Below are 60948 nucleotides of genomic sequence, written 5' to 3'. Positions count from 1 at the left end.
TTGTAAAAGTAATTATTTAAAGAAGAACCTAGATTATAGCTAAATACTTGAAGTTTTTGTATAATGTTATGGAATTGAGTAAAAGATAAGGTTAATACCACGAAAAGCCCAAAATTGATACACCTGTGACAAATTTATCCATAATTAATTTTTTAACCACAAAAGACTCAAACTAGTACACCTATGACAAATTTACCCTCTTTTAATTTTCGTTAAATTTTACCGTCAAATTGCTTAATTGCATGACACGTGACAGTTGACGGGTGTACCGGTTTGGAATTTTATCCTTCGTTTGTCATAGGTGTATTAATTTGTGATTTTTTGTAGTATTAGTCCGAGTTAATGAAAACTAATGGGGATAAATTTATAACAAATATACCAATTTGGGGTTTTAAGTGGTCAAAAAATTAATTTTAGGTAAATTTGTCATAAGTAAACCAGTTTGGGGTTTTTCGTTGTATTAACCCTAAAAGATAAAGTAAGTCATAAAAAAGAATAGAAAACCATACAAAAATACCCACCACCACCTACCCAATCCAAGTTCTATGGCTGAAATCAAGGTTGAACCGACCTCGATTTGGGCTGGCATGGAGGACGAACCTTTGCTGACCTCAATTTGAGGTTGGCGGCGTTCGTGATGACGTTGGATCAAGAGGGTTGAGTGTGAGAAACGGAGATGACGTTTTGCACTTAGTACACAATAGTCGTAGGGTGTTGCGCTGGGACATGTCATCGGAGATGAGGTTCGAACTAAGAAACTACCGGCAATGGCGGTCATGTCCGACGATAGCAGTTGAGAGGGTGGGGGAAGAGAGAGGAGGAGGAGGAAAGAGGGAGGGCTCTTAGGCTCCGTTTGTTGAGTAAAAAATGAATTATTTGGAAAATATTTTCTTAAAAATGATCATCTGTATCGCTTGAAATAATTAGTCAATGAAATATATTTTCATTATTAACAATAATTTATGTCTAAACATTTTCGTAGACGATAAAAATATTTATTGTCCATTCATTTTGTAAACGATACAAGTTATTATTTTTTATGATATATTTATAAAATTATTCATTTTCCGCAAAATAAAAGCACTCTTAAAGCTAGGGTTTTCTTTTGGGAGAAGGGATAAAATAGCGATGAGGGCAATTTGAGAAGGGAAAACGACAGTTTGGTAAATATGTGACTCGGATTGCGCGAGATACAAGTTGAAATCTAGTTAATAAACACCAAGATGCAAAATATAGGTTTTCCAAGGTGAGGATGCGAATCTATGTACGGTTTTAAAAGGTGAGGATGGCAATTGATACTTTTCCAAATTTAATAAGTGACAAAAAGGGGAAAGCTTGGCAAGTCATTTAACCACGACCTCTATTCGATTTTATGTGCTCACATTTTCTTTCCATACATAAGGAACTAATCCCCTTTCATTAATAGCACGGATATGATAATGAAGGAAAGGAATATGTATCGCGCATCCACCCCGAGCATATGCATATTCCTCACTATGTGCTTATACTCCAAAATTTTGTATCCCAAGTAGAGACATTATTATCATTTCAATCAATTCATAAACAAGCACGCTACAATTTCATATATTTTTTCCGGAAAAATCGACATGAGTGTCTTGGTATATGCGAATCGCATCGATCTCATATATCAATCAGGCGCATGTAACAATAACGCAGGAGGCTGATTGGCGACTCGATATGATCTAGGACGACAATGAAAAAGAGCTCACGACAAAAATAATGTGGACCGATGCACCCGACAATTTTTTTCCCAGATTAGCCCCTCCTAGTCACGATTATATTGTCAAGGGAAATCACGATTAGGTTTTAGGTTAGAGAGAGAGAGAGAGAGAGAGAGAGTGTGTTTGATCTTATCTGAAGTTTTATGAGTCACCGCCAGCCCATAGAGACGCGACGAAAAGCGAATCCCACCCACGAATATTCACCACCTCCTTCTCTCTCTCTCTCTCTCTCTCTCTTTCCTTCTCCTTTCTCTTTCTCTCTCTTTCCTTCTGTTCATATTCATACACACAGACGGCACACAGTCTATCTCTCTCTCTCTCTCACATCCGAGATTCATCTCCTACGCGACGCCTCGACCTCGACCTCAACTCGAATCCTTCAGCTGTTTTGTTCCTCCTTTGTTTCGCCCTTCACCTCCCCAGATAATCAGAGCTCGTAAGAGACAAATATAAACGAAACAAGAGGCGCCAAAACAACCCAAGAAATTATTCCCGGACATATTCCGTGGCTCGCGTCACGAGCCCCCCCTCAACAAAGTCCCTGGTTCCGGATCATCCTATGCTCTGCCTCCCCCTTCACGCGTTATTAAATCCCTCCTCGCACGCTTTAAAGATCAGCCATTGCTGTTCCACGGTCACCTCACCTGCTTCTCCAGTTGAGGAAGGAGGAGGAAGGAAAAATGATGGAATGCCGGAGTTATATGGAAGCGTTAGAGGAAGAGAGGCGCAAGATCCAGGTGTTTGAGCGCGAGCTCCCCCTCTGCTTGGAGCTAGTGATCCAAGGTGCGTTATTTTTCTTCTTTCTTTTCTTTTTTCTGAAAATTTGAAAGAACGTGAGTCAGATTCGATCTGGGTTCAGGTTTTTATTGATCAGATTAACGAAAGAAATAAAAGGGTAGCGAGTTTTCTGATTTTTTTCTGCCTTCCTGGGGTTTGGCAGCGATCGAGAGGTGCAAGCAGCAGCTGTCGGTGCAGGGGCAGTCGTCGGAGTGCAATTCCGAGCAGACGTCCATGGACGGTCCTGTGCTGGAGGAATTCATCCCTCTGAAGGGCTCGTATTCTGGGGACGACGATGGAGATGATGCTTGCGAGGAGGATGATGGCGACGGTGACGGCGACGGCAACGTCGACGTGCACCATTCCTCCCGCGGCGATAAGAGCGGAGATGACGATGATAACACGATGAAGAAATCGGACTGGCTCAGATCCGTGCAGCTGTGGAACCCGAACCCAGATCCCATCCCGCATAGACAGGTATCCTTTGATAATTTCGTCTTCTTTTTCAATCATTTCTTTCTTTTTTGTTTTCATTTTAAGTGAAGAATGGAGAGGAGGAATAGGGATTAGGTTTTGCCCTTTCGTTTTCTATTTTTCTCTTTTTAGCATGAATTAGGGTAAAAAGTCGTCCGGCTTTATCATATAAAATAGGGTTTACCTTTTTCTGTTCATTTCAATCAAAAGATTATGTTAAGACTCACATTTCATACACAGCGTGGTTTAACCTGTTTTTCAAAAAAAAAAATTCACATTTTTCTCAGCACATCGGAGAGATTTTAGGTTCATAGAATGAAATAAGTTTTTAATTGTCATTTCCCTAGGTTCAGGATCTGCCTTCTCCACCATCGTCGAAAGAAGTCGCGGTTGTTGTGCACAACAAGAAATGCCATGAAAATGGTGCTTTTCGGCCACTTCAAAATGGCGAAAAAGATGGCCGTGATGGTAGTACCAAGAAGAAGCAGCCATCCGGCCGAGCTGCACTGCCCGCACCCGATGCCGCCGCCGCCGCTGCCTGCTCGACAGCGGAGATGGCCGCCCAGAGGAAGCAGCGACGGTGCTGGTCAACGGAGTTGCACCGGCGATTCTTGCAAGCTCTTCAACAGCTCGGGGGACCACATGGTCCGTGTCCTATCTCTGGAAATAAGTCTTGCTATTATCTTCTTTAATATTTTACATTGGAGTTGGTGCTTACTTGATATGTTCCTTTAAGCAGTTGCGACTCCTAAGCAAATCAGGGAAGTGATGAAGGTCGATGGCCTCACAAATGATGAAGTTAAAAGCCATTTACAGGTTGGTTTATTACTAGCCATTCTTCTTTTCCGCGACGAAATTCGTCGAATTTTTTCGATTCCAATATAAAGTCAGGACGGGATAAATATGATACCAGAGACAGGTTCTAAATTCTCCATATGTTAATCTAAATCTAAGGGAAAATAATCGGCATTTGGGCTCCGTTTGTTTCGCGAAAAATGTTACGTTTCTGGAAAATATTTTCTAGAAAGTCATTTCAATTTTCCGGTGTTCGGTCAAAATCTGAAAAAGTCTCGGAAAATATTTTCCGTTGTTAGGTATAGAAAAGATTTTCCCCCTTGCAATATTTTTAATAATTTTTAATTTTATTTTTTAAAAAAATTAAGTTTCTTTTTTTCTTTTTCATTTCCTTCTTTTTCCTTCTTCCTCTTCTTCTCCTGTAGGTCGCCGGCCACAGCGGCGGCCGGCGACCGGCTAAGGGAGAAGAAGAAGGAGGAGGAAAATGTTTTCCTCTTTTGAGAAAGAGGAAGTCATTTTCCTCCAAAGTGAAGGTATTTTGTCCATAGGAAGGAAAATATTTTCCGTGGGAAGTTATTTTCCATGAAACGAATACCGAAAAATTCGAAAAATATTTTTTCGGAAGTTATTTTTTGTGAAACGAACGGAGCCTTAATGTTTAGAATTTGGTCTAGATTCAAGGAATAGCAGGCTGACCATGGCCCCTACGTTAGCCTATCTTTTGGACTTACTTAAGTGGAGTTCTATATTTAGTCTTGTCACGTAACGAATGACCTAAAGCAATAGCTTTATGTTCTCAATATATGATTAGCCAAGAACAATTTGAATATGCTTTGTGTTCTGCTCATTCCTTTTAGAAATATCGATTGCACACGAGAAGACCAAGTCCCAACAACGGCCACAACAACGCCAATGCTCAGGCGCCTCAGTTCGTCGTCGTGGGAGGGATATGGATGCAGCCGCCGGATTTCGCGGCAGTCACCGCCGCGAAACCTCCCCACGAGGCGGCCTCTAATCAGATTTATGCGCCAGTCACAATGCTTCCGCAGCCGATCAGGCCGTCGCACGGGAAATGTGGATTCATTGCTTCAGAAGAGCGAGGCCATCGTAGTGAAGTGGGTGTCGATCATTTCAATAATTCCTCATCTCCAACATCGTCGTCCACACATACAACCACCGATTTTTGAGTTAATATAGGACGTGAGTCATGTTGAAATTTTGTAACGGGATCATAAACAAAATAAGAATAAAAAAAAACACATTTTTGATATTGTACACAACAAGATGAAAGAGTTCTCTTTCTGTTTCATTTTACTTTCAAGTGGGATATTCCATGCACGTGGTGTGTTTCGAGACTGTTGAAATTGAGATTGAAGTCATTAATCTAAATTTCAAAATCGTGGAGAACTTATTCCAATACTTTCTTTTTACAAAGCTCAAAGCAACCAAGGGAAGCAGGGTTGTTCTAGAAAACAATAACCTGAAGTACTCGTCTAAATTCAGTCTAACGGACCGTGAATCAAGAAAAATGTCTTGCTAAATACTGCATCCTCATTCCTGAGACATATATACGCGTGTATATCATATGTCAAATTAAGCAGATGTAACGATTTTCTCTTTTCCACTCGACTATTCCCATTGGGCATAGCCGTTCTCTCGTTTGTGTCTCCAGAGAACGGCCCCAAGAAAGATTGCATAAATTTGATTAATGGATTGCAGGTGTCGAGTGAGAAAGATGAGCACGGTAATTATTGCGGAAACAAGCGATGGAACAATATAATAAAAAGAACAAGAAAATAAATCGGACACCGAATTTGTATGGTTCGGTCGAGTGACATACGTCCACAGGGAGAGCAGCAAATAATTCTACTATAGAGCATTTTATGGGCAGTCTCTAGTAATGTTATGCTCATCAACTCTATAACATATTGTGGTTAATTGACACCAGTGCGGTATCTCACCATGCCTTCTTTCATGCATAATTTGTTTAATAGCTCCAAGTGAAACTCTATGTTACTGTCAATCTACACATGCTTGATCGTTTTACTAATCTCATTTTCGAGCAAAGCTCTCAACTGCCTAATATTGATAGCAGCATCAAAGTCGTGCCTTAGCACAAACACCCAAGTCTTTCTCGAGTAGTCATCTACCACTGTTTGCATAAATCTGGCACTCTTCTTTGAAGGAAACCGCGATAACCTACAAACATTCAAGTGAATTAACTTTGCAATCTCCATGGTTTTTCTAATAGTTGAACTGAACTGCACTTTCCCTCGTTAATCTAAGTCATAGCACTTGGATACATTCAATTCGTCAGCAACATAACCACATAGCAAATTCCTTTCACTTAGAACCTTCAGGCTTCTCTCGCTAATGTGCCTTAAATGCATGTACCATAATTTAGACTCTCAAACATATGCACCTGATGTCTCCACAACGTCATCTGCAGACTCAACTCTAATTCTCTTAACCTTCTCATTTTTCAGCTTACGCAATCCTTTCTAAGATGCCCCCCTCTTGCCACAACTCCAACAAACAACTCCACCAATCATAGACTGAGTACGCCTGTTCAAGTTTATACTACTCCTGCTAACACGTGTAATAGTTCTTCCTCTACTCTCACCTGCTAAAGTAGCAGTTACAGATTCACCAGATTCTCTTTTACATATGTCCTTAATCATAATCAAATCACGAACCCTATCAAACGTCAAGCTTGTTAACCCAGAGGAATTACCAACATTGGTAACAATAATATTTCAACTATCAGGTAATGAGTATAATAAAATCAAAGCACGTACATCATCTTCAAAGTCATTCTCAACAGAACTCAACTGACTAATAATCACATTGAATTTATTGATATGATTAGCAACTGACGCACATTTGCTCATCTTTAAGTTAAACAGACGTCGGATCAAGTAAACTAAAATCCTTCCCATCAAATCTTTTGATTATCACTTTTCCTTCTTCTGTTGCCATCGATTCGTTTTAACTCAGCCAACCCTTGCTTTGATACCAATTGTTACGGAAGCAAGCGATCGAACATTATAATAGACAGAACAAGACAATTGATCAAGCATCAAATTTACGTGGTTCAGTCGGGTGACCTACGTCAATGGAAATAACAGCAAAGAAATCTACTATAGATTAATCAATACAAGAGATATTGCAACCACACTCAAACACTCTTAAAGTTTCCCAGCTCCCAATTATACCCAATAATTCACATAATATTTAGCTCCATAATTTCTCACGAAATAATCTTTTAATCTCACAAAATAATTTGCAAATCTTACTTACAAGATTTAATTGACTTCAATACACTTAGATATCTTCGGGATGTAAATCAAAGTAAAAGCTCATCTTTGATACCCTACACAAAGGACATCTACATTTTAGTAGATCTAATAAAGGAAACCTTTTTTTAGTAAGTCTGCTCAAACTAAAAAACAAATCAACTACCAAAACTATGAAACCTACTTGAATTAGAAAAGTTTTCTTTTCAAGCTCAAACTCGAGATATTTCTTCAACAGTAACCCTTATTTACTCAACGTTAACATGGAAAGAAGCTCATTGACGGAGGAGACAGAGACTGAAGAATTGAGAGTGATACGCCACTACAGACAAATCTGGTCTCCATCGCGTGGTTTACCAAAAGTAAGGTGAGCACTCAACTTTTTAATAGTTGAGGAAGCACATAGGATATACCTTTTGGCGCCAATTTGGGAGAGCAAACTCGATTAGATAGTTTTTGTATCGATGTTGACACAAGGCACAACGCAAGAGGACTAAACATATTAGATTTCTCGCTTTGGAAGCGAAGGTTCCAACCATAGAAGCAGCGACACTTGCCCTCTACTTGGTGATTCTAGTTCTAAATTGGCTGAATATTCTAGATACCGAGGCATATTTTTTGCCCTAAACATTTTGAATGTGCTACGAATCCATCTAGTGCGTACGTCCGAAGAGATATACCTCATATGCTTTGGAATATCTCCATGCCGTGCTCTAAAATATTTCCTCAGTTGGAAACTTCGACGGCTAGAATTGGAGTGGTAGAACACGTTGTGTACCTCGTTGTGGGAGAGTCGCGAATTGCCGGATTTATGTGCTATGGAATTGTCCGGTAATGCTCGATTGGTGGTTTGTCCTTGTGTCTAGCAAGTGGGAGGATTCTCTTGACATATGACATAGGATACAATGTTTACTTATAACTGTATTCCAGCGACTTTATTTAAGTGGTACAAGCATTATGAACGAATATACCAGAGCAGCTCATTATCATCAGTTCTACTCCAGTGTCTGAGAGTGGAGCGTAAGTAATGGGATTATCTAAACATCCGACATGTTCTTGGCAATTCGCTTAGTAAATGAAATTTAGTAAAAAAGATTTTAGTACATTTACCATTTCTCCTTTCACCTTATTCACCTTCTTTGTTATCAGTCTCCATTGCAGAAATTTTTCTTATCCGGAAATGAAAAGTTGGAGCCTTGAAGATCATCTCATCCTGTTTTTCCTAATATATCGAAAAGGAATTTCTTATTTAAAACCTTTCGATACGATCTTTCTAATACTGGCTTGATCGAAAGCTCCTCTCGAGTGTCCGCTAGAAATATTGCGAATATGATTCGGATGTGATTAAACACCAATGATCGTAATTAGGTGTCTCGCTTCCCAAAGTCAAGCAATTTCGTCGATATCTTTTCCCTAGAAAATCTTCTTAATTGATGAAGAAAATTTGCCCATTTTCCTTGTACGGTGAGAATTGAGACTAGAAGTCCAACTAAAGGAAAATTTGCAACTGTAGCAAAATCATGACAATGAATGTTTGCATTTGTATCAGAAACATAACCGGACGTGATTTTTCCTATAGCTTTGATCTCGAGAGCTCTTGTGTCGAGGCTATTCATACATTGTATAAGGATATTAGGGATCAACTTAAGTACTAAAAGCAGCTCCTTAGCATGTTTACAAACCAAACTCCATCCTCCAACTCTTTTTGTCAACAATTGAAGACTAAAAACTCTTCCAAGTACCAACTAATTTCTATAGAGTAAAGACACGGATTGTTTGGAATGGCTTCTACTTCTGACTTTTCGCTTTTTGTAAATCTTACGGCACGCGCACTTTGGAGATGAACGTTTTGTAAGACGATACTAGAAAGGAATCTACTCGGGACCAAGTGGGTATTTTAGAAGTCAAAGATAATAGAGAGGAATTTCCGTGAGATGTGGTTTGGCCATGTTGAAGAAAGATCCGTAGACGCCTTTGTGATCAAGACGTGAGAAAAAGGATACAAAACGCTGGTTAGAAGGGGTAAGGGAAGACACAGAAGAACGTGGAAAGAAACGAGAAGAAAAATTATGGAGTAATTGGAGTTTACTAAGCATCTAATAGAAGATCAAGTACAGTGGGGTCATAGATTGTAATATTGTATACTGCCTAGTCGGGATAAGACTTGGTTTGTTATTATTATCATGTTGTTATCATGTTGTTATTGATTAATAAAAACATGAAATCAAGGGATCTTTATTCTATTACTATATATATTGTACTCCCTTAACATATGCAGTACTTCGAAAAAAAAAAACTTATGCAGTACAAGAGAGTACCATATTTCAAAATCTTAACATGGTAATAATTAGGCTGGACAAAGCCCCTAAAATTAGCACACTTGGTTGGGAGTTTAGGGGTTTTTCAGCAAAGGAACCAAATGTCATTCTTTCAAAATCCCACTGAAATCTAGGTCACTTGACTGGCCAAATAGTCAGAATTTAACCGGTTCACGAAACTTACAACTATTTCATGAGTTTCCATATAGCTAAACCTCTTTCTTGGATTATCAAAGAAAATATTTAATGTTAAACATATGAAATGAGAAATGTATTGAAATCAATATCTCATGCAAAAGTGGTTACATCTCTAAATCAAATTCAAATTATGGAAACTACATAAACCAAAACCATAACCGTGGTAAACATAAATAAACAAAATCCATAAAAGATTCATAAGTCACGTCTAGATAAACATAATACTCAATCGTACCACAATCAATTGTGTCATACTTTATTACCCTAATCATATGCGTACAAAGTCCACGGGCGACTCACCGGACACTTAAACAAATCCATCATTTCACAGATGGAACACCTTTGACTCAATTTTAGATACTAAAAAACTCTATCACCACGCACCAAATACATCGATCTTGAGAAAGAATGTTCAAATACCTAACATCGCCCCAATAGATTATTACATTTTCCTGCGAATCCCTAGCTAAAGGATGATCTTTCGACGCGAGAAGATAGAGATTGTTGCCGCGTGGATCGAGAAGATAGACATGAGAAGAGAGAGAGAGAGAGAGAGGGGAAACGATACAAAAGGAGACTAAGGAGCATAGGATAAAGTGACCCTTCAGTATATCCAAAGGCCAAACACGAAACCCTATCGAAATGGATGTCTCGTCGTGTCCGAGTTGCATAGAATTGGAAGAGACGAGCGGCGGAACTTTCGTGAAAGACTAGACACGATCTTCTCTCAAATCTTCTCCCTCGCATCAGAGAATGAGAAGATCCGGTCAACGCGCCAATGTTTATAATTTTCGTTACGTGAAGAATGCATGCATCATTTGTCACAATCTGCTAGGTGATAATGCATGGTCGATGTGGACTTGAATATATATATATATATATATATATATATATATATATATATATATATATATATATATATATATAATTGTCTTTAAAATTACTTGTGGAATTTAATTTACATACCTTTGGAGAAATCGCGCACAGCAGAAAAAGCCACTGCCAAACCAATTTTTGGAACCCACCAATTTTCCAAGTATCTGTTTTTTAAAAAATAAATTAAATTAAATTAATGACATGGAACTCCATCTTCATGTCGGGATCGAGAGCTTCTTATATATATTTTTCAATTTCTATCAATATATATATATATACTCAACCAATTGGATGACAGCAGGAAGAAGTGAGAAAATAGAAGTGCAACAAGCACGAATATCCAGAGAATAGTCGGATGTCCCACGACGCTTCGTGGTCTTTGATTGCATGAGGGACGAGGTGGACATGTTCAACCCCCAACTGGATAATTTTAAATAGGACGTGACGTGGAACGATCTGTCTCTCCCGACACTATAAATATGCACACATCACATATATTATTCTACTTACGTTGGTCATCTGAAAAAAGTGAAAAAAATAAAAGAGAAGGGAAATTTAGATCGAGGACAGAAAATATTTGAAAGGGCTGAACTGAGGTAGGGGCAAAGCTTCGGTTGGTGTCCTGTCCCCATGCGAAGCTCCTACTTCGTGGCAGTGACATACTCAGTGAGGTCACAATCATCCCTAAGTGTCGTGAAATCAGTTGATTAGCGAAACACATAAACATTAAGTTGCAACCTCCAGCAATTGATCCCTCAGCTCATATAATAGCATCTTTACAAAATTCTCGTACTTATAACATAATCCCATCTCATTGGATGCTTTCTCATGATCATTTTTCAGATTAATGATCTTGTCAAATTCATGTAGGGTGATATTCGCCTAGCCAAACCAATTTGCTTTGGGTGAGAGATGATGAAATCCCGCTTTTATATTGTTGGCATTTCACCGTTAAGCTCCAAAATGAAAGCGAGAACTACCGTTTCATAAAAGAAGTGAAAAAATTTTATAGATCACTCTGTCAATTGTTCTGACAATTACTTCAAGAAAGATATTTTGATATTTATATATTTGAACAGCCGTCCTGAAAATTAACTTGATAGAATAATGCATGACTTAACATTTATATATTCGAACGGGGTGCTTCTTAATCCATCCCATATTACGAAGAAAGTGGGGAAGTATTCTTAATCTGACTGCATACTTAGGCCAGGTTCGTGTGACATTCATGGCCAAGTGCAGCACTAATTGGTTCAACACCCAACACCAAATGAACTTGGACTAGAAATGGGGGTCGATGCATGTGGTTACGTAGGAATCGAGCGACCACACTTTGATAATGTCCCAATCTCCATGTTTTCAAATCAAACAAGCACTTGGACAGGATGCTGACTAAACGCATGATAACAAGAATGACGATAATTAACATTCACGGAAACAAGGATCGGTCGGGGAAGAGTCTGCGAATCACGAATGCATCAATTAACAAAAGTCCAGCTAAGCGAAGCGACGGGAAGCAGCATTGAATAGGATGCTTTAAAAACGTGATATGTCTAACAGGGCAATATTCAACACTCAATAAGCATACGTCACATCACTTGACATTTTTTTTTGCTAGAATGGTCACATCACTTGACATATCAATCTGGCAAACCGATCTCAATAAACCTAACATTATTTAAGTACTAGTTTTTTTTTTTTTTTTTTTTGGTCAGCAATTATTTAAGTACTAGTTAATCAGTGAAAATTGTGGAGGAGGGAAAGGCAGAATGGTACTAGGCATCTCGGCCCATGGGCCATAGTATGTTAAGAGTTTGACATTGACCTCAATGATGTTAACCCAGCACTACATAGCAGACAAAAAGAGTTTAAGTAAACTACACTATGAGAGAAATTGGACTTCATGGTGAACATAATGTATGATTTTTGTTTTTTGTTTAGAATGGTTCAGACGGGAAAACAGCTTATGCGATAGGCAATTCACTCGACCGATATATTTGTCTAATTATAAATGTCCAGATGTAAAATTTTTAGTTCCTTCAGAGATTAACAAAATGCAGGATATTTGAAGGTTATCATGGCATAAAGTGCAGTGGTAAACAAACGCGATTGAAATGCATGCTAGGCTAGAAATCAGAAGAAGATAGTAATGATCCAGAGACTTCAACAGGAATTAGACTGTTAACCGTAGATGAGAAATGCAGATAGTAAATGGAAATGTAATTACATCTCCTATCTATGTATACCATACCCGACTTTTAGATCAAGCACTTCGTTTGTATAGAAGCCCCTGGAACCACCCTAACTGGATAGGACAAGTACGAAGATCGAGAGTACTTTCGAAACCGATCAAGACACAAGATGCTGGAAATATTGTGCCTGATATATACATAGGACATATTCAGGTATTCCACTGAAAACCATTACAGGATTACATGTACGAGCCTGAGAATGAGTTTCTCCAACAAGATAGCTGCATTGGGGCCCTCTGCTCACAGTGCAGCTGCACGATGGTTGAAACTCGAAATAAACGTTGGCTGTGTGAACATACACTTCCAAACGACAGCAAGTCAAGGTTATATCTCAAGGGGTACTCCAGGAGTAGGTTGCAGCACTTGAGCATCTGGCATTTCCTTAGACAAGAGCTCCTGCAGAGCGATTATCATTTAGCTGACAATGTCGAATCTCATTGCAAAGAAACAAGCACTGACAATCTGTTATGATATAGTCGGCTTAAACAGGAGGATAATATGAAAACAACTGCATAGTTTTTGTTCAAATAGCAGCAATTAGAGGCATAGTGGCAGTTTATAGAGTGTGCTTCTCATTCTAAACAATTCCAACACATACAACAATATTGATCAAAAGATTGGTAATGCTGCAACTCAGCGTGAGGTTTACTTCACCCCTCGTCAGTTGATGATAAGATCTGACCACCCTGATATAGAAGCTCAGAAACAGTTTCAAGTTCTCGTACAGCTTCCTGCCGAGATAAGGTTATAACGTAGTAAAAACAAGTTAGAAGAACATGAGAATGCATATCAACTGTCCGATGATGACGCCTCACAGGGGACGGGGAAGAGTGCCAATAGTTAATGCGAGAAAAATAAGTGGTATTTTTTTAGTATTCAATGATTATATGCAATTAATTTGGAAGTGGAAGTTTGCATGGCACTGATTCCTATTGTTTTCTATGGCAAAACATAGTAGAAGGCATTGAGAAAATTCTAAATTTCTTTAGAGAGTATGTACTAAGTATCTGCTCAGCGATGTGTCTAAGATTCTGTTCATAGTTTAACTAAGAACCACTTCGTCCTAAGTCCCACGTTCTTAGGAACTAACTAAATATTTCGGTGTATACAGCTATGTTGTCTCATGAGAAATTTAATAAATGTTTAGTAACTCTAAAGTTTCTGTAACATTTGAAGGTCCTCTGTGTTCATACATCTAGAACTTAATCCACAAACAGGGAAAAGACACTGAAACTCATGGCTGATCGCATCACCTCAGTACTTGACAACCACCATAGACATGGACGATCATTATACAAAGAAAGTGGCCAGACAATAAATTCCTGGAGAAAAATCGGGAAGGTCCGGTTCCCTCACTAATTAGAAATTCGGCAGACAATACCAGTAGTAAAATGAAAGGTTTCATCTTTGCATAATAGCAAAGTCAATTTCCCTAATACTTTTACTAGTAATTTCAATTTGCACCATCTCTGCAGTAAGTGATGATCATAAACCTTAAACGATTCTATTGTTCCTTCAGCCTGGATTATACTAGCGAGAAATCCTTTGCCGTCGAGGTCTCCATTCTTCATCGGAACGACAAACCTGCATGTAAAGAAAAGAAAGCTATTTTCATACATCCTTACTGAAAGTATGCTTTTCAAAGATTCTGAACGAGTCGAGTAAAATATGCTATACTTGGCCTGCAGCAGCTTAGCAAGTTGAACAGCATCCTCTTGCCCTGAGACCAAGGTAAAATTTGGAAGAAGCTGCTTAATAACCGGTGTAATAACAATATCAGCCCGTTCTTTCTCCAGCAAACTCTTGTTATAAACACAGTGGGGTTCATAGTAAAGACTCAATTGTCCTGGTAGAGATACGAGAAACCTGAAGTATGAAGCCAATGAGAGAGACGGGGATAGCTCAATCACAAACACGACAGACAAATGCATTTTCGTTGACTAACAGTTGAGTAGATGAGATTACTTATAGGAGGGAAACTGCCTAGAGTCATAATTTACAGCAGAACTAGAGATTGAAATTTATACCCGTTCTCAGGCCTTTGCCAAGGAGGACCTAAAACTGGTCCTGGAGTGGCCTGAATTCTGACCTTTGGACCCGTTCTTGCTTCCACTTCACAGCTTTGGCCAGGTTCTAAATAAGTGACCTGAAATATTCTGAAACTAAGTTGGGGACTAAATGAGGCAAAAATCACATAGCAGAGGCATTGTGGATTGTCTAAGGTGTCAGCTTAGCAGGTTCCGGGATTCAGTTCTGAAAATCAAAGAAAAGTACATCATTCTAGAGATAGCTGATTCAAAAGCTCTCTACACACACAACTAACTGAGGAGCTAAATCAAGTGAAGCTAAAAGCACAACATGTGACACTCGCAGAAATCAAGTTCGTTTACACCTGATATCTTGAGCTTTTCAATGAGCTACCAGACTAATTTTACGTACTGAGATGCGATGTGGATTATCAAGCATACACTTTTAGCTTCCATAGATAAGAAAATGGCATGCCATATACCAAGAGATTTGCTGTAATGCATTCTCACTTTAGTTATTTTTGGTTCCCAGACAGTCTTAAGTGAAGCTACTCGAGACTCTCATTCACCAACATATTAATAGTCTATGCAAAGAGTGCTCCTCAATTACATAGTAGATGGCATCGAAGAAAAGAAACATTACATAGGAATTGCAGAGAAGATCTGCTTGAGGTTGCCAAAGTACTCGGAGAAACAAGCCCATGAAATACAAACTATACTCACATTTCTGAAAAGGGGATCCAGTAAAGGCTTGGCATTGGGAGTAGCAACCACTCTCAGATCTGGTTTCATTTCCGAAAGTGGCCGCAACGTCTTCAAGTGGCAGTGATCATCCAGGCTTTGGGTAATTACCAAGTAATCAACATCAGGAAGATCGCTGAGCTGAACCAAACGCAACATAGCGAAACAAAATCCCCAAAATCAACCAAAAATCACATCAAACAAAGCAATGAAGTGAATTGACGCAAAAGGTAAAGAGACCTGGAAATTCTTCAAGAATTTCTTGGCAGCATCGTAGAGCCAGGGGATGCCAAAGTCCAAGTTACCCACCAAGATTGGATCAACCAAAAGCCTCAATCCACCCACATCCCAAAGCCAACTGTTCCCCTATATATACATCAAGAAGTCACGCATACAGTCACCAACATGTCCAAAGCAAGCAACTTCCGGCGAAACACGGATCAAGAAACAAAGTCTCGCAAGACCCACCTCTAAGTAAGTGAGTTTATAGAAACCAGAGGTGGAAGAGCTCGTTTCAACCGCGCTTCCTTCCGAAACAACAGAGGGAACAGGACCCTCCAACCTATGAACGAGAACGCTCCATCACTTCGCCCCCACTATACAGGCACAAGGAATCGAGAAAAGAGAAGAGAAAGACCTGCGAGTGCAGAGCTTGAGTGCCTCCGAGTTGAAGCAGCTCGAGCCCTTATGGGTCGAAATGGACTGGGTAGGCTGTACCGGGGATAAAGAAGGCGACACGACGGGAAGTCTGCAAGAAAAGTGCAGGCAAGTGCAGTGAACGGCCATCGTTTCTCTCCTCCAGTGCTTCGCCTCAAAGCTCACATCTTAAAAGCTCTGCGCGCGAAACTAAAGTGATGGAATTTGTCGACCACACAAAAGAAAAGAAGAAAACAAAAGGGAAAAAGAAATGGGGGCAATCGCCATGGCCAAAAAACCTTTGGCTTTCGACTCCTCCACTTGGCCAAACGCAGCGGGTGTAGTGTCACTCGCGTTGCTGGGCAAAAGCTACGTTGCGAGCGTTCGACCCGGCGTCGCGCGGTCCTTTCGTCACTTTCAAGCCTTCGTATACAAGGAAGGTTCGCAATGGACTTTGAGCAAGTTCTTAAAAAGCTCCATTTCGGTCCTCATCTTGATACGAAGATCATTGGATGTAAAATCCTGAGAAAGACAGAGACACGGGAAAATTGGGAGCGAGCGGGGATTGACATAATTGCATCCGTGGAGCCCGTTGTCTGTGTACATCAAACGGACAAGCCGCGAAGAGGGGCTTCCTTTGAATTTTTTACGTTTGATTAAGAAATAACATTACCAAAGAAATGGAGTATTCACTCTCACGAAAGCTTCTGCAACATGTCCGTTTGATATATAAGAAAATGAATTTCACAAATGCAATCTTTATTTTAAGGTAACGTTTGATATATAAGAAAACGAATTTCACATATGCAATCTTTATTTTAATGTGTCGTTACCTGTATACTCACGCTCCTAACATTCATTCTTTTGGCATAGCTAGTTTTGTTATCTATGCAAGTTAAAACTTCAATCGCTTCGGATTTGACGAAGAAGGTGATATGTTAACCACGGATCTCATATTGCTCAACACGTGAGGCCAGTAGTGTAAAGGTACCATTATTTAAAGTGCTACTTTAGGTACCTCGTCACATTCTCTTAACAAATTTTCACCTCAGACATCACCTTCATTTCTCATTACAAATGCAAGAGACATTTCTTCGAGTTCTTCTCACTCTTTGTGCACCATATAATTCGTACGGTTTCTTCTCCTTCTGTATTCTCTGTCAATCTCCCTCCAGAAAAACACACTCAAGAGAGAAGAAACTGATCATCTGTAACCAAGGCTGAACAATCAATCGCCCTATTAGTGGACGCGATTCGAATTCTTACAAGTAGGGAATGCACAGCTCAGACTATATGCTCCCTAGGACATCTGGCCATTGAAAAAGAACTGAAAGATCATGGACGATGTGACCCACAAAATTTCAATTCCCATCGTTCTGCACATTAAAATCATCTTTTTCTCCCAAAGGACGTGTATATATACAAGAATCCTACACGGTCGTCTCTGTACTCTACAGCTTGAAAATGAGAGGTGTCTCGCATCTGGTGGGATGGTAAGGTATGATCTTTACGATTCGGCTACCCTGAGGCAACGGCAACTCATCGCCCGAAGCAATCTTCTCATGCCAGACAAACTCATTCTCATTCTCTAACTTCCTCAGAGCTTCGGCAGCGTCATCGATTTCTTTCTTGATGATGTCCCTCCATGACTCTTCCCCAGGAATTCTCTTTTTCGCATTGATCAAGGCTTCACAGAGAACTCCGATGGCAACCCCGACTTGGCCAGCCGTCCTCAGCTCTTCCACGAGGTATTTTTGGCTTCTTAGCTCATGCAAAGCTTTGCAAGATGAGATGTATTCCTGAGCAGACCATTAAAAGCATTTTAAAGAACGCACACCATAGTTCTACTAATGGAGTAATGTTTGTGCATGTTCAATAAAGTTGCACTTGGCAAAATCAAGTTTAAGGCAAAAACTTAGAGTCTTCGGCAATGACAGGTCTAACTCGTTTCTACTACCATTGAATTATGACCTCCAGGTTAAGTTAGTAATCAAGGAAACTGGCCAAGAGCCAAATTTTCCAACGAAACAAAAGATAGCTATTTGCTCCAGTTGACAGCATTTTATCTCTTTCCTTATGACTCCCATGATCACTAGTACATGGACATCATACAAATATAACTTCAAATAACTGCTTCCAAACAATTTTCTTTTTGTAAATAGAACTCACTACAAATTCCCAAGTGTGAAGCAGGACACATATAATCAAGCACACAACTATCGATATCATCTTCCAGCCAAAAAAAAAGGTACGCTGCCATCAGAATCTATATCAGCCAATTAAATTGGTCCTCAGTCAAAAAATATAAATGCCTTACACGAACTTATGAGCAACCAAATCCTAGAAATGTATTGACCTCACATATCAGCTTACATAAAATAATGTTCACATGGATCAAGCCATTTCAGCTCTTCAAACTTTGTAAATGATGTAAACTATTCAAACTAAATGCCTGGAAACATAAGAACATAGCAGGTCACAGCACCTGAATTAACTACATCAAACTCATTTTATTCTTACCATGTGATAAGAGTGCATACAATAAATTACCCGTCAATGATTCTTTATGATGTCTGCTGATGCTAGTAGTAACTTTATGAGCAAGTGTTGTGAAAGGATAAACATGGTAATATTTCCAAAGTTGAAGCCTAACATTACCAACTTCTGAAACGGAGTGCCTTACCATGTGACCATACCATCATTTATGAGTACCAACATGATATATGAGTCTTACAATTCAATCCCACCCACAATTTGAATTTAAATCAAACAAAAGCAAACACAAAAAAGAAAATGTGCAAGTTGTATACTATGTACATACCAAAAGACCGGAAAGAAACATACCAAAAGACGAGCCGAAATATCTTTGAGTTCACTAGTTCTTGGATGTAGCAAACATGTGGCTTCATCAAGAAACTCTGAAACGCCATAATGCAACTTACCCAAAAGACCTGCAGTAGTTCTTTTCTCTTCAGCCTTCATTATAGTTACAATCTGTATAAAGATGAACAGCCAAACATCAGACCGACAGATAAAGCTTGTTTAGAAAAGTTCCAGCAAATTAACAACAATTCAACTGGTCTTAATGGACAATATCACACTTTTATCCCGAAAAGTGGAGATAAGAGTTCAAGCTTTGAGACTGGTCGACGATGACGTTGCAGTAACATGGACAAAACACTAACCTGGGCTTCAGCCAAACAAATCAGGCTCATAACAGTGGCAACAGATGATGTAGCTTCGGGTGGCCTCTGGACAGAGTTTGCAGATTGTAATGAAGACAGAACATCATGAGAGACGTGATGGTAAACTCCAGCAGCTTCTCTGAAGAGGGTAGCAGACAGCACCAGATCTATATAAAAGAAAAGTTTAAGTACAGTTATGCAAGATGAAGCCATTCCATGCAACTAAAACATCGATGCCCACCTTCAGGCATTACTTCTAATGCCCTCTCACGAAGAATTGCAGCATAAAGGAAGAGGTTCATTCCGAGCTCAAACCGAATGTCATTCACTTGGAAGTACTTTGGACCCATGAGATTCAGGAAGGGTAATGTGCCGGTAAGAGCACCCGCCCACTGAATTCTAAGGTTTGAAATCCAACGAACCATCTGGGTGTTGCTGCTAGCCATGTCAACATGGAAAACTAAGTTCTCCAGCAAGGGTAGATACCGTTTCAACTTTTGGAGATCCTGAAGCAAGTTTGAAAAATCAAGCAGAATGAGATAGCTGCTAAGCGCTTCCACAGATCGGTAGCACATACAGGGCATGTGCATGACTAAGAACCCCCTCAGAAAGCCGTCATAAAACTCATCTCAACATTACTGGAAAATTAAGCAAATGAGACGAGCTCATTCAGAAAAAGAATATCCTCCTAGTGTTCGTTAAAGAAGAAGTTTGGAAGTAAATCGCAACCATCGTCCTCAACAGAAAATCCCAATATTACATGTCCAGTATTGAAGCACAAGATAATGCAGTTTCCATAATCGATGACACTTTTCCCCTCCTTGTCAATTAATCTCTTTAAAAAGGTCACAATTAAGAGAGACATGTTGTAAAAATAAGCTGATCAACAGATTTCACATGCTAAAAGAAACAGGACTTTTCAGAGACAGCTGCAAAAAGAAAGTAAGATTTTGAAGACAGTCTAAAGTCCATGCTCAAGAAAGAATTCACAAGTACGGAACAGCTAAATCACCTGTTCATTCTGAGAGGTAAGCCCCCCAGACATCTCCCTCGCAATGGCCTCGGTAATTGAGCTTGTAGCATTTATAGTTTCCTCGATGGCTCGTCGTTTAGAGCTTAACTCTTTCAGTTGCTCCAATGTGCCACAGTCAAGAGCCGCAAAAACCTCCTCAAACACAATCTGCAAACATTGACATCAGCATCACCCACTAAGTACTTGCACCTAGATAGTTCTAGGTGCAGCAGGCATCGAGAGATGATGCAAAATCATCGCTGCACTCCGATCATTCGACGACAACAGAACATCCAGCCTAGTATGAAGCATCTAAAAAGATGAGAACTTTAGCTCGACTCTAGTGACCCGATTCTTTCCGATGGCATAATATCTCTACTTCTGATCACCCATAACTCTTTTGCCGAAACAACCGATAGGTTCGAAACTCGACTTGCGCAGAACTACCAGAGGACACCAAAAGATAAAGATGGCCGATACTCTCCCCAACTTGACACAGATACTAAACGAACAGCAAGTCAAATTTGACGCAAAGAAAGAGCACCTCAACAACATTCGTACCACCAAGTCCATCTGATCAAGCAAAAATAAAACCCCAGAAGAAAAAATCTGAACTTGCACGTAGATTCATGGATAGAGAAACCACCTTCCTGGTTTTGAGCTTCGCCGGGTCCGGAAAATGCAGCATCATCTTCGCCCTCCCGCACGCGCACACCCGACTCTGCTTCGATGACGATCGCGAAGCAGAATCAAAGTCGCGCGCCCCGATCCGATTCCCAAATCCACACGCGGCTCAGAATCCCAGGAGGAGCAGAAAAGGGTTCGGTCCGAATCCGACTGGAAGATGCGACGAAAACCGGATTTGGGAAGAAACCCAGCAATGATGGGCCTCCGACCTCATCGAAATTTCAGCCAAGAACGAGACGTTTCCGCATGCGGGACCCCCAGCGAGAGGGGCGCGCTGAATCGGACAGCTAGTTTCACCTTTTCCGCAAATCTTTTTCACAACATCGTGTGAAGATCCAGAGGAGTGTTTCCATTAAAAAAACAATAAACTAAATTGGAAGGAACAGGAACAAGAACAAGGGTCGTTGTCAGCAAGAATCGTTCAACTTCGGTTTCGGATTCGAATGGCATCTCTGCTAAGGAAGGAGACGAGACCAAAAATTGAAGAGGAAGAAGAGAGTGGGCCCCATGGGCTCCTGCGGTTTCTGTCGGCCCTTCCCATGATGGGTTGTCCGAGCTGTTTTGGGCCCGGCCCGTGTGCATGATTGAGCCTCCTGTGTGGGAAATCCAAACGAGTATTATTTCGCATGTGATAAATTTATTCCGAACTCATTCTTCGGGTCATCAAAAACTCTAAATCACGCGCGACACATTAACAGGGTCGAGTTGTGTTGTGCAATCCAGTTTATTTTCCAGATTTCTCTAACACAGTCCCTATATGATCGATGCTTGAATTTTTTTTTTCTTTCGGATTCACTGTAGGATATTACCAACATGAAAAAGGCTTTGCTGTTGTAAAAATCAATGCAACCATTCATCATAAGCAACATCCTCAAGTAAAGAACAACAGAGAATAAACAGATGACCTATTTGGTGATACATGGTTGATTGAACGAGAATTATTACAACTAAGAGACTTGCATCCAACTCTGGCTAGATGAGTGGGCAGAGAGAGTCCCTTTGAGCATACAAGCCGTATGCAATCCACCAGTTCATCATCAAATTGCCACGGATCGATATATACTTGAGCAAGCTTTCCAAAATAGCCTTTACACTAGACTTGAACAAAGCTTTGCACCAGACATCCAACCAGCCAAGAAGCCAAAAAAGGCACAATCCACACCAGACAACAGAGGTCCAAAAGCATGTTCTATATCACAGCCATCCAACAAAAAATTCACTATATACTAGACTTGAACAAGCTTTACAAAACAAGCTTTACAGTTTGCACTAGACATCCAACTCTCCCCAAATATTCGTTGCCTTGCTTCACTTTGAGATTGTTGAGTTTGAGGAGGTCCAGAAACTTGGTTTGAAAGATCTACTATATAATTTGCACCACCTTGACGAATTTCTTGTATTATGTTACTGCCAAGCATCTGAAATTGAGGGAAAAAACATAATGTTATTATGCTAATCACAATGGATTAAAAAATTCTTAACAAATAAAATGTTCACCCTCAAATATGAGTTTTTAGTGGCTTCAGCTAAATAAAATTCATATCCTTGTAGAACCTATAAGAAGACAAACCATTTTAACATTTTGGTTTGGCATTATCAAAACCCATATGAATTGTACTGGTGGACAACTTACCCTCCTCCTCTAAGATCTAACAATATTTGATTGTGCTCTTACAGATCCAATTGTAGTACTTTTGCTTTGTTTATTAGATGCTTCTCCTTCAACAGTTGGTTGCTTTGGATGCTTTCTTGGCCTACCTCTTTTACCATGTATAATAGACATATATAAGGAAGGTATTTTAAGGGAAAATGTATCACATGTATAATAGACATATATAAGGAAGGTATTTTAAGGGAAAATGTATCACATTTGTGTTTGAATTTCAGTCCAGTTAGTTTGATCTCTATAGACGCCGGAGGTTGGAGGCATGTTGTCTTGTTGTGTCCAATACCATGACAATTGGAGCATTTCATGGTAATACAAGATTTTGATATTTCAGTAAAATCAGTGTTTGTGACCCTTGGCTTCCTTATTCTTTTTCTTTTCTCATCCTTTTTCTTCTCACCATGACAATTGGGCAACTATATCAGTAATAGCAGCAACAACATCAGCATCTCTTCCTATTTGCCTTGCAACAAATAAATCCTCGTTACCACCACCGAAAATGTAGTCATCATCACTTAAAGATAATGTACCAGAATGTTGCTCTGATTCACTATCCCTATCGCTATCATCACTCTCACTATTATCACTACCAGCAGAAGAACCACTACCATTACCAAGAGCAACTCCTTCAATATATACTTCAATAACACCAAAACTCAATCCTAGACCCACAAATTCTAGCACTTGATCATCACCAAAAATCTGTACAACGTCGCCTCTCAAGGAATACCCAGGAATCCGGTACCACAACTTTTAAACTGTTTATCCTAGACCAATAACAGGCTTAATAATTGCATTATAGTTAACTACCATTGACTCACAACCATGGAAATATTCCACATGGCAACCTGTGTACTTCGTGATGTCTCCAAACTCCATAACTCCACCCAAGTTAAGTGCAATTGTAAATTTATCCATCATCTGTAAGAGAACAACAAACAAACCAATTAGTTTGTAAAAACGTCTCACAAATAACTAGCAAAGATAGGATGATCAAGTTCAACAAAAGAGATGAGAAGATCGAGTTCGGCAAACAAGCTACTTGGTATTTTTCAAGTTCTACATACAAAAAAAAATTAAACTCTCACAAGACACGTAGAATCACACTCAAAGTAAAACCGACATCGGTGGCATTTTATCGAGCATGTGGTGTAAGAGTCAATCAGACCATTCACACGCAAGTTTCATGTTATAATTTTGACACACGTACAATTCAAGGTTGGAAAGACCACGTAATGCTAATGAGGACATGAACTAACACTAATGATGTTGGATATGATTTGTGTCGAAGATATTAGATTGATTCATTGAATCAAATTGTGATTTGAATTGATAATGTGTCTTTGCGTTATTTCCTTTTATTGTCCATATATTGTATTATAAATACATGTAAAGAATGCGAATCAAATCAATAGAGAGAATATAAAGAAATTCCTCTACTTTTCTTCTTCTTCGCTTCGTGTCAAATGACCAACATAGCAAGAGATATACGTAAGTGTACAAAGAGATTGCCGGACAAGCATTAAATCATATAGGGCCGAGACCTATGTAGCACGAACACATTCAGGAGGCCAACGTGTCAATGTCCGATACGCTCCAACACGTTTCGACACTCGATCAACAGATGTCAAAAATCTAACATGTGGTCAACACTCCGGGCACGCCGCTGACACGTGAGTCTGAAATCCCGACACACGATCCTGACACATAGGGGATCAATTTTATAAATTTTCAAAAAATTAGAGGTAAAAATATAAATTTATAAAAAAATAAAAAGAAAAGAAAGAAAATGGTGAAAGAAAACTCTAATCTTCTGTTCTAATCTTAACAGTGCCTTCACCCGCGTTCTGTACTCCCTCCCCATCTTGATTCGCAATTTCTCTTCTTCGCTCGAGCCAACGACGTCTGCCGAGGAGGAGGCCTTAAAGAGGAACACCGATTGCATCTATTTCCTCATCATTTCGCATCTTCTTCCTTTGCATCCTCCAAGCACCAAACTGCGGAATCCACACCCTCAGAACCTGAACCCACCACCACCCTCCTCCGTTTCGTGGACCAAGAACCCCTCTAGCAGACGACTCCTCCTCCTCTCCCTCCCGGTACGCGCCATATTATATTTTTATTATTTATTTTTTCGAGACACGAAGTAAATTCTAGGCTTTTATTAGTTATTTATTTATTTATGGATTTAAATAAAATTTAAAAATAATAATTTATCATGTAAATATAAAAATATATATTTAATATACAACGTGTCCAACGTGTCGAAATTCTCTATTTTTTTAGAAATGACGTGTTGTGTATCGCGTCGTGTTGCATGTCGGTATCGGTGTCGGTGTTACATAGGCCGAGACATAGAAACACAAGACCAGGTTTGACACAAGCCAACAACAAGCGAAGCAACCAAATATGCGATTAGAAGGTTATGGTTGAGAGATCCAACAAAAATGAAAAAGGAGGTCCTTGGAAACATAGAGCCTTGAACGCGACGTGGAATGGAGGACTCTCATTTTCCTACCTCGACAAGATGAAACCTATGACCTAAACCCAAGACTGCGACCAAGCAAGGCAGAAGTGGCAACGGGAAGCGTGCATACGTTTTTTTTTTTTTTTTGGTGGTATAAAGAAGAGAGAAAATGAGCTAATTGAAGAAACGTCAACTTCAATGCAAAAAGAAACATCAACTAAGTTATTATTATTTTTTTAAAAGCTAAATTATTTCCACGTGAACTTGTCACGTCACCATGTTATCATGTGTCATCCTAGTCAACAAATTTAATGATAAAATTTGACAGAAGCTAAAGAGGTAAATTTGTCACGAGTGTACCAGTTTGGAATTTTTGATAGAAAAATTAATTTATAATAAAATTGTTACGTGTATACCAGTTTGGAGTTTTTCATAATATTAACCCTTTTTTGGCAAATTTTAATTTGATATTGTTGAAGAGGGTGAATCCAAAAATAGAAAAAAGGCTCGTACTTTCACTCTTGGTAATTTTTTGCCCGATTTTTCAAACGTTGTGTGCAAAAAAATTGCATAATTTTGGCCCTGGACAATTGTGATCGTGTTGAGAATTCTCCCCATTAGCGTTAGACTTACCAACTATAAATACGTCTTTGCGAACCACAAAAATGTCTTCTTTTCCGATCCTATGTGATTAGCCACCACCATCGCCGGTCCTTCCTGCCACCAGCCATCACCAATGGCCCTCAATAGCCACCGTGGCCGACCCCTCTCTCTCTCTCTCTCATATGTCAAGTTTTGATGGAAGGTTTCTCCACAAAAATGCAACATGTGCAGTTCATCTTGCGATGATAACAGCACCCATTGATCTTTGATGAGTTAAGCTTGGACCTCGTGCGCTCCGTTCATCCTTGGTCAGGATGGTTCTTGAGGTTCGACCCAAAAAAGAGATGGTTCTTGAGGAGGACAACACTAAAAAGTGAGTTGCCGATCTGAGATCATCGAAACTTTTTTTGCCCAACGTTTAAAAACTTAAGCCAAAGATTGCCCCAAAGGCAAAGAGCGTGCACTTTTACTTGGTACACAGCCAGTGCAAAATCTTATGCTCGTCATGTCAAAAGTCAGTGAGATCGCCACTTGATATTTCAACCAAAACACAGTGTAGATTCCGTGCACCTTCATCAAATTTCATGCAAGACCTCGAACTCTGAACGGAGAACCCTGGTCATAACAGGACTAATGACTCTGAGAGGGACATCTTGATGATTGTCACAAATTTTGCTTTCTGACACGGATGATCACAATCTTTTAATGATCTGACAACGAGTACAAGAATCACAGTTTCGCACATTTGCATCTTTCGCAATCCATACACAAGCTCTCTTTGGTTTCATCTCAAGTGCACTGGAGCTGGACCCATACCCAAAAGTCAACAGGTTTGCCCATTAATTGTGAGTGCACCATCCTAGGTAAAATCAACAGCCTTAAAGCTCGGAACTTAGCTGTGCACCGAAACCGTCTGGGCATGCCTTCTTGCATTTTCCAACGTTGAAGGTCATGAACTCCAAGATGCGAGACTCATCACAAGACACTGACTGACCCCTTGTTTGCTTTCTTCGAAACACCTGCGACTCCATTGAAGTTCACGCGTGGTTCAGTGGCGTCCTTCCCCATCTCATTCAATTGGAGTGAAGATGTGTCAATGACCTTACCTCTGCTTTCTTCTTGGAATGGAGAATCCCAATCGCTCATATATCTTCTCGTGAGTTGCGGTCGCCGCCCCGGGATGCAAATGCTCACCGCTTGTATACATTCCCTACCAGCTACAATCAAAGCGGTGGCTTTGGTCAATTCCTGCCTGGACCCGTTTGTTGTATTTATCAGGAGTGTACAAAACGGACCATCCAAACTGGGAACCACTCGAACCGGTCAAGCCAGTTTGGTCCGATTTCCGGGAGTATCGATCCGGTTCCCAATTCCTAAAAGTAGAATTGGTGTCTGGGCGGTCCGGTTCTCGGTTACTAGACCGGACCAACTACATATACTTTTTTTAATTTTTTTATTTATTCAAAAAAATTAGTAAAATGTAAACTAAACCATAAGTGAAGCACGTTTTTTTATTCATTTTTTCAATATGAGGATCATTGCATACATATCACTTAATTTAACACGAAAAGATGACATCAAATAGCAGGGAAAAATAAGTGATCGGCTCCATTGGACCGGAACCGAAATCGGACCGGACCGGTTCCTAGTTCCAGGTCCCTGTTCCCAATTTTGGGAACCAATCCTTGGTCCAGTTCCCGATTTCACCTTGGAACCAGACCTGACTAGAAACCGATCACCCCTAATAATTATCCATAGATCCTAGCCCGGACAAGAATTTCAGCGTGGTCTATATTTGTTTCCAAATCAGAAGATTAACATGTTTTCCATTCAGGTGACATCCTGATAATATCCGCATCTACCGGGTGATTTTGCTTAAAGAAGTGACTTGTCGTTTTCCTTCAGGAAAATGCATCTGCTAAATCTTTCCTGAAAACACAACAGAGCTTAAAGACGATGAAGAATTCCACGGTCTGAATTCTTTTTAGAAAGGAAAGAACTGTTTCGGTCAGATAAAGAGGACGGCCCAGTAAATTGCAACCAACTGGGTTATCCAAAGAAGCATTCTAATGAATAAAATGATGACTATGGCCATAACCAAATAAAGCTTTGGAAGCACTTTGAAGATGAACAGTGCTTTTTTGTGGAGATAAGCAGTCATCTTTCGGCCTCTGGGGACACTCGAAAGGGGAAGGAAAGGGGAAGGAAAGGACCTCCACCAACAACCAGTCGAAGTAGCCACCACCCCTTTAATCATTGTTCTTGAGGCCATTATTTGTCCTCCCTATGCAGCTTTGGCCACAAGTGTAATCATTAGAGGATAGATCCCAATCACCCACCAACCCCATATTTGATCCTCAAATGATTTGAGGAGAATGTATGCTTTCGTAGAGAGGGATGATGTCCAAAAGTTCATAAACTTATTTTACACGGTCAATTCAGTCCTAAATATTTTAGTTGTGTCAATATAATCTTAAACCTTTTGACGATTTGCCAATTTAATCATAAACTTTTTAATTGTACCAATTTAATTCTAAATTTTGATGATTTGTCAATTTAGTTCTAAGCTTATTATTTGGATATACATTGGCAAATCGTCGATATGTTTAGAACTAAATTAGTGAATCATCAAAAGGTTTAGGACTAAATTGACACAATCAAAAGATTTAGTGCTAAATTGGCAAATCGTCGAAAGGTTTAGGACTAAATTGACATAATTGAAAAGTTTATGACGGAATTAGCCTCCATACTATAGGTTTAGGATTTTTTGAATAATTTTTCCCTTTAATCTACATACATAGACCACAAATTAGATCATGCGAGATTGATCATGCATATCTGATAATTGTTTGAGTATGCCTACAAATTATGCAAAAACTAGAAAAGAAAAAATATTAACGACTTACATAATTCAATCCTTAAGAATTGTGTTCATTAAGAGAGACGATTCAAATTCTTAGTGCAGAGAGTTTTAGCATATGAGTGCAACAACTCAAACCACATCACATGGGAGAGCCTGAATGAACGGATTCATGAGTGTGACTGTCTACCATATCAGTACTCGTGTTGGATACTTGAACCATGCAAAACAAGTCGAGTTATTATAACTGATTTTGAAGCGGTGCGCTGTGGTCATTGAAGAAGGGAGACCTAACTCCACATGTGGTTACCATATGGGTTACTCCTTTTAAGTGACTTAAAAGTCATTGGATACGTGTTTAAGATAAATTGAGGCTTACCACCAATTATTTCATGATTCATGAACCTGGCTCTTTTGTCAACAGGGTTCACTTAACTCGTGCTTTGTTTTTTGGCTGGATGAGTGATTGGTTCATTTACCAAGTTGTGCTTACTCGACTTACACTAGAATACGGAAATGCGAAATAGTGATAATCAATGTAGCAGTTATCGTAATACGTAAGATCTGCCTTTTCTTCTCAAAGTCCGCATTTGAAAAGACCAAAAAAGCAGAAGTGGACCATTAAATTAATTAAACCTTCAACTTTCCCACTCTTTCCTCCCATTTCCCACCAAGTCTTAAAGCCACACCCCACCACTCTACATATACTGGACATATAAGCCACTGATCTTCAACGATTCCTGCTCAGCTCTCTCCCTCTCAGTCTGTCTGTCTCGCTCTCTCTTCCCCCTTGAGATCCAAACATGGTGTCAACTTCTCCTCCTTCGAAGGTTAGCATCACCCCCGCTCCGTCTTCTTGTCAGATGACTATCTTTATAGAGATTTTTTTTTGCCTAATGACTTGTCTTTCTTTGCTCATCTTCCCCCTATTTTTTTTCAGGAAGTGGATTTGAGTGAGAAATGGGCGGAGGTGGGCGACCCAGCCCGGCGAGCCAAATGGTGGTACTCCACCTTTCACACCGTCACGGCCATGATCGGCGCCGGTGTTCTCAGCTTGCCTTATGCCATGGCCTATTTAGGATGGTAAGTTGAACCAATCTAGCTCTTTTCAGCACGTGCTTGTACTTCAAAATTGTTAAGCTTAAGTGTACTTCTTACCAGATGGATAGGCTTCGATCCCAGATCAATACCTTTTTTTGTAACTAAATGTCTGTCTAGTCTTTCGTGGCATGTCAGTTTGGAGTCCGGGACTTCCTGTACTGTCCCTCATGTCATGACTCATTTATGAATAACTGATCACCGGCCCAAACATAAGGAAAAGAAAGAGGACATAAAGACTGGCACAAAACTTTGATCCTTTTGTTTATGTTTTTGTCTTGTGTTCCCATTTTTCAGGGGTCCAGGGACAATGGTGTTGGCCCTGTCCTGGGGCATGACCCTGAACACAATGTGGCAGATGATCCAACTGCACGAGTGTGTTCCGGGCACCCGGTTTGACCGCTACCTCGACTTGGGCCGGCACGCCTTTGGCCCGAAGCTCGGCCCATGGGTCGTGCTCCCACAGCAGCTGATCGTCCAGGTTGGATGCGACATCGTGTACATGGTCACCGGTGGCAAGTGCCTCAAGAAGTTCGTGGAGATGGCCTGTGCCAACTGCACCCGGGTCAGGCAGTCCTATTGGATCTGCATCTTCGGTGGGATCCACTTTTTCCTGTCTCAGCTCCCCAATTTCAATTCTGTCGCCGGTGTTTCATTGGCCGCGGCAATTATGTCTCTCAGGTACGCAAAGGACACTTCGAATTTACACTTCCGACTCCTCATCCTCTGTTCAAGGTCTCTTTTCGCCTTCTGACAAACTTGACTTTCAGGATTTTTAATCCATATCAGGAATGTTTGAAAGTAAAAGGCATGTTGAAAAAGACATAATGATGGTACTATTTGGATAGTAAGCTTCAGTTGTCGCGTAATATCACCAGCAAGGACACTTAATCGTACAATTAAGACCCAATTTCGGTTTACTGAGATGTATTAGGTAAACATTTAATTGATTGTTCGCCTGTAAGTGTTGATAATGCTCTTAAGTCACAACTTGAAGTACGAGGTGGTCAAAAGTCATAATTGGCTAGCATGTTGAGCCTCCATTGATTCCAAGAGTCACTCAAAAGACTAATTCAAGTCCTCCAATTGCAGCTACTCAACCATAGCATGGGCGGGAAGTCTGGCCCACGGCCGAGACCCCGACGTGAGCTATGGCTACAAGAGCACGAGCTCCGCCGATTACATGTTCCGTGTGTTCAATGCGCTCGGCGAGATCTCCTTTGCGTTCGCAGGGCATGCAGTGGTCCTGGAAATTCAGTCCACGATCCCGTCGACTCCTGAGAAGCCTTCAAGAGTCCCGATGTGGAAAGGCGCGGTCGGAGCCTATTTCATCAACGCCATTTGCTATTTCCCGGTGGCGCTCATTGGTTACTGGGCCTTTGGGCAAGATGTCAATGACAACGTGCTGATGGACCTGAAGAGACCCGCGTGGCTCATCGCATCCGCTAACTTGATGGTGGTCGTCCATGTCATCGGAAGTTATCAGGTACTTTGAGTCGTTGTCGGTAAATGATCTTTTTGGCCAAGTTATTAGTCCCGGGTTCACTCATGCGATCAATCAACCATGATTTTACATGATTTCACGAGTAATTGCTATCCAAGCATGAACAGTTGATGTGGAACATATCCTATTTTGAGCGGATTGACTAACGAGACTATGGAAACTAAAACATTGCAGGTTTACGCAATGCCCGTTTTCAACATGTTGGAGAGGACGGTGGTGAAGAGAATGAACTTCCCCCCAGGAATCGCACTCAGGCTTGTCACTCGGTCTGCCTATGTTGGTGAGATTCCCTTACCCTGCTGTTTATTATCGAACTTTCAGCAGAAAAATTACTCAATGGACATTTCGAAAAAGATCACAATAAGAAAATGGTACACATGCTAAAACATGAATGCACTTTATTCATTGATTAAGAATGAATTCTGGCAGCTTTCACGTTGTTTGTTGGAGTGACATTCCCCTTCTTTGGGGACCTACTTGGTTTCTTCGGCGGATTTGGCTTCGCTCCCACATCTTATTTTGTGAGCCTCTCCCTCTCTCTATGATTACAAACTTGATGACATGATTCAGAATAATGTAATGTACTCTTGACAAGGATTTAACATGTCTCTGAGCCTCTCGCAGCTCCCAAGTATCATGTGGCTGATCATCAAGAAGCCTAGAAAATTCAGCATCACCTGGTTCGTCAACTGGGTAAATCATGTCTCAGATCAAACTTTTTTTCCTTCAGGAAATGAATAAATGCATTTCCATTGTTCTTTTCTCACTGGTTATTGTTGTGCGTTTCAGTTGTCCATAGTCATCGGAGTGTTCATTATGATGGCGTCAACGATCGGGGGGTTGCGGAACATCGTGGCCGACGCATCCACATACCGTTTCTATACCTAGAGACGAAGTGTAGGAGTCTATCGGTCTTTCATGATATAGTAGGCAAAACTCAAACATCCAAGAAAAATGTATCTTGTTGGCCTATACTACTAGATCATGAACGAGAAATCATAGACTGGGTCAATGTTTCCATAAGGATTTCTTTCTACAAGTTTCTACATAACCACCCGTCTTTAAGAAAACACAACTGACGACGCTGATCATGCTGCCAAATGTGCACTAGCTGTATTAAACTACAACAGAACCGACAAAGATGTACGAGAGCTCGAAAACACATTCCAGGTGGGCATCTAGCGTGCGCACTAGTGGAGAATTCGCATCACCATTCAGCAGTTACTTTTCACAGTACAAAGTCCCTCATCACTTTCACCAATTCTTATGGGTAAACGCAGAGTTGGTAGAGCAATTTGGTTGCTGATAGAGACGCTTGTACATCGAATCTGCGACCATCCACTGGTGGATAATGCTATAAATTTGCTAGAGAGCCTATTGTTATTGCCAAAGGCAAACGATAAGTAGCTCTCTGGTATCATGTTCCCACTTAATGGAACACCCAAAGTGTTGGGCAATGACAGTTCTAATTTGTGCATAAACTATTAATAATCTTTAAAATTAAAATGGAGTCCACGAGGACGAAGTGGGTTCGTTCACGAGCTCGCAAAGATGGCTTTGTATGAATAGGCTATTCTTTAACTATTTCAGATTCTAACTAGAAAAGCATTGTGTTGGAGGAATCAAATTGGAGACCTAGGCATTTGCCTTTGAACCAAAGTTAGATAAAGAAAGCTTCCCACTACCGACTAATAAAGTGAAAAGGGAAGGAAGATGGTTGTCCTTGTCCGCTCCTTCTCAATCATCGATATATATACAGTCATACGCTAGCAAACATGTATATGTATAGACGCCTGCACATAGGCAAATACTATACATAACATACATAACCTCATGCAAAAAATAGAACCCTCTTTTCCAGCTAGGAGGCATGCACAATCCAAGGTGAAAAACAACCTTTTGGATGTTTACTTTTGATTGTAGATTTCATGTCCGATGTTGAATCCACGAAGAATTTCACAGGTGAACAACTCAACACCATAGGGCTACGTTTGGTGGTTAGGATAAAAGTTAGGATACAATAAATTCTACCTTATCCAGCATTTGGTTGTTGTCCAAGATAGGCGAAGGCCTAATAAAAGAGAGATATATCCTGGACTAAAAAATCTCATGTGGGAGACAGAATGAAGATAGAATATATCATATCCATGTATAAAAGCTCCAACATCGCTGGCCACCGCTAGACCACCACCATAGCAGCTGATCATCGTCGCTTCCAATCACTGTCGATCGTCATCGCCAACCAACCAATCATGTTCCCTAACGGAGCTTTACAATCGGCATCTCCACCTTCACCTAGATCTGGTGTGATGGCGGAACTTTCATTCATCATGCCTGCTCATTCACAACTTGTGTCCGTTACATATAGACTTCACCTGTGAGGAAAAGTTTCGACTTTTTCTACCTCCTGCTCAATCACGCATTGTCCTCATGGGAATCAAAGAAATTGAGCGACACCTTTCATCTACTATTTTGATTGATCAATGTAAGTATTGCTCGATAAAGCTGACGCTCTAAGTCATGTTTTATGGTTTGTCGTGGATGACTTGTATTGTCTCAAAATTTTCTTCTGAAGGATCACAAGATTCACAGCTGTGTTACGGGCAACGCAGATCTCTCACCTCTCCGAGAGTGCAAGGTCCTTCTTTGTCAGTGGTTCACACTATGGCATTGCAGTGCAGATGGGAGTTCCTGCTCATGCTCGGAAGATGAAACCTGCATCCCGAGAAGACTACACAGACAACTATGGATGTTCCTTTTTCATAGGAACCAGCCACCTTGATGTCCAGAACTTCAGCAGGAGAGGGAGCCTTGACACCAAGAGATCCTGTTAATATGTGGCGAGGTGATGTCTACAGCGGCTTGACCGGTGGTGATAGAAGGCAAAGGCTACGTCGGATTGATGTCGGATTGATGACAACAGCGAAGAAGTAGAGGGGGTGGAGAGAAGAATTTGTGTTTAGGCAAAATGGTACCATATCTATATTCATGTAATATCCAAATATTCACCAAACACTGTATAAGAAATAACAAATCCCGATATTATCCTATTCAACAAAAAAGTTTAGACAACCAAACGCAATCTAAGTCAACTTATGAAAAGGTTTGCAAATAAACTCAAAACGAGCCACTCGAGTGGAAGAAGAGGGAGCTTGAGCTTTCACTGGCCTGGTTTAATTTTTCGATGCGCAATTGGGGGTGGGGGAGGGTCTATTCATGATTATTTCATGTTATGGAAGTTTTGCATGTTGGTCTTCGAGAAAAGAAATAAGAGAAGGGGTGAGAAAGATAGGTGTGGTCGAGGAAGGCGAAGATTATAAATTCGAGTCACTAGGAGAATGTATGAATTTGTTCGCAGAGTCATCATTAAGATAGAAAACTTTACAGCTAATTGTTGGTATTTTACCCAATAATTAGCCAGATGGGCGATTGCACCCGACAAAGCATCAGAAAGTACTTTATATAATAAAACACACAGATACTTTCTTCATCTAGAAAAATTAACTATAGAAAACCTCCTGCTAATTGGCCAGAAAAAGAAAAGCATGTTGGACAGAATACAAGTACATAAAGGGTACATTGTATCTTAAGGAAAGAACAAGTGAGAAAGAGTGGCAGAAATATGGTGAAGAGCTATCAAAGCTATACCAATTGGAATGGAATTCCTGACATTGACATTCCAGTACGATTTTCATCTATAGAAGAGTTAGAAAGGAAGCAAAATGTTATATGGACTGAATGAAGTTTCTAAGAACTGTCTATAACAAGTCGAAAGTACACCAATGTAGCTGGCTACCATCACCATAAAGCCAACTCGTGTCTCTTTCGAAATTAAAGTTGTCATCTTTTATCTTCTCCGTCACTATGAAGTAATAATAGGATAAATAGTTCCAGTCCCCTTCTTTTGGCAATCCAGAAAGCTGATTTTCCTTATATCTTCTCACTAGGGGCAAAAGAAACAAAAAAGTTCAGCCAATGCAATCACAAGAACAAACAACTCAAAACTCAAGTGGCTTTGCATGCAAATAGTTTCTTCTTCCCAATTGCACGAGACACTATAACAAGAAATGCGCAGGGATGTCAGTAAACGCCAGCTCTTATGATAAATAACTAACAGGATACCAGCGCTTTGAGCTGGGTGGAGTTGTGTCATTTGACTTGATTTAACAGGAATGTGCTAGCAGAGTTTCGATTGAATCAGTGGCCCAAATTAACGGTGGATATTGGATGTGATATCACTCACCTTAAACAATATCGCATGTCATATCATTACACTGTTGAGAGAAAGGACTGAATACCAAACACGATAAAGAGGACTCCGCCTGAGAGGGCTACCTGAAAAATGCAACAGTTCAAGCATGTCCCAAATTACTATCACGAGAGTGAAAATATAACTCTGCCTTATACAAGCAAGCAAGAGGCAGAAATTACTAGTCTCTCAGAAATCTGAGATGCCAAGCTCTTCCCTCCCACAACAGCAGCAGTTGTGCACAATGCTTGTCCGCTGTGAAAGGATACACACCGGAAGTATGCAGAAAGCGTAAGTATATCAGTTATCAACCTTAAGTTTTGCTCTTCCAAAATTGCAGAAAGAGGTCCTATGACACGAGACGGCAGATTTTTAGTTAAATGCTGTCATATGCAGTACAAAATGTTAGACATTGAGATTTTCAAGTCTGTTCATATAGGTAGAAGGCACCGGTCAGAGTATGAGAATGATGATGCCTGCATGATGTTCTTTTCCATACCAAGACACCCACATGACACGCTATTATGTGTCTTACATTTCAAATTTGTCCATGCACATTAAATCATCAGAACTAGAAGCACAATGTTGCAAAACGTCTACAAATTTTTCAAACTATGATTGAACGACTTAGTACAAATATATAGTCCTCGAAGCAAAGAGCACTGCCAGTACATTAACCCTGGCTCTACCCAAATTCTCTGTTGTCCCTAAAGTCCAAAACACAATAGGTGATCATCATGTACCAGAGCATAAAGCAAGTAGAACCAGCTCAATAAGTTGCATATAGTACCTACATGAAACATGTAGAAACCACAAGGATCAAACCAACCCACTCCTCATTCACTGAGAATTCTTAGGTGCTGACTGTTCACCCAACCAATCGCCAAGTGTTGAGTTCTATCAATTTTCTTTCCCTGTGGAGAAATCTAAGAAACCACATAAAACTCAATACTTGGGGATTGCTTTGGAGGACGGCCATGTGGTGCCCCGGAATAAGACATACCAATTTTCTCATCGTCCACGATAAGACCAACTTTTCAATTAACACTCCAGCATTTTGTAAATAATTTCCTCACTGATTAACTAAGTGACCAATTTATGGCCAAAAATAAGTTCATAACTACCAAATACATTCATTAGGAACAACTCATCCTTGGCTAAACAAAATGGTAGTCTCAACTCAGATTAGTGCAACCTTTCTCTACCCAAGTTTTTCAATGTCTGAAGAATCGGGGAGTTGATACCCATTGATGAACCAAATAACAAACTAAATGATCGTAATGAACATGCCAAGACTCGAGACAAAAGCACAAAGCCCCATATGTGCTCAAAGCTACAAATAGTAGTCCAATATGAAGAGAATCATATGAATGTCTGCAACAAGAAGATTCGGAGCTTGACTTACACAATTCCGCCAAGAACTACACCAAATGGATTCTCGTCTGCAGCCAGACCAATTGTAGCCAGCTGAAAATGAAATTACACTCGGTGTAGATGAAGTGAACAAAAGATTTCAGAGAATAAAATTATAACAGGAACTTGAATTTCCTAGGACTGTGTACCTGGCTCTTGTCACCCCATTCACCAAAAAAAGTGATTGAAAATGCCTGCAGAATGGAACAATGTAAATATCAGGAGCTTTTATTGTGTTTTCAGACAACTAAAATTTAATATAGATATCAAACCTTCAACAAGATGGGTGAGAAGAACTGTGAGAGAAATGGTCGCGTCTCTTTTTTAACATCATCAGAAACCTGGCAGGTTCACTAAAGGTGTTAAGAGCATAAAGCATGGTCTCAAATATTCTGACTTCAATTTCTCAACCAGCCACAACAAAAGCAAGTCATCACGCCGTGTTTTATTCATCAGAAGTGTACCTTGCCATTCTGTTTGGCTGTTCCAGAGCCAGCCTTCGTCCAGTCAGCATCCTAATGACAAAACATAACAGTCACGACTGATTGGGATTTCTGTATGAGGTAATACAGACAAGAGACGCAAAGGAAGACCCACCAATTTTGCTTCAACTTCAGCTAGTTCTTCAGATTCCCTGTAAGTCCACCAGATAAGTTCAACACAAGTAAAACCTTTTTGTCTAGAGGTAGAAGAAAAAGGTTAAGCCTGGGGGAGAAGCAGTACTTGATAACCTTACCCTCCCTCATGAAATCCATCCCACAAAGACCATATGCCAAACCCAAAGAATAACAATGTCGTTATATGGTGAGTCCATTTACGGGAAATCTGCACAAAGAATCCCATAACATCAGAATATATTCGATGAACCAAAAAATGTACATTCGAATAGAAAAAGCTGAGAATAAAGATTCTTTATACGGACTAAAAAGGATAAATGAATCACAGTATGTCACAGATTCAGAATGGGTAGCTCAAATGAGTATGGTGCTGTTGTACTAGAAATGATTGACACTGATATGGTGGAAATGTCTATCCAGGTTCATCCGTCTACAGTGTACAAGTTCAGGTGAATTTTCCATTTGACTTTCTGTTTGAATAAAATGAATTGGCCCATTTCTACAGGCATAATGCATCCCTGCAATTAGGAGACATGCAGAAAAGAAATTATGGTAATAGCTAGGTCAGCTTATCATGCACTAAGGTTATTTCTCTAGAGTCTTTGAAGCAAATTGCAAAAAAAAAAAAAAGAATCAAGTTCAGCTCATTTCCACTGAAACCCTCTGCCTGTAGAAAGTCTTTCAATCTCACTGTCTAGACTGATTCCAAGACAGCTTAATAGATTCTCCGAAACAAAAAATCGAAACAGTTATGTTATTCTTCAACCGCATATGAATAGGCTCTATAACTATGATATCAACCAGGAAAAGGGTAAAACTAGGTCAGGATCACGACAACAAGAAATGCATGCAGTAGATTCGGGAGGTAGGCCTGTCTGTCGCAGCTTATTACTTCTACTTGCGACTTTCCCTCCAAAATTTTGAAGAAGGAAAAGGATATCTCGAGTTTCGAAAAAATTATGGAATATCATGTGTAATTCCACATGTCAATCGTTGTATTTTGAAAGGTTTGAGGTGTTTCGCATTAACAAAAGTCAAATTGTGAGAGTTCCAAGATAATGAAATTCCAATCAATTAAATAAAAAGCTTCAGAAAGACCAAGCATATGTCATTCTAGAACCATACTAAAAGCATGTGCTTCAGGCCATCACTTCCTTATAAAAGGACATCAAATGGAACTCCAATATGTAAAAGAAAACAAACGCTGCCCTTGTTATGTATATTGACATTCACCAAGTAGAAAGAGAAGAAAGAAATACTGCAGGAATCATATAGGAAACAACTTACCAGGTTAGGAGCAGCCCAACCAACAAAAGCAGAAAGAATAGTCATCACCTGGATAAAAGATGCAGATACAGAAGGTCTAAGTCCATGAAAGATGAAGTGTCTGGAAGGACTTAGTGCTAAGGCATTAAATATTTGAAAGTTGTAGAAGTACACTTACCACCAAAGCTGCCAAGCAACCTGACAAGACAAGTCTCCTTGGGTGACGCATAGCCAGAATCTGAAAACATGAATCATGAAAATGAACATGGTGAGAAGCTATTCCGGAGGAAGGCAGAGTTTGATGTAATGCAGGTCACAATGGAACCTAGTCAAGCAGCTGACAACGAAGCACTCACTATAGGGACAAAGCTACTTCAGAAGCAGTTGCAAGATAGGATGTGAAAATGGGGAATCTTGTATTTTCTTTCATTCCCCCCTTCCTGGCCAGTAACAAGCTGATTTTGGGCAAAGTGATAGGGAAGGCTACTAAAAAGACTTGTAACTGATGCTGGATAGGGTCATAGACTCATAGTATTATCTTGCTTCTTCTAAAAAAAGAAAGGATCTTATTGTCATGCTATTAGCCTATAAGCAAATGATACCAGAGCCGTTCTATACACCAAGCAGACAAAAAAATAACCTCGGGGGAAAAAAAATGTCCTTGGATAAATCGTAGATGGTTCTATCCATGCCTCGCTCTCGAGAAAGGGTTTTGGTGGTTTGCACCATGGTCCAATTTTTGATAGGTTGTCTCGCCGATGACATATTTCTGCCTTAATACACAACACTTGTCATGCAAAACTATCTATTTTTTCATAATAAGTTGTGCCGCCAACTACAATGGCGATAAATGACAGAAATAGACTCCAATATCCTAGAGATGAAGCATTTTCAGCTCATGAAGTAAGTTGCTAGCAGAGAAGCAACATTGTCACTGACTGCCCAATTTTTTACCTCTCGGGAATCGGCGTTCTCCGCAACCTAAGAAAATGATTTGGACTTGTAACAGAACAGGATAACTGATATTCCCTCAAGTTCAGAAAAATGGAAGAACTAGGCCAGTAACAACAAAATAAGCTAATCTCCCAATCCCCCAAAGTTTTAACTCCATGAACTTAACGAACTCTTTCAGATAGCATCGAGAGATCGATCAACCTTTTCCAGCATCAAATGGTTTCCAAGTTTGAATTCTTACACGCAGTACTTGCTTTGGCTAGATGAGCCGATGGTACAGTGACAAATTCTACAAACTCTCGACCACCCATGTCGCTGCGAAACCAATCCAATCAAGTAATCCAAGCAAAAGACCTGAACCCAGTACATAGCTACATGGCAAGCCTCCTCTATCTACAGTCAACCGAAGAAGAATAACTACCTGGGCAGGTTCCAATCGAAGATGCCAAACGCACGCGAATTAAGAAGAGACAGCACTCGGATCGACGTCTGGAAACAGGTAAGCAAATACAGAAGCACCGGATTCAATGACTTCACTTCTCGCGTGGGCCCGTGGGACAACCCCGGCACAACACGGCTCCGAAATCGATAGCTCTCGCCACGAAAAGGGCACTCCACTTAATATTTAGTTAGCCAACTAGTGTACAAAAAGAGGGCAAAGTGCCGTATTGGAAATACTAATATCCAACCCCACAAGTAGCACCCCAAAAAGAGAAAAAAACCATTCCCGGCACTCGGCCATATTCAACCTCGAGCGATCGACGCTCGGGACACGGTCTCGTCCGCCCGCGAGCGCCCAAAAAAAGAGAGCAAAGGAAAAAAGAAGAGATCCGAGCCCAGCCAAACTCACCGCGGCAGCGAAGAAGGTCTTGTCCCCGATTTCGGACAGCACGGTCATGGCGAGCGATTTGGAGAAGCCCTGGCACAAAACCCAATCAAATTTCATCCCCCCAACCCATTCACGCAGATCGAATCCCGAAGCAATGAAGACGAGCCCAGAAATCGGCGAGAGGAAAAGATTCTTCTTTCGCTGTTGTTTTACCTGCAAGACCGAGCTCATTCTGACGCAGCTGACGAGCAGGAGAAATCCAACCAAGATATACCCTCCCCTCCCTCCCTCCCTCCGAAAGAGCACGAACGGAGGAGCTCGACGGGGGCGGCGGCGGCGGCGGCGGCCCGACAAGCAGAGGAGCGAGGAAGCGCGGCGCGCGTGGTGGATTCCGTCCGGCGTCGTTCGTTCGTTCGGAAGCTTCGGTGAGCAACGAGTAGGGTCTCGGCGGAATAAATAAGGGGCAGGCGAGGCGTAGAAAGCGAAAAAAAAATGTCTCCTTTTCAGCAGTGGAGATCCAAAGCAAGCTTCGTGGTGCGTTTTTTTCTCTCTCTCTCTCTCTTTTTCTTTTTTTTTTCGAACATTTTTTTGTTTTATTATTTTTCTGTCTCTTTTCATGTTGAGAGTTAATGCCCTCCATCAAATCTTCGCGGCGACCTCATCGTATCGCGTCCCCCGGGGGTTTCACGCCATCTGTCGTGTCGTGTCGTTTTCGGGTTTGATGCTGAGTTTTGGAAGCTGAGATCTCGAATCTCGGCACACGATTATCAAAACCTTTGGGATTATTCTGGAGCAAGAAGCGCCTTTGGCTTAATCCGGATATAACAGCGGGACAATAGGGTAGTCAAAAACAGGGGGGTTGCAAAAATCTATGTATTCGATCCGCACGGCAGCTTCCCGATTTTAGAGACGTGCATCCGGAAAAGCAAAAGATCGATCCAGAGACGAAAACCCTTTACACCGAAAGTGGATCGTAAGACTAAGGCATTCTCATCATCATCTCGATGTCGTTGGCCACGGAGAGGTTCGTTGTTGGCGGTGGGCCAACAACTTCAACTCCCCAAGGGGCCGCCAACCCCTCGCTCCAAACAAAATAGGAAGTTTCCTAACGCCTTGTTCATGTTTTTGATTGAAGATAAAAAAAAAACCAAAGAAGCCCGTCTCGGCGTTTCTTGCGAAGCTTCGCGACGATGGAGGATGGACCCGCTCCCTCGTCCCGTAGCGCCCAGCCTCTCTCTCTGCCAATTTCGGAATTTATTCACAAGCAATCAATTCTTTAGATTCAAAGAGGGAGTTGGACCCCCCAAAAATTAAAAATAAGAATTCAAGAAGGGCTTTTTATGATCCCTCGATGTTCTCGGCACGGATAAAATTAAGCCTCGTTCTGTTTCGCATAAAAGCGATCTCTTATATCGACTATAAAAACGAATAAATAGAAAAATATTTATTTCGGCTACGAAAATGTTTAGACGGAAATTATCGTTGGACGATGGAAATACTTTTCATTAGCAAATTATTTCAAGCGACACGGGCGATCATTTTTAAGAAACTATTCCCAAATCGTTCACTTTTCGCGAAACAGACAGAACCCCGAGATCTTGTTAGCGAGCGCTCCGTATTCATATAAAGAGAGTTTATAATTTCCAATCAACTATCTCTCTCGTGTTATTTGTAATCGATACATTGAAAATCATCAAGAATTAAAACTTTAGTGCAATCTTTAATAAGACCCAAAGAAATTATGTTTATATTATATATTATCACTAACTTTATCATTGGTGACATAACAAAGGGATCTGGTCGAAATCTTTAAATCGAGAAAAAAGATTATGGTTTGGGGTTAGGTGCAGAATCTGCATAGTTTTCTTTCTTAGGTGCGCATGGAAAGGCACGTGAATGAATATGATCAGGACAAAACTTGATTAACAAAACCAGAGTAAAGTCATGTGGTGGCTACTTTCAACACTTTCTGCTACCCTCCCTAACATTTTTTTTTGGGTCGAGTATAACTGGAGCGACTCTTCTCAAATTCACTTTCCATGGTGCACGGGGTTCCCCAAGAGCATTCCAAAATCATGGAATTAATTGAAGATTAATGAGCATCTGATTCATCTTATTTATTAGGGATGGTAATGGGTGGCGCGGCATAACGACACGACTGGAGCACGAGCGAAATTAGCGGGGCATCGGGTCGAGGCTAATCATGTGTCGAGTCGATTTCGCCTCCACTCGCGAGATGCGATTGATATTCGCATCGTGTTGGTGTCCTCGGTTTGCCAGATACGTGATTGTCCCGTGTGACTCGTTCAAATTAGTGGATTAGTGCCGATGTCGCTCGTGTTCTAGAGCATACCCTTATGTCAACGCAACACGACATAACACGGTCCGGTAACACGAATCGCCTCTCCTGCTAGTTATGCTGAAAAGAGAGTGCTTAAGGACACTTCTAAATCCTCCCTCCTATGGTAACTCACTTGTCCACTAAACTATCAGCCCCTTCAAGACCACGAGAAGCAAATCATAGACAAACCTGGGAAGACCAACTAGAGCTAGCAATTCAGATCGGCATGTCATAGTCATATCGGTAGTTCGTGTCAATTCATGTCATCCTCAAACAACTTGATTATGATCGGACGTGCCAGCGATGAAAACGCGTTGGTTCGTGTCGCCATATAAAATCAGACATATCGTGTCGTGTCATATTCAAATTCTCTGTTTACAATCTGTGCGTTTTATCTCGTGTCGCATAAACGATAACTCCTCCCGTCTCTCAAGTCCCTATCGGTTTTCTGACCAAAACATCACATTGTCCTCTTGGGGTCAAGCGTATGCAGATCGGCCCAGCAAAGCGAGATTCGATAAGGCCCGGTTCGATCCAGCCCATCATCACACCTAAATAGTAAATAGTAAACAGAGTCATTTACCTACAAAAGAGAAAGTAACTACAGTCTAGACCATGCCTTATTATTGACTTCATCTTGTTACAATTACCGTGATCAATTTTCCTAACCAATAATTAAAACGGAACTAGTGAAAAATAACTTATAACCACGTCGAAACTCTAATAACGGCACGAGAATACAAATTCGATACTGACCCTGCCAACCTCTGACGAGGGAGATTGTAAGTTCGATGGAGACTAACATCGCGGCAATGTCGACATAGATTTTCACGAAAGATTGGGGATTATATCCGATGAAACTAGATAGCAATTGCAGAGATGCGACTATTACATAAAACTTTGTCAAGAAAAAAAACCAAACAGAATTCAAGGGTCTATGGTCACTCTAATCAATTTCATTTGCTTCTAATTCTAATAATTAACGGTAAGCAGAGTTTTCGTCTCAATCTAAATGTCTTTAATCAGCGACGGAGGAGAGCACAAAAATCTTTAACAAGAGTATGATATATTTGTATGAACTTTTGCTATTTCTTTTCTTCCTTCTCCATGAACCTTTTGTCCAACAAGTGAGAACGCGAATTTTTTTTTCTAAAAAATGACACAATTGGTTCCTGAACTTCAGCCTAATGTGCAACGTGATCCCTAAATTTTTAATTTGTTCAATGCGATTCCTGAACTATATGAAAATGTTCAATATTGTCCATGAACTTGAATTAATGAAATGACAATATTAAATATTTTTATATAATTCAGATATCAAGTTGAACATGTATTAAAAGTCCAGAAATCACATTAAACAAATTAAAAGTTCGAAAACTACATTGCACATTGAACAACAGTTCAAGGACTATATCGAATAAATTAAAAGTTCAAGGTCATATTATACAAAATCATTTGTATTATTATCTTTTCTTTTTTCTACAAGAATAAGTCAAAATATGTTGCTGTATTCCGGAAGGGACCCGAAGGACAAAACGGAAACGGATAAAAAAATTCGAAAGCAACAGGACAGAAAATTCTAAACGACACCTTTTGTGGCGTTCGGTACACAAGCAAAAGCATCTCCAAAGCACAAATGCGATTGCATGCTTTTTTATTTGGCCAAAAAGTCCTACTCCCACTCAATTACTCATTAGTTTATGATTGCTAGAGAACGTACCTTCCATTACAACAAAAACAGTTAAAAAAACATCACAACTTTAAAAGGAGGAATCGTTACCATCAATTGAACGTTAAACAAAGAAGACTTCATCAACACTATACTTTCAACTCTAGATAGTATATTGTTAAAAAGAAAAGATGATGGTTCCCATATGATGAAAAGCCCAATTTGTAAGCTTGCGAGTTGTTGCGAATCAGAAAGCAAGCGAAAGTCCGAGACGAAAGGCTGAATCCTCCAATAAGACGAGTAGAGGATGTGGAAAACACTCGGAGGAGAGGGGGAGAGCTCACGCGTAGGCAAGAGAGATTTTAGACTCGATAGTTGTAAACATAAGTGTGTTATATTAAGTACCAATCGGAAGTCCGTCTCGTAACATGTCATGGCGATTTCACATATTGGTCTGTGTCGCGACCTAAATTTCTCAGGCTAATGGATTATTAAGACTAAGCCTAACTCGGGCTCTCCCAAGCCCTACCAATTCGCAACTTAGGGTTTAAGTTTTTAACATACCAAAGTTTTTCATACTTTGAGTCGTCACTAATCTATTTGTGGTAGGTCGATTAGAAATCTAAATAAAACATAGGGAGATATGTTTTATTCCTACGAACCAGAGATTCTAAGCTCGGGGACTTGATACGCTAGATCTAATCTAATGCCCTTTCGGTACCTTTTCTTTTCAAAAAATGTCTATGCAGGCAGTTTAAATCCATTTTATTACCTAATCACTAACATGTGACGTGTTCATGCGGGTGCGCAAACCACCAATTTAACACCCAAGAAAGCAATAAATAGATTGCAAGATTAGGAAAATGACGTACCTTAATGCAACGCAAGCATCTGCATTGTTAGTAGAAAATCACACAAACAATCCTAATATGATTTCTAATTAACAAAACAAGGCATTCGAGGTGTTCTTTAGGGTTTGCGCTTTATTAAAATGTAAACTAACCTATATGCAATGACGTGCAAAAAATAACATGCGATTAATGCAACCTAGCATGCGAACTATATGTCATACAACGACGTGACCTAATTCTAATGACGGACAAATGATTTATTTTTTGTATTTTTCTCATAAAATTTGGAATAAAAAAAATGTCTAAATTAACATGCAATCTATCTTAATCTGTCCTAAAGTGACTCATTTTTTTGGGATTTTCGTGGAAATTCGAAATCTAAATATCCTAAATAATCCACAAAGATTAAAACAATTTCTAATTTAAACTAGGAAATATGCTACTCTAAATCCCAATTTAAATCAAATAATTATCTTACCCTCTTTGATATATTTAGGATTCTTTAAGCATGCAAAACTTCTAATCTAAATCCTAACTAACATATTTTTGGATTTTCTTTATTTAAAAAAGAAAGCAATCAAATAAAGATAACAACCGCACTCAAATAATCCACGTAATCCGCAAGATTCTTCTTATCAAATTTGGATTAGGAAAAGAAATCAAACTAACGGTCATATCTATAGGGTTATAGATATCGACGGAAAGTTGATTGTTCGAATTTGGAAAGCGAATAAAATCTATTATCGTATCCAAGTAATTATGGATAAGATAACGATTTTCCGTATCGCCGCGTATCGTACCTTAGGGATAAGGTCGGATAGTCGTCCAGATACGTTGCCAAATTAGAAAAAATTCCTAATTTAGGGTATCTTAGAATATTGCGAATATCGCAAATATTATCCTATGGTATCTAATCAATCACGCAATATTCATGGAATATTCAAAATATTCAAACTAAGAATTTAAATATTTTGAAAATATACCGGATAGAGATTTTTACCTGATTTGCGAATTACTTTCCAAATTTGAATCACCGGCGGATCGGGATTGCGGAACGTATGGTGGCCGACGGTGGTGGACCAGCGGCGGTAGCGGTGTCGGCACGACTCGGGGCAGCAGCGACAAGGATGTTGGCTTGGCACAGCAGTGGTGGCGTCGACGTCGGGGATCGCTGCAGTGAGGATGGCTCGTCTGGCACTAGCAAAGTGGCTGCAAATCACGATAAAAATACGGAGGACGCAACGCAGAGCTTGCTGAGGACGTCACCGAATCAACGCAAACGATGGTGCTTCGTTGGAGCTGGGCTTGCCGAATGTTTCTTTTTCTCCTCAAGGCCACCTGTTGGTCTCAGCAAGGATTCTTCTCTTCAAGCGGTGGTCAAAGTCCTCCCTTTTCACCAGATTTTCACCACTTGACCCTCTCTCTGTGCTATTTTCTTTTGAATTTTCTCTTTGAGCAGGTGCTGGAACTCTCGGCTCTTGAATGTCTCGCTGGTGTTGATGGAGACCGGGTTGGATAGCGTACTGCGGTAACGTCAGCGGAAAATCAGCAACCTTCAGGGACTGAGTTGGGGAACTCGCCGGGATTGTTGGTGGTCTAGCGAGAGGAAAACAGCGGCGAGTCGTCGGGGGGTGCGGCCACAGGTCTGGCCGCGAAAGGATGGGGGCTTGGCCGTGGAGGACCAGGCCAAGCTCTCTCTCTCTTTTTCACTCCAACTCTCTTGTACTCTCAGGAATTGTGTTCTGAAAATTATCAGAGCTCCCCTTGATTGAAGGGTATAATCACATATTTATATCGCAACCCTAAGTTAATTGGCCGAGCTTCCTAGTCCTAATGGGTTTAGGCTCAGGCTTTTATCCTTTAATTTTTATTTAATTCCAAATGGGTCGAATTAATTTGGGCTTTTCTCTAATTAAGCTTGATGGGTTGATTTAAGCTCAAATTAAGACAACCAAGGCCTTTTAGACTTGTGATTTTCGGCCCCCGTCTTCAGAGCGAGACGAGCTTTGTTCGGTACTCGAGCTTGATTTATGCAATGGATTTTCAACTTACTTACTGCCGCCGGTCCGATGTTGAATACAATTAAACTATATGATCATAAACTATATGCTATGCGATTTTGATATTTTTGTTTAGGTGTTAAAATTTAATCCCTAATTTTCTATGCAATTAATCCTAAATGGTTAGTCAAAATTTAGGTGTCAACAGTCTGGAATATCTAGTCGTCGTTAGTGCCGAGATATTAAACTAGCCTAAAAAGTGCAAAACAATCCAGTCTATGTATGGACAGAAAACTTTGTTTAGGGACTGTTTGGCAACTTGTCAAATAGTAAAAATTTATATTCTTTTATTTCCAAAATCAGTTTTGGAGCAGAAATCCGTTTGTTAAATTTTTTGTGCTCGGCACAATTTTGCAAAAAATTGTTCTCAGAATCAGTTTTGGAACAGAATCAAGAAGCAAAAAAAAGTAGCTTCTTGATTCTGGAACAATTTTTCCATTTCTGATTTTTCTTCTTTTTTTTTTTTTTTGGTTTGTTGTTGCTCTTCGGCCTGCCGCCGCCGGCGACCGGCCGCAGGCCAGGGTCGGCGAGGGCGGCTCGCGGCCGTGACGGCGAGGCCGCGACGGCGAGGTCTCACCAAATCTAGGCAAGGTCGAGCCTTGCCCAGCCAAGGCGAGGCCGACCTCGCCGTCGCGACCGGCGAGGCCGGCGGCGAGGGCCGCGACACACTCGCCGGCCCTAGCCTATGGCCAGTCGCCGGCGCCGGCGACCGGCCTTGGCCAAGGAAGAGAAGGGAAAGAAAAAAAAAGAAATAAATAAATATTAAAAAATTCAAAATATTAATAATAAAATAAAATTTTATGTAGTTACCAAACGCATTTCTGTTCTTTTTCTATTCTAAGAAAAGAAATTTTGGGCAGTTACCAAACTCTTTTAAATACTTAGAAATTGTTTCCAGGCACAGAATCAAAAGGAATCATTTCTAACCAGAATCTGTTCCCGGACACAAAATGATTGCCATGCGCAACCTTAATCTCTCCTCCAATGAGATGTCCTCGTCCTCATCCCACTTGTAAATTGTATCAATTTAGACCGTCAACTCCAGATTTGAAAATCAATACCCCACAACGAACAAAGCACTCATGAATCACTATAATTTTTTGTCTGCCACAACCTTTGCCCGCACCTGTAATTTGACGAATGAAGCTCGAGCTTCGCAGCAGACCACATAGACGAACTGCTACAGTGGAAATGGGGTTGCGGACGTGTAACGCGCAGTTCATTAATGAGCAGTGGAAAAGAAGTGCCATTTTAATTTGGAGACTATTTACAGGTGGGAAATGCTTTGCTTTCAAGAGAAATAACAAAAGTAATGATATTGTACGGACTCATTTGGTACGGTCACCGTCGATGTGAGCATGACCAATCCTTTTTAAGCTTTAACCCGAACCGCTATAAATTCTCGGAGACAACGACCACTGAGCTTGCAAGATTCAGCTTTGGGACTCCTGCTTCATTCTTTAGAGGGTTGCGGAGACATGGTGTCGGCTTCTCCTCCTTCAAAGGTTGGCCTGGCTGGTCACGGCACCTGATCTTTGGTCTTGTCATAGAAAGAAGTGTATTGCTGCAACTCTTGTTTTTCTTTTTTTGCCATGTTTGGATTTCTCATGATGCGTTCGCAGGACGCTGCTTCCTACGGGAAACGGAAGGAGGAGGGCGACCCATCTCGGCGAGCCAAATGGTGGTACTCCACCTTCCACACGGTCACGGCCATGATCGGCGCCGGCGTCCTCAGTCTGCCTTATGCCATGGCCTATTTAGGATGGTGATAATCTATTGAAATTAATCTTGGAGCTTCCAATTCTTTTAAGTTCATTAAATTTACAATTGATCCACCGAAAAATTTCGAAAATTTTGGTATGTTGTCCAGGGGTCCGGGAGTAATGATGCTGGTCCTATCCTGGTGCATGACCCTGAACACAATGTGGCAGATGGTGCAGTTCCATGAGTGCGTCCCGGGGACCCGGTTCGACCGCTATGTCGACCTCGGGCAGCATGCCTTTGGCCAGAGGCTCGGCCTGTGGATCGTGCTCCCGCAGCAGCTGATCGTCCAGGTCGGGTCCGGCATCGTGTACATGGTCACTGGTGGCAAGTGCCTCAAGAAGTTCATGGAGATAATCTGCACGGACTGCCCAAGGATCAGGCAGTCCTACTGGATCTGCATCTTCGGGTCGGTCCACTTCTTCCTCTCTCAGCTCCCGAACATCAGTTCCGTCGCTGGCGTTTCGTTGGCCGCGGCCATCATGTCTCTCAGGTACAAAAGCTTCATTTGTGTTCGAGTGCGTCATTGGAGGTTTAGTACTTCATTACTAAGGTTCCATTGTCCCACGATCTCATTTATTACGGTATACTTAAGTCTTCAAGCGACGACCCATCGTGGTTCGTGTTTATTAAATTTTAAGTGAAAGTGACCCATCAGTCCCCCTTGAGTGGCTTGAGTTGGAAAATCACCATCCAAGAATTAATGTCAATTCCATTAACTATTTGATGAAGTGACATTGGTAGTGACCACTAAATCATGTATTTTAATCTGATTGTTAATTTTCCAAATTAAGTGATGAAATTTCCGTACTTTAATAACAAATTCATTGCGATTTCACCACGTGAAACCATGAAGAAAAAAAAAACATGACTGTCAAGTTTACCGTTCGAGTTATTTAATGAGAGACCCTCGCGCAGCTACTCTACCATAGCGTGGGCAGGGAGCCTAGCGCACGGTCGAGTCCCCGACGTGAGCTACGCCTACAAGAGCGCCGGCTCCGCGGACTATGTGTTCCGGGTGTTCAATGCGCTCGGCCAGATCTCATCGGCCTTTGCGGGGCACGCGGTGGTCCTGGAGATTCAGGCCACCATCCCGTCGACCCCCGAGACGCCGTCCAAAGTGCCGATGTGGAAAGGCGTGGTCGGGGCCTACCTCGTGAACGCCGTTTGCTACTTCCCGGTGGCTCTCATAGGCTACTGGGCTTTCGGGCAAGACGTCGACGACAACGTGCTCATCGCACTCAGGAGACCCTCGTGGCTCATCGCGTCAGCTAACTTGATGGTGGTCGTCCATGTCATTGGTGGTTTTCAGGTATGACTTCAGCCTCACTTCGCTCACTGATGACTCCATTCTCAGAGAACCATGTTTCCTTAAATAAGGTTTGAAAACTTGATTTTATTAGACATGTCACCCTAGAAACCATGTAATATTGAAGACATTTGCAGGTTTATGCGATGCCTGTTTTCGATATGTTGGAGAGAACGATGGTGAAGAGAGCGAACTTCCCTCCCGGAAGAGCACTCCGCCTCCTTACTCGATCTGCTTACGTTGGTGAGCGATCCCCTAAACCTACTTTGATCACTTGTTGAATCTCGAAGTTTAAACTTTGGCTGGTAGAGACCAAAACATAGCTCAGAAAGTGAAGGTGTATATGTTCCTCGATTGAACAGCACTCACATTATTCATTGGAGTGACATTCCCTTTCTTTGGCGACCTGCTTGGTTTCTTTGGTGGGTTTGGTTTCGCTCCCACATCCTATTTCGTAAGCCTCTTTCTCCCACGAGTGATAGCTTAATCTTTGATTTTAGCCTGTGATAGTGTTTTCTGATCAACCTGTTCTTCTTCTGAGCCTTGATCTTGCAGCTCCCTAGTATCATGTGGCTGGTCGTCAAGAAGCCCAGGAAGTTCAGCATCAACTGGTTCGTCAACTGGGTAAGCAAATCTTTATCTAAATCTCTTCTTTAAGTATTCAAAACAATTGTTAAATGCAATTTCGAGGAATGAATGACACGCTCACACACACTTTGTCTTCCTTTACTTGCCTTTCAGGCCTCCATAATAATCGGAGTGTTCATCATGATGGCATCGACCATCGGCGGCTTGCGGAACATCATAGCCGACGCCTCCACCTATCGTTTCTACGCCTAGGGGACTTGATTAGGGTTCGATCGATCTCTTCGGATTTGTAGGCGAGACCCGGCATCTGTCCAGAAATTGTAATTGCTCGTCTATGTCTTGCTAATTTGATCAAGACATCATGAAGGAAATTGAATCTCCCAAAGGAAATAATTTGCCTCACAACTTGCCCGCAAATAGACCAAATGTTATTCAAGGCGGTCTAGATTGACTTTTCTTCTCCACTCTTTGTTTAATCTAAATTTTGCAACAGTCGCATTCCGGCCTTTTCTAAATTCAATTTTCCCGAAACTTTCACAATACTCAATGTCGATATATAAATAGGTTGATTACCTTCACTTCTCATCCCACATTACCACCAAAAGAGGAAACCACCAATAACGATAATAACATGAGGACACGAAAAATTATTTTACACATTGATTGCGCAGCGAACGCGATGTAATCGTCCAATTGTATTACTACGTGATATGCATTACAAATATTCTTGGCATCTAAATCTTGAAACTTCTCATTTTTTTTAATTGGCCGGCTTATCAACATGTTGTTTTCATTTTTCACGTGATCCGACTATATGTAAAGCAGCTTCTCTATGATAAGAGCTTTCAACCACTTCAAATTATTGAAGGGGCCAGACCTAATGCTTGACGACTTAATGGACAACATATTGCAAAATCTAGTCATCATTAGATGGGTACTTAAGCTTTGAAGACATATTCCCTTTCATTAATAGGTCGAATCTACAATGAAAGCCAACATGGATTGGATATTAATCGCACGCAAGATCTTGACCGGTTATTAATGGACGTCAACATATTGCAAAATCTAGTCATCATTAGATGGGTACTTAGGCTTTGAAGATATATTCCTTTTCATTAATAGGTCGAATCTACAATGAAAGCCAACATGGAATGGATATCAATCGCACGCAAGATCTTGACCGGTTATTATATGCTTCCACTTGATTTAAACTAATTTAGCGCGTCGGTCAAAATCTACGTAGCCTTCATGAGTCTCGAGTGTCCTCCATTCAATGGCACCACAAGATGGAGATTTTCTTTATGACGACAACTCTCGTTTTAGATGAACTTTCAGCTCGCGAAGTATCTCAAAAAAACAATTCCGTAAATCAGATATGGCGGAAAAGAAAAAAAAAAGTGAACAAGCTGTCGAATTTTGACATCTTCAATCAGTAATGTGAAGAATCAATTAGATTTCTCTCGTATAAGATGGATTAGATTTCTCTGTTATCAAATTCCTACCTAATCTCCCATGAGAAAAACGCTTGCCCATCCACTAATTTTTGTAGGTGAAAGCGGAATGAGTGGAGTAAAGCTGGCTGCAGATCGAAGATGGCTCGATGAGTGGGTCATCAATTGCATGAATGAAAAACTCAATAGTGCGTATTTCATCTTTCTGAAACTGGACACCCTAATGAACAATATTCTAGAACAAGCCTCTTCGAATTGGCCAAGAGCCAACCCCGGTAAAGTAGAGACACCTATGTAAAGAAGAATGTCTTTCTCACTTACATAATGTCAAAGTATTCAAGCATCTATAAGATCCACTCATAAGATATATATACACTTAGAATTTATCGCATAGCTACAACGACATGCCCACATCAAATTGCTTACCCCCAATAGGGTCTCTAGCATATGCAAAAGAATAACGATAATAATAATAATAGTAATTCAAATGGTCCAGTTGGGATGATGGTTCTCTCTTTTGCTAATGGTAATCGCCCAATCTCTTACGTAGTGCTTATATTTATATCGGAGTGATGGGGAAAAAGCAATGTTTTGGAGGCATCGAGGTCAAGGCTTTTTCTTCGTAAAGAGGCCTTTAACTTTGGGGGAAAGCTAAAGATTGTAAGCATCCCACCACCGACTTATTAGAAGAAAGTGAAAGGAATATAATGCTCGTGGCTGCTTTAATCTCACTGATCTACATGCCTACCGTCGTGTACCGGCTAGTGTCTATATCCAATACACACGATAAACCCTTTTTTTTTTTGGGCCAAATACAGGATAAACATTAGTGTACCGTTGAGTGTGGCAGCCCAATGATAAAAGTTCACGCTATCAGCTGTGAAATCACGAGTTCGAGTCATGTCGTAAGCGAACTTATGATCGGCTTGAATTGGACATTTGTTATCTCATGTGGAGTGACTTTCTTGATTTCTAATAAGTCAATAATGTTGAGATGACAAACTCTTATATCTATAAATGGACCGAGTAGTTATGTCTCATATCGAATGTTTCTTTGCAGGTATGTTATCATTCTTGTGACGCTAGAGAGAATAGTTGTGTGGATCACCCGTCCCCATCTTGTATACCCATAAAAGAAATGATTCTATTATACCACCAAGTATTGTTGGATCTATGGTCAAGTGTCGAATATGTCCTTCTCGAAACATAAATTCGAGTCATATCATTAGCGAACTTCAAAAACCATTCTTATTCGACATGGTAAGAAGATGAAACACAATATACTTAGAGGGTGTGTTGATCGACATCTATTTTGAAAAAGTCCAAACAATTATACTTATATTACCACGGGAGGTTTTTTTGTTTCTTATGATTTCCTTGACACATAAAGTGATGGCATCTTAATAGTCTCCTGAAGGGAAAATTGTCCAAAAAGTCCTACACCTATTGTAAGGCTGCCAATTCAGTCATGAACATTTCGATTGTGCCAATTTAGTCCTAAACTTTTTCACAACTTGTCAATTTAATTCTAAAGCTTTTGATGATTTGCCAATATAATCCTAAAACTTTTAACGATTTGTCAATTTAGTCACTCCGGCTAATTTTGATCGAAAATCTCTAGCGTGGCGATGTAGTTAGCACCGGCCATCTTACATGGCACGGTCGACTCTAATGTGGATAATATTTGCAACTTTTTTTTTAATTATTTGAATTTTTTTCCTTTTTTTTTCTTTGTTTTTCTTTTCTTCTTTCTTCTTCCCTTTTTCTCGCCACCGGCCATCGCCAGGCCTCGTCAATGAAAAGAAAGAGAGGGAAAGTGTTGTCTTCGTACTTCTTCTTCATCAGAGAACGAGGAGAGAGAACCTTTATTTTGAAATGAGAGAAAAAGTGAATTTTTGTGCAGGTCAAGTGAGGCCCACCGAATGTTGTAGGCGCCACATGTCAATCTCTAAATGGTCCGGGGCCACGCTGACGTGGTGGAGTGGGACCATCCAATATTTTCTCCCACTTCAACCGATTACAGGTGAAGTTTTACAGAGACACTATTTGATCCAGTATTCCAATTTACAAATACCACGTATATAATGCCAGAAAGATACATAATTGAAGGGGCAAATTCCGACAGAATGGTGAGTAATTCGATGATTATTAACTATTGGTCATCTTTCAACCAATCGATATCTAATATGTTATATTATAAACCGGTGTCGTGTTTTAATCACACTGCATTAATTATGCCTATTAATTGCTATAAACTTGATTCCTCTTATTGACTAATATGCAACCCTCTCTAAAATGGCTTTCTCATCACTACAATGCATAAGACAGAGAAATAAATTTGTTACTATAGAAGTGCAATGGTCAAAGTTTATCTTAATAAGATGTAAAGTAGCGGAGAGTTAACATGGTGCAATGCAGAACTTCGAGATTAGTGAAATGGTAGTTTCTAAAGTTTTGAAGTACTAAGAATCACTCATCCTGGTTGGACAAAATGAAGCGATTACATAACATTAACTGAAAGTGCGTACAAAAGTGAAAGCGGAGAAGAGTAACAATGTTACATGTTCTCTAAGAGCAAAGCGCAAAGCCCGATTGACTAAAGAATGTGCAGTAGTGTTTACTATCCTATGCATCCAACAGCAACCACGAAGGGCATTTCGTAATTCAAATGGTCACAATGCCTTCTAGATGCCGGGGAGTGGTGTTATGTCCAACATTAATAGAATTTACCAAGGAATCGTGAATCACGTTAAATTGGGCGATAGGCTGGTTATGGTCTACCACCAAATGAGTGGCCAACCAAAGTGCTTTCCCACCCACTTAGAGAGCCTAAAATGCCAGATCTTTCATCCAAAAGACAGCTTTGAAATCGCCACAGCAATCATAGGCAACAATAGCCAGCCTTGCTACACTGACAAAGTCAAATGCAGAGGATTTGATTGCAGCATCAGTAATTATCTCAATGCTTCCTGCTAGTGATGGAACCGAGGCACCTACATAATCTCTCGTTGGAGAAGGGCTTCCTTATGGAGAGGTACTCAACGAGTACTTTTGAGACTTTTGTTATTAAGGGATGGGCACGAGCACATATTCCCCATGCTTCATGGCTCCCCACATCGATTGGGGCAAATTTAGGGCAGAAATAATGGGTAGGAAGGCAGATCACAAGAAGGTGTGAGAGAAATATATGCCCGTTGAGGTATGGATGGGGAATGTGATCTACGGCCTTGTTCCACCCCGTACCCATCACTTAATGACATCCTCTTAGGGATGCGTTTGATGGTCAGAATTTGAGTCTGAATATGATAACAAATTATCTTATCCGTTGTTTGACAACGACCTCTGGAAGAGAGAATAGGATAAACCCAGATTTGATATTTTTACAAATAACTTAAGAGTCTCGCTTTTTCCACTCTTTTGGCTTAGACACTCTTTTTCTTTGTGCTTTGACCATATCATCCCTTTTGGGACCCACCACTTCTGGTACAACTATAGAAGAGTGATTTTTTTTAATTATTCGGTCCATCCAAAAACTGTTTACTTTAGCAATCCGCACACTCCTCATTCGCTATAGGAGGTATAGTTCTGGCGAAAGCTTGTTTTTTTTTTCTTTTTAGTTTTCTTGTTTTCGAATCATGCTCATCCAGGTCTCTATTGAGTATTCCTTGATATCTTTTCTTAAAAGTGAATTTGACTTTTGAGTCGTGGAAATTCTTGATTTTGTAATTCAATTTTGCGTTTAGAGTATAATGTGCATCAAAATAGTGTTTGTGAATCAGTTGCACAATTTCTTTGTAGTTTGTAGCATACTTACATCTTATAAAATTTTTCTTCCTCTAGGTTCAGTTTCTCACTATCATTTCCATAAGTTCTTCATCATCAGTTTTGTGATGCTGTTGTTGCTTCTCATTAATTGACTTGTTGAAAATAATGATACATGATATGTTTAATCTGGTTGTTTGATCTTAGGAGAATTGAGGTAATCTATTTTCTTTGACAACAATGGAGGCCAAAGACGATTTGCCAGAGTGAAGAATTAAGACGTCAAAGGCATGAAAAAAAGAAGAAGAAGGAAAGTCAGACCCCGCAAGAAAAAAAAAACGATATCCAAATAATAAAAAAAGATCACTTTTGTAGAGTTGTACTATAAATGGTGGGCCCCATAAAGGATTATATGGTCAAAACACAAAAAATGGGAGTGTTCAAGTCAAATGAGGAGTGGAAAAAGCGCGGCCTATAACTTAATAAACCCTCTTTTCCAATGAAGGATCCCCATGGATTACTAAAAGATCTATTCCAATGAAGGATCTCGAGAAATAAGAGGTACTACTAAAAGAAGTTCCTCAGCAACAAGAAAACTAAGAGAAAATATGGAATTGATCCACGCAAGTTTTTCATTTTCTTCGAAGGATAATCATGATGAGAATCGGCACTTAACTGACATAAATGAAGATTCACCTTGAGAGGAAAGATCATCTCCACATGGTTACAGAAGACGAAGCTTGCACGACTTCACTTCGCCTACAACATCAACCCAAAAAAGATTTGTCAAGAAAAAGGTCTCCCCAAGCAAACCATGTCAGCATGAAGCTATTAACAGCCTAGCTCTAGCAAAAAATAAGGACGATATATGCTAGTAACATATTCTCAGAAGGTATGTTGATCGACAAAATGATTTCCCAAGTCCAACATTTCAAAGAACGATGGCGGGCTCCTCACCAAGTCCATTGATATAAGAAGACAAGGCGGAAGCTGGTAATTTTGCACAAGGAAAAGGAACTTTTGGCAAGGAAGATATCTTCAGCTTCAAGAGCTTTCATTTGAGGAAGCTTCAAGATGGATTTAGGGTGCATCACCGTGTCCATAGGAGGTCACTAAAGTGGTGGATAGCACATCCCGATATCCATATTATATCCGGATATTTACCAAACATATAATAGGATTTTGTACAAATTTGAAGGATAATTCGAAAGATTTCTAATCCCACCTTATCCTATCATAGCTTATCATATCTCATTCCGTATTCAGACAACTAAACATAGCCTAATAATATATTTATAGGAGATATGAATCGGCTGAAATGTGAACATGCAAAATCATTATTCCCCTCTACGGCTGATGCAATAACATCAATGAAAAGTGACCCTGTTCAAAGGAGCGGAATCGCCTTGGACCCCCATATTCATCTTTGCTTGTGTCCAACTCCAAAATCACGGAGCCCATGATGATTAGCTCTGCTTTTCTGTGTCGGACCAGACCCAAATGGGTCCATCGCCGGTCAAAAAAACGAGTGGGGAAAAGAACATGTCAGCCAAGGCACCATAGTACACCTAGCCCCGCTTTACAAATTTCCACCACTAATCAAATCAAAACCCTCGCTCTCTTTTCACTTTCTCTTTCTTCAACTTGTTCTTTCTTTATCCAACTCAGAACAGAGAGAGAGAGAGAGAGAGAGAGAGGTAGTCTGGTCTCTTCAACTCCCTCGAGACCAGGCGATTCCATCAAAGACTCTCTCTTTTTTTTTTGACCTTTTTTGGCTTGGAGTTGGCGATGCCAAACAAAACTAGAGACAGGTGAGCGAGTCAAAGAGAAGAAATTATCCAAAGGGACATGCAAAGCCCGCTCTCAGAATCTTAACTATCAATCCATCCTTCATTGAAAGCTTCACTCTCACTCTCTCTCTCTCTCTCTCTCTCTCCCTCTTCCCAACATTTTCAATTTCTTTAGCTCCCGTCGAGAATGGCGTGATTTACATCAAGAGAAGCACCCCCATCCCCATGCTCGCCCCATTTATAATCCCACAGAGCTACACAACCTTCTCTCTCCATCCCCAAAAATGGCGAGACCCACTTCCCTCTCTTGCCTTCTCTTCACTCTCTTCTCCTTCTCTATTGCATTGGCCAGCTCTCGCACCTTATCCACCATCCCCACCACCACCGTTCTTGACGTCGCTGCTTCTATCCATACCACCCTCAACGTCTTCTCGCTCGACCGCAAAACGATACCCGTCGACCAGCAAGAAGAAGCTCAGCCGTCGTCTCCTTCTTCTTCTTCTTCTTCTTCCTTGACGCTGCAGCTGCATTCACGGGCTACGCTGCAGAAACCTTCGCAGAGGGACTACAGGTCCTTGACATTGGCCCGGCTGGAGCGCGACTCGGCCCGAGTCAAGTCCCTCGCGGCTCGCTTAGATCTGGCCGTCAGTGGCGTCGCGAAATCAGATCTGAAGCCACTCGACGCGAGCGCGGAGAGAGAAATCGGGGCCGAAGGTTTCGAGAGCCCGGTGGTGTCCGGGACGAGCCAAGGGAGCGGCGAGTACTTCTCGCGGCTGGGCGTCGGCGACCCGCCGAGCCAGGTCTACATGGTCATCGACACCGGGAGCGATGTCAACTGGGTGCAGTGCGCCCCCTGCGCCGACTGCTACCAGCAAGCCGACCCCATCTTCGAGCCGGCTTCCTCGTCTTCCTTCTCCCCTCTCGCCTGCGACACCCGACAATGCAGGTAGGACCTTTAATTGGTTCCACTTCTCCATCGTATTCTTGTCGGACGAAATTGATTGTGCTAGATATTATTTTTATCGTTTGACTCGTGCCGTGTTGCGCTCGCAGGTCGCTCGACGTCTCCGAGTGCCGCAACGGGAGCTGCCTTTACCAGGTATCCTACGGCGACGGCTCTTACACCGTCGGCGACTTCGTGACGGAGACCATCACCCTCGGCTCCACTCGACTCAGGGACGTGGCCATCGGCTGCGGCCACAACAACGAGGGCCTGTTCGTCGGCGCCGCCGGCCTGCTCGGCCTCGGCGGCGGCTCGCTGTCGTTCCCGTCTCAGCTCAACGCGTCCTCCTTCTCCTACTGCCTCGTGGACCGCGACTCCGACTCGGCCTCGACCCTCGAGTTCGGCTCCCCGCTGCCGCCCAACGCAGTCGCCGCGCCGCTGATCCGGAACCCCCACCTCGACACCTTCCTCTACCTGGGCCTGACCGGGATCAGCGTCGGCGGCGACCCGCTGCAGCTCCCGGAGGCGGCGTTCCAGCTCGGCCGCGACGGCAGCGGCGGGATCATCGTGGACTCGGGCACGGCGGTCACGCGCCTGCGGTCGGAGGTGTACGGGGCGGTGCGCGAAGCGTTCGCGAGGGGCACGCGGGGGCTGCCGGCGGCGGGGGGGTTCGCGCTGTTCGACACGTGCTACGACCTGTCGTCGAAGGGGAGCGTGGAGGTGCCGACGGTGGCGCTGCGGTTCGGGGACGGGGACGGGAAGGAGTGGGCGCTGCCGGCGAAGAACTACATGATACCGGTGGACTCCAACGGCACGTTCTGCTTCGCGTTCGCGCCCACGTCGTCGGCGCTGTCGATCCTGGGGAACGTGCAGCAGCAGGGGACACGTGTCGGCTTCGACTTGAGGGGCTCGCGCATCGGGTTCGTGCCCAATAAATGCTGAGCGCGGCTCGTGACGGCGCGTACGCTGAATTGGCGGTTGTGCCCCTGGAGAGGACGGGGATTTACGTTACGAGACAGTCCGACGAGTCTAGGTTTTTATGTTTTTACTGATTTAGGCTAGCGACGAGGAGGATGAAGAAAGGCGAAGATGAAAGAAAAGTTATGCGAGGAATAATAGGGGCCACAAATAGTTTGATCATCTGGGTTTATTTAATTGCTTGTACAGTAAATATTTGCAATGTTTGAGCTTTTGACTTTTGTCCCTTTAAGATCACCTTCTTTCCAAAAATTGTTCTGAGTCAACAACACTAACAAAAAATGTCCAATTTGAGTCATAAATCTTATACACCACCTGTGACCTGAAGATTCGAGGTTAGCAAGTCCGTCATCGTACCTTCACCAATCCCTTAGCGGCCAGGAATTTAATATGAAGCGATCAAGCAACACAACATGATTCTCATAAAGTGAATTGAGCTCATGATCTAGTAGTGAAAGATACGTTATCCTATTTATCATTCGGCCAACCAACTTAGGGCAAATCATATTCCGTGTAAAACCTTATCATGTGTATATTGTTGCGTTGGGCTAAATTAAATCAATTCTAAGATGCGATGCATATATACTTATTCCAGTAAGATTTGAAAACATGGCACGATAATCATTTTTAAGTTCATTTGAATAACAAATCATAGGCGATTGTTTGATTGCTTGGGTGCAACAACATTCAAGATTATATTATGATTTTGAAATTGACGAAAAAAGAACAATAGCAAGAGTTGAATCCCCCCCATTCCCAAAATGAATTTGTATAGCTTTTCTTAGGTAGCGAGTAGTTTTTTAATTTGAAAAGTAATGGGTTGTTTTCTACTTGTGACGCTTTTATAACTTTAACCCTTGGAAAAGTTTTCCGATGAGAACATATATTAAGGCGAAGAACAAA

The 60948-nt window shown here is 41.1% G+C and overlaps 7 protein-coding genes across 8 annotated transcripts; 4 read left to right on the top strand and 3 right to left on the bottom strand.

Moving 5' to 3' along the window:
• The first annotated feature begins 1989 nt into the window (after positions 1–1989).
• LOC115689813 (transcription factor HHO3-like) lies at positions 1990–5081 on the top strand. Its single transcript, XM_030615969.2, has 5 exons — positions 1990–2525; positions 2683–2996; positions 3341–3638; positions 3733–3809; positions 4646–5081. Exons 1-5 carry the CDS (start codon positions 2423–2425, stop codon positions 4973–4975), a joined length of 1122 nt encoding a protein of 373 aa, XP_030471829.1. The 5' UTR covers positions 1990–2422; the 3' UTR covers positions 4976–5081.
• A 7557-nt stretch (positions 5082–12638) lies between these two features.
• On the bottom strand, positions 12639–16579 carry LOC115689814 (uncharacterized). The gene is made up of 8 exons (XM_030615972.2): positions 16134–16579; positions 15965–16058; positions 15737–15862; positions 15479–15637; positions 14756–14874; positions 14406–14594; positions 14222–14312; positions 12639–13124 (listed from the first exon to the last, which is right to left on the bottom strand). Exons 1-8 carry the CDS (start codon positions 16280–16282, stop codon positions 13053–13055), a joined length of 999 nt encoding a protein of 332 aa, XP_030471832.1. The 5' UTR covers positions 16283–16579; the 3' UTR covers positions 12639–13052.
• Positions 16580–17323: 744 nt separating this feature from the next.
• Positions 17324–21353, bottom strand: LOC115689815 (uncharacterized). The gene is made up of 6 exons (XM_030615973.2): positions 20976–21353; positions 20330–20497; positions 19559–19823; positions 19318–19484; positions 18977–19126; positions 17324–17931 (listed from the first exon to the last, which is right to left on the bottom strand). Exons 1-6 carry the CDS (start codon positions 21018–21020, stop codon positions 17584–17586), a joined length of 1143 nt encoding a protein of 380 aa, XP_030471833.1. The 5' UTR covers positions 21021–21353; the 3' UTR covers positions 17324–17583.
• Positions 21354–29283: 7930 nt separating this feature from the next.
• Positions 29284–32237, top strand: LOC115689786 (lysine histidine transporter-like 6). Its single transcript, XM_030615938.2, has 8 exons — positions 29284–29442; positions 29553–29695; positions 30008–30391; positions 30803–31196; positions 31389–31494; positions 31644–31735; positions 31839–31907; positions 32004–32237. Exons 1-8 carry the CDS (start codon positions 29416–29418, stop codon positions 32100–32102), a joined length of 1314 nt encoding a protein of 437 aa, XP_030471798.1. The 5' UTR covers positions 29284–29415; the 3' UTR covers positions 32103–32237.
• Positions 32238–34739: 2502 nt separating this feature from the next.
• On the bottom strand, positions 34740–40885 carry LOC115689788 (GDT1-like protein 4). Its single transcript, XM_030615941.2, has 13 exons — positions 40756–40885; positions 40564–40632; positions 38938–38997; positions 38781–38828; positions 37613–37701; positions 37474–37510; positions 37341–37391; positions 37149–37217; positions 37026–37070; positions 36869–36930; positions 35646–35718; positions 35458–35549; positions 34740–35157 (listed from the first exon to the last, which is right to left on the bottom strand). Exons 1-12 carry the CDS (start codon positions 40771–40773, stop codon positions 35484–35486), a joined length of 687 nt encoding a protein of 228 aa, XP_030471801.1. The 5' UTR covers positions 40774–40885; the 3' UTR covers positions 34740–35157; positions 35458–35483.
• An 8101-nt stretch (positions 40886–48986) lies between these two features.
• LOC115689787 (lysine histidine transporter-like 6) lies at positions 48987–51636 on the top strand. 2 transcript variants are annotated; one of them, XM_030615940.2, is made up of 7 exons: positions 48987–49228; positions 49334–49717; positions 50143–50536; positions 50671–50776; positions 50896–50987; positions 51089–51157; positions 51275–51636. In XM_030615940.2, exons 1-7 carry the CDS (start codon positions 49056–49058, stop codon positions 51371–51373), a joined length of 1317 nt encoding a protein of 438 aa, XP_030471800.2. In that variant the 5' UTR covers positions 48987–49055; the 3' UTR covers positions 51374–51636. The 2 variants fall into 2 exon arrangements, 1 of the variants encoding a protein (XP_030471800.2); XR_008816013.1 differs by lacking the exon at positions 50896–50987 and having other exon boundaries at positions 51275–51346.
• Positions 51637–58098: 6462 nt separating this feature from the next.
• On the top strand, positions 58099–60050 carry LOC115689785 (protein ASPARTIC PROTEASE IN GUARD CELL 1). Its single transcript, XM_030615937.2, has 2 exons — positions 58099–59070; positions 59178–60050. Exons 1-2 carry the CDS (start codon positions 58409–58411, stop codon positions 60007–60009), a joined length of 1494 nt encoding a protein of 497 aa, XP_030471797.1. The 5' UTR covers positions 58099–58408; the 3' UTR covers positions 60010–60050.
• Positions 60051–60948: the final 898 nt, after the last annotated feature.

The sequence above is a fragment of the Syzygium oleosum genome, unplaced genomic scaffold (genome assembly GCF_021117445.2).
Source record: "Syzygium oleosum isolate NSW1041296 unplaced genomic scaffold, Sole_v2.1 Sole_v2.03, whole genome shotgun sequence".
Lineage (NCBI taxonomy): Eukaryota > Viridiplantae > Streptophyta > Magnoliopsida > Myrtales > Myrtaceae > Syzygium > Syzygium oleosum.
Note: the sequence above shows the minus strand (reverse complement) of the source record. Positions and strands in the feature narration are given on the sequence as shown.

Excerpts from the sequence above, each read along its gene's own strand:
- LOC115689787 (XM_030615940.2), top strand. The coding sequence starts at position 49,056 with ATGTTTGGATTTCTCATGATGCGTTCGCAGGACGCTGCTTCCTACGGG. Across the intron at positions 50,537-50,670 it reads ATGTCATTGGTGGTTTTCAG|GTTTATGCGATGCCTGTTTT; the intron begins GTATGACTTCAG and ends AGACATTTGCAG. Across the intron at positions 50,988-51,088 it reads TCGCTCCCACATCCTATTTC|CTCCCTAGTATCATGTGGCT; the intron begins GTAAGCCTCTTT and ends TTGATCTTGCAG.
- LOC115689786 (XM_030615938.2), top strand. The coding sequence starts at position 29,416 with ATGGTGTCAACTTCTCCTCCTTCGAAG. Across the intron at positions 29,443-29,552 it reads CAACTTCTCCTCCTTCGAAG|GAAGTGGATTTGAGTGAGAA; the intron begins GTTAGCATCACC and ends ATTTTTTTTCAG. Across the intron at positions 29,696-30,007 it reads GCCATGGCCTATTTAGGATG|GGGTCCAGGGACAATGGTGT; the intron begins GTAAGTTGAACC and ends CCCATTTTTCAG.
- LOC115689788 (XM_030615941.2), bottom strand. Across the intron at positions 37,702-38,780 it reads GTTGGGCTGCTCCTAACCTG|ATTTCCCGTAAATGGACTCA; the intron begins GTAAGTTGTTTC and ends TTCTTTGTGCAG. Across the intron at positions 35,550-35,645 it reads CTCAGATTTCTGAGAGACTA|GTAGCCCTCTCAGGCGGAGT; the intron begins GTAATTTCTGCC and ends TGCATTTTTCAG.
- LOC115689814 (XM_030615972.2), bottom strand. The coding sequence starts at position 16,282 with ATGGCCGTTCACTGCACTTGCCTGCACTTTTCTTGCAGACTTCCCGTC. Across the intron at positions 15,863-15,964 it reads ATAAACTCACTTACTTAGAG|GGGAACAGTTGGCTTTGGGA; the intron begins GTGGGTCTTGCG and ends ATGTATATATAG. Across the intron at positions 14,595-14,755 it reads TGGCAAAGGCCTGAGAACGG|GTTTCTCGTATCTCTACCAG; the intron begins GTATAAATTTCA and ends TTCATACTTCAG.
- LOC115689813 (XM_030615969.2), top strand. The coding sequence starts at position 2,423 with ATGATGGAATGCCGGAGTTATATGGAAGCGTTAGAGGAAGAGAGGCGC. Across the intron at positions 2,526-2,682 it reads CTTGGAGCTAGTGATCCAAG|CGATCGAGAGGTGCAAGCAG; the intron begins GTGCGTTATTTT and ends GGGGTTTGGCAG. Across the intron at positions 2,997-3,340 it reads ATCCCATCCCGCATAGACAG|GTTCAGGATCTGCCTTCTCC; the intron begins GTATCCTTTGAT and ends TCATTTCCCTAG.
- LOC115689815 (XM_030615973.2), bottom strand. The coding sequence starts at position 21,020 with ATGATGCTGCATTTTCCGGACCCGGCGAAGCTCAAAACCAGGAAG. Across the intron at positions 20,498-20,975 it reads CGAAGCTCAAAACCAGGAAG|ATTGTGTTTGAGGAGGTTTT; the intron begins GTGGTTTCTCTA and ends CAATGTTTGCAG. Across the intron at positions 19,127-19,317 it reads TTTGTTTGGCTGAAGCCCAG|ATTGTAACTATAATGAAGGC; the intron begins GTTAGTGTTTTG and ends ATCTTTATACAG.
- LOC115689785 (XM_030615937.2), top strand. The coding sequence starts at position 58,409 with ATGGCGAGACCCACTTCCCTCTCTTGCCTTCTCTTCACTCTCTTCTCC. Across the intron at positions 59,071-59,177 it reads TGCGACACCCGACAATGCAG|GTCGCTCGACGTCTCCGAGT; the intron begins GTAGGACCTTTA and ends TTGCGCTCGCAG.